The 72089-nt window shown below is 37.2% G+C and overlaps 2 protein-coding genes across 3 annotated transcripts; one reads left to right on the plus strand and one right to left on the minus strand.

The window, feature by feature from the left end:
• The first annotated feature begins 9202 nt into the window (after nt 1-9202).
• On the plus strand, nt 9203-18241 carry LOC107782104 (mannosyl-oligosaccharide 1,2-alpha-mannosidase MNS3-like). Its single transcript, XM_016602940.2, has 6 exons — nt 9203-9545; nt 10756-11714; nt 12743-12995; nt 13542-13739; nt 17261-17409; nt 17509-18241. Exons 1-6 carry the CDS (start codon nt 9468-9470, stop codon nt 17759-17761), a joined length of 1890 nt encoding a protein of 629 aa, XP_016458426.2. The 5' UTR covers nt 9203-9467; the 3' UTR covers nt 17762-18241.
• LOC107782103 (potassium channel KAT3) lies at nt 18126-21941 on the minus strand. Of its 2 annotated transcripts, none has more exons than XM_016602939.2 (11): nt 21141-21941; nt 20834-21052; nt 20589-20750; nt 20426-20483; nt 20000-20317; nt 19665-19904; nt 19481-19579; nt 19345-19377; nt 19059-19244; nt 18493-18928; nt 18126-18412 (listed from the first exon to the last, which is right to left on the minus strand). In XM_016602939.2, exons 1-11 carry the CDS (start codon nt 21317-21319, stop codon nt 18306-18308), a joined length of 2037 nt encoding a protein of 678 aa, XP_016458425.1. In that variant the 5' UTR covers nt 21320-21941; the 3' UTR covers nt 18126-18305. The 2 variants fall into 2 exon arrangements, with proteins under 2 accessions (XP_016458425.1, XP_016458424.1); XM_016602938.2 differs by having other exon boundaries at nt 18493-18937.
• Between the last annotated feature and the right edge of the window lie 50148 nt (nt 21942-72089).

A 72089-nucleotide genomic window follows, 5' to 3' on the forward strand; every position in this document is an offset into this window, starting at 1 on the left:
TTAGAATCGGCTAGAGGTTTGTGGATGGATTTAAATGAGAATATGGGCTCTATATCAGGCCAGATGTGTTTATTTCAGTAATGCGCTCCTTATGAAAGAGTAGTCAGGGTGTTATTTCGTCATTAACTATTTCATGTAATGATATATTGCGTCGTGTGAATTGTGAGACGGCTTGGAATTTTTTAAGTAGAGATGATGTTATATGAGCAGAATGGCTCTTGAGATTCAGATCGTATATCACACCTCAGTTGTGCTTGAGTTTGGTAGCTTATAGCGCTATATGTCTCCTCAGAGATGGTACTATGCACTTAGCGTGCTTGTGACCGATATTCAGTATTGTCTTGTAATGAGCAATTTAGCTCGGTGTGTATCTCCTTATGTGAGTTTTATGTGTGGATCGGGTGGCACGCCGCCACATGTATGTTATTTGGATCAGGTTGCGCGCCGCAACAGTATGATGTTGAGTACAGTTACCTATATCTGTTTTTATGTGTTTTGTTTTCTATTTTTCTGAGGAAAACTCGTATTAGCTGTGTGAGTTGAGTAGTCCCTTCCAGAGTTCATTTTCATTTTGTATTGCATTCGAGTTGGTAGCCTATTGGCACGTCGTGGCATCATATAAGACTTTTGGTCATGTCTAGATGGCTTATTGCTTGAGCAGTTCGTACTGGGTGAGATGCGATTATCGGAACTAAGATCAGTGCAATCAGATTATATGAAAAATAGTAAAGAGCAAATACCATTATTTGGTTCAGAAGGAGGTAATGATTCTTGTCATGAGTATGGCCCCAATGATTTGTTGATTCGGCAGTTGGTTATGAATTTCTACACATCTCTTCTGTCGCGGCGATAGTGTAAGAGTTAGAGCAAGACCTATGTATGTCATGAGGTGTTATGGAAGCGTCGGATTCATGGAATTTCAACTAATTTGATCAGAGAATGTTATTGTGGTTTTAGGAGTAAAGTGGTGCAAGGTGTCAATTCAGCAAAGGTATGCAGTCATGTTCTGGTGCAGCGTGTAGTGATTGATACGGTAAGCGTATGTTGGAAACAGACCTGACAGAGAATTCTGGATGTTGGAATTGGGCTCTAAGGCTTATTTGCTTAAGGGAAAAAGGATATCTTCATATTGATCGAGCTAGGGTGCCCAACTGAGTTGTGGTAACATGGGTAGGTGCTCGAGGTGTTAAACAATGATTTCGGACAACTTCAACGCAGTTTTTAGCACGTTCGAGGACGAACGTATGTTTAAGTGGGAGAGAATTTAACGATCCGACTGGTCGTTTTGAGCTCTAGCGTGTCGTTCAGTAGTTGGAGGCCATGAGCAGCTTCACTTCAGGTATTATGACTTGTACGTATGGTCGAAACTGAATTTCGGGTAGTTCGGAGTTGATTTGGAAAGAGAATTCTCATTTCGGAAGCTTTAAGTTGAAAGAATTAACTAGGACTAGATTTTTGAGTAAACAGCCTTGGAATTAGGATTCAAAGGTTCCAACAGGTTCGTATGATGATTTTGGACTTGGGCGTATGTCCGAATCAGGTTTTGGAAGACCCGGGAACGTTTCAGCACCTATTGTAGAAGTTAACATTTTGGAAGAATTACATAAGTTTGGGTTGAAGTGTATTTCAGTGTTATCGATGTCCGTTTGGGATTTTGAGTCTGGGAGTAGCTCCGTATGGTGATTCTGGTGTCGGGAGCGCGACCGGAAGTGAACTCGAAAGTCCGTAGGTCATTTTGAAGTCATTTGGCTAAAGATAGAAATTTGAAGGTTTTTGAGAAGTTTGACCGAGAGTTTGACTTTTTGATATCGGGATCGGATTCCAATTCCAAAAGTTGGACCAGGTCCGTAATGTCGAATATGACTTGTGTGCAAAATTTGAGGTCAATCGGGCGTGATTTGACGGGTTTCGGCATCGAATGTAGAAGTTTGAAATTTCAAAGTTCATAAAGTTTGGATTGGAGTACGATTCATGATTTCGACGTTGTTTGATGTGATTTGAGGCCTCGAGCGAGTTCGTATCATGTTTTGGGACATGTTAGTATAATTGGTTAAGGTTCCGAGGGCCTCGGGTGGATTTCGGAAGGTTAATGGAATGAATTTCGGACCAAAGAGTTGCTGAAATTTTCTGCAGAAAGCTATTTTGATAGCAACTAGTGCAATCATGGAGCTAAAGTTGGAAGCTTATATATCGAAATCTAACAGGAATCAGATAATTTGCAAAACACAAAAGTTGTTGTCCTTATATACTAGTTTCCAGAAAGTTAAACCATTCATGATTTGGATATTTTATCAGAAAGTTATGATCGATTGAAGATGGTTGGTGGAGTAGTTTCAACAGAATTTTCTGATGCATGGAGCCGATTTTAGAAGCTCATATCTCGGAATATATAAAGAGTTATATGGTATGCAACCTATCAAATGAAATATCTTCGAGTCTAGTTTCTAAATCTTCAAACCATTTGTCATTTGAATATTTTCACAAGGAGTTATGGGCATTTTAACATAAGGTGTACATTAGGGGAAAATTGTAATAGGATGTACAACCTGCACAGCGCAAGGTACGACTCGATAAAGTCTGGGCAAATTGTTTTAAACACGAGTTTTGCCCATTTCTTTCATTTGGCTTGGACGATTTTGGAGAGTTCAAGGAGGGATTTTCATCAAGCAACACTAGGTAAGTGATTTCTTCCTATTTTTGAGTTAAATATGTGATCTTACATAGATTTAGACAGGAAAATTAGTATAAATTTGGAATTTTTGGGGAAGACCTAGAATTTGGAATTTTGGACTTTTACCTTGAATTTGAGCATGAAAATTAGAGCAAATTGTATATTTGAGTTAGTAAAGATATGGGTAGAATTTATCTTCGAGAAATTTCAGAATCCGGGCACGTGGGCCCGAGGGCATTTTGGTCAACTTTTCGAGCGGAGTTGGGAACTTATATAATTTGAATTGTTACAAGTATTAGAGTGAATTTTTATTGGTTTGCCCGCTGTTTGAATATTTTTGGGGCGTTGTGCATCAATTGGAGTCGTTGGAAGGGCTTGGAAGCCGGTTATGAAAATTTTGAAGCGAGGTGAGTCTCCTTTCTAGCCTTGTAAGAGGAAATTGTCCCCATAGATAAAATAATTGATTATGTGCTCCTATTTATGGGGGCTACGTACGCACGAGGTGATGAGAGTCCGTGCGTAGCTACTATTATGTGTAAGTCCGAGTAGTCTAGGACCTAAAAGCATGCTATACTTGGAATATTTGTAACCTTGTTGACAGTTTGAATTGCTTAAATCATATCGGATTAGTAAATGAATTGCTAAAAAGATTTAAACTTCATTTTCAAAAATCTTTAAAAGAGAATTGGCGTTTCTTTGGATAATTGTTCCATGTTGACTTCTTGATTGACTGTTTGTGTGTGTTTAATTTCGGAACGGGCCGAACGTCTCGGTAGATTAAGTAGATGCATCTATGGTTCGCGTCATTCGACCCTCTAGCAGTGCACAGTTTAAATATTATTGGATTGGGCTGTACGACCTCGACATATTTTGCGCATGCTTGTATTGCTTGCCTTTAAATTTATTGATATTGATATTTGCCCTCCTAGCCTTGAAATAATTGAAAATTAATAGATTATGAATCCGATGACTTTTAATATAAAAAGAAACTTTTACATGTTCGTGATTTATTTGAAATTACTGTCGTTCTTAATAAATCCATGATTATTCGCATTAATAATATATTACTATTGGACCACTAGTAAGTGTGAAAGTCGACCTCTCGTCTCTACTTCTTCGATATTAGATGAGATACTCATCGGGTACACGTTGTTTTCGTACTCATACTACACTTGCTGTGCATTTTTGTTGCACATGTTTATGTGTGGCTAGTGGCTTAGTGGCATAGAGGCATGGTTGATACAGAGACTTTGGTGAGTTGCATTTATCGAGACGTCTGTAACCAGCAGAGTCTCCTTCAGAGTATTGTACTGTATTTTCATTTATGTCCACTTGTATTCCGAACAGTTACTGTATTTTATTTCATTCCCTAGTAAATGCTCATGCACTTGTGACACCGGATTCTGGGCTGTCTATGGAAGTAGTTAGTATTTTGAAATTGTTAAAGATATCATTATTTATTCAGTGGAAATTTATTCCTTATTATTTAAACGTATAAAAGAAGTGATTCAGTTACTGTATTTTATTTCATTCCCTAGTAAATGATCATGCACTTGTGACACCAGGTTCTGGGATGTCTATGGAAGTAGTTAGTATTTTGAAATTGTTAAAGATATCATTATTTATTCAGTGGAAATTTATTCCTTATTATTTAAACGTATAAAAGAAGTGATTTCAGAAATATTTAAAACGAGAAGTTACTAGTTATTTGTTGTTGGTTTGCCTGACAATGGTATCCGGCGCCATCACGACCCTTAGTGGATTTTGGGTCGTGACAACCTAGTTGATACATTTAAGCGTAGACCAAGATTAGTATTAATCCCAAATTGCCTAACACATTGCTCAAACTTTTGCATTCTTCCATCAGATCCTCTAACATGTTTAACACTTTCCCTAATTGCAAACAAGGAATCACTAGCAGCTTTTAAACCCTCTTGAACAATCAAATTTAAAATATGAGCTGAACAACGCACATGAAAGAACTCACCATCACATACCAAACTGTTTTGCAAACTAAGATGCCCTTTTAAAATATTTTGCAAGTTATCATTGGTCATGGCATTATCCAAAGTGATTGAAAATACCTTCTTATCTAAGCTCCATTCTTTCAAGCAATCGCATATAACAACAGCCATTTCAACTCTGGTGTGAGGAGGATACATACGACAAAAAATTAGAATTATACAATTCAACCTCCAATTTTCATCAACAAATTGAGCTGTTAAACAAATATATCCCTCAGAAGTAGATGATGTCCAACAATCAGAAGTCAAACATACTCTATTAGGAATTTAGTCAAGTTTTCTTTCAATTTCTCCTTCTCTCTAATATACACTTTTCTTACATCGACAACTTCGGTGTTCCTAGAAGGCATCACAACATCCGGGCTTATATAATTCACCCAATCCCTAATTCTGTCATATTCAACAAAAGAATATGGCAAATTATGCTTAATAATAACTTCAGTAAGTTTTTCACATTGTGTTCGTTGTAATTCACCTTTTTGATTAATGAACATAAGACCCACATCATTATATTTAAGCATTGGACATATCTCTTTATGACGATGTAAATATGATGTCCCATAATCTTTACCTTTTGGTGTTGTACCAACCTTAAAATCTCCCTTACAGCCATTACATTGTGCCTTTCAATTCCATCTTCAGCTTTGCCAATTTTTGTGAAGTAATTCCACACTTCTGATATTGTCTTAATTTTTTTCTGTTTTGGTTCTACCGAACTATTTGCCTCCACATATCATCAAGTATGTTATGTGCATCATCCATTAATCCTCTTTAACTTCCTGTAGTGGAATAAACAAGAAGGTAATCAAAAAAATATTAGAGTTCCAAAACTACATGGACACATGATTTAAGAATGGAATTAATCCAAGAACAGATTGTACGAAGTGAAATAACTAAAGTGCGTCTGAAAGTAGAGACACAACAAAGTCCTTATAATAAATTAACTAAAGATATTATTATGCACTTTATTTTCAAAGAAGAATACGGATTAATTATAGTAAAGTGACATGCTTCAGTTTTCATTCTTAACATATAAATTTATCTTTAAAAAATAGATCAACGGAATATATTAAAAAGCTCATGCTGTTTAACATAGAAAAAAAATAAAGGTATTATAAATTGTTGCCTGGTGTGATAATATAAATAATTTCTTAACAATTAATGTAACTTTTTCATTGTAATACACACAATCTTATAATATGTACTATATAATCAATTTTGACAGTATTATTATTGGGAGTGCCTGAAGAAAAAAATATTCTTGTTTTAGTTACAGAGAATAGAGATAGCATTTAGAAGTTCTTAAAACCTAGTTTAATATTCAATGAAAAATATGATAAATCAGATCATCAATATTATTACTATTTAAATAAAATCATAACAACAAATTTAAGAACTAAACAAAAGAATACAACAACAAAGTTATTATGAGAAAAAGAAAGAAAACTAACCTGTACGTCGTCGACTACGAGAGAGAAAGAGAGTTCCAAAAGAAGTAGCTTTACTTTCTTTGAAGTTTAGCCGTTTAGGGTTTAGTTTAGACAATTTAAGATTTATTAGTTATTTATTAATAATATATTTAACTTAACTAATTAACGTTTTAAGACTTTGAATTTTGATCTTTTAATATGATGAGCTTAATAAACTTTAAGCTTGGGATACTCTTCTTGCTATTTTTAGTATCATATACTTTTTATATGTTATACTATATTTTATATAAATATTTTTACTAAGCCCACGGGCCGCCCAACCTAGCCTCGATCAAGCCTTACAGGCCACGGGCTTACTCGGGCCGGGCTTAAAAGCCTCGTTTTAAAATGGACTTCAAAAATTCTAGTCCAACCCTGCTAAATTACGGGTTGGGTTGGGCTGGCCCAACGACTCTAATATCCAATAGGAATTTTTTCATTTCTATATACTATTTGAAACTTTATTATCCTTAATGTCCATATTTAGTTAATTACCTGTCATAAATAAGTTTTGTTTACGAAATATATACAATCCACCTTAAAAAGCTCTCAATTCATTATCTGTGCCTTCAATCAAGGGATTTACTAAATAGTTTTATTCAATTTGTACTTCGACTGTTGCAATTATGTCCTGCTACTCTAATTAAGGTGCATCAACCAAGTCACCATAAATACAAATTTTGCTACCTATTAATTACTATCTCACAATTACACTATTTCACCGTTTTTGCTGACATTTCACCTTATGGATCACGAAGAGAACGATGACTAATTTCCAGTATGAGTTTTATTGTTTTGTAATTTTATTACTTATTTAATTTTATATTTCATATGTATTTTGTGAATTATCATTTGTTTGTATTGTTTAATTGATTCTACCTGTTGTAATTATCCGTCCTCCCGGACATCCACAATAACGGTGATTTAAAGTGCGGTTCAAGTTGGTGGTCCTCCAATCACCAATGACCAAACTAGCACAGTTCTCAGGCCTATTGTGAATTGTAAAAATTGAAATGCTTTTAATGGGAGGAGAAATCTCACATAGAACAGTTACTCAAAATTTGGAGGAGAAAATAAGTGAATTGGAAGAAAACAGAAAAACAAAGTAACAAATTAGAGATAATATATATTGGGAAATCACAATGAATTTGGGGGAATTTACTATATTGTTCAACTTTCATACAATATGTCTTTTGTATATTTTGTATCTGATTTATACATAGTAAAAATAAATTTCATACAACTAATTATATATTATATAATTTATCTACAACACATCTACAACTTTTCACACATTATTTCTACCCAGTTAAATAAAACTACAATAACATACAATTTAAATATAAATTTTATACAAAATTTATACGATATATCTTTTGTATATTTTGTATCTGATTTATACATAGTAAAAATAAATTTCATACAACTAATTATATATTATACAACTTATCTACAACTTACCTACAATTTTCATACATTATTTTTACTCAGTTATATACAACTACAATATCATACAACTTAAATATAATTTTAATACAATGTTGTTCAACTTTCATACAATAGTTAAATAAATAAAAGAAGAATATATAAACAACAGAATACAATTTTTTCTACAATTTTACTATAATTTAGTAAATATAATGTATATCATGTCTTTTTTTCGAGTTTCAATATGAAATTCAGCCAAAACCAAGTCTAATCTTCACCAAAACCCATCAAAATTGAGATATAATCTCCAAACTATATTCCCCATTGTTTGCAACAACACTCAATCCAAACAAATAATGATTTTTGAAAATCCAAATTCGAATTCAAAGCTCCAAAGCTTTTTAATAACTGCCAATGGTGGAATTGCTGCTCTCTTTTCTTTTGCTTTACCTTACTGGAATTAGGAATTGAGAGATAGAGAGAGAGACATAGAGAGAATTCTCAATTCTTTGCAACAACATCCAATTCAAACAAATAATATTTTTTGAAAATCCAAATTCGAATTCAATGCTTTTTAATGGTTGTCAATGGTGGAATCGTGGGTGGGTGCAAGATACGTGGAGGAGGGGGATGGGATATGGAGAGAGAAACGTGGGGGTAGTGGAAGATATGTTAGAATAATTTTAGGACACTAACATTATTATTAATTCCCTTAAAATGTACATAAATGATAATTGAGTATATAAAATATAACTATAGTAAAACTTGAATAGGAAGGGTAATATAGTTTCATATAGTGTATAGGAATGTAAAAATATTTATTCTTCAATATGAATTGGGACAAAATTTGAACGAACCCAAATTCTTGTATACTCTATGTGGCCGAAATTGTAGTTAAAGTCAAACTCAACTATTAGGCAAAGTCTAGATATTACAAATTTATCCAACGTTAATATATATTTTGAGCGAATAATTTAATTTTTGAAGGGTATAAAAGTTGATTAATATTTTAAGGATATTTTAGTCGTTCAACATTTAGCGTGCAATATTCGTGCTTTTATAATAATATAGATAGATATATAGATATAGATATAGATAGACATAGATATATAGATAGATAGATATATAATAGATATATAGATATAGATGAGGAGAAAAAAAGAGAGCAAATATTTGTAACCAAAGTTCTTGAAATAGAAAAGAAAAAGGGTTATTTATGTTAATTCTATTTTATCGGCCAGGTTTAAAAAGGAGACCCATTTGGCTTGGACTGCTACTCTACTAGTAGATGGCCTCAACTTTCAACACTAGATATAGAAGAGGGTGTGTACTACTCCTGTTAAGATTTGACTAATTTATCTTTTCTAGTATAATTTGTTAATATGTATACAAATAATCGGACAAATTTATTATTTATTTAATTGATATATATAAATTATATATTGATTGTATGATTATATATACATTATATATATATTAATTATTCATATATCATATATTATATATATCATAGACTATTTTAGTTTAAATGGTTAGATGAATGGTTATTTTAGTTAATTTTCTTATAATTTATTATTTAATTAATTTTGTAACTATTTTGGCCTTTTTCTGAAAGACCACCACTCACAAGTCTTTCACAACGAATCAAAAGCACGAGTCTTCCATCTTTGTCCACCTCCGAATTCCCGCAACACCGATTCTCATCTGGGCGAGTATAATAACATTCTCTATATACGCGCGCTTTAGTATAGTGGATAAATGTATAGTATAGTGGATAAATGTACACGCGTATGATTTGTAGTTTGAGTCTGCTTTAAGGCAGAGCATAATTGAGAATCTGGAGTTGTTTGTAATTTATTTTTTCTTGATCTAGAGATGTCGAATTCATTGCCTTACTCGGTGAAAGATGTGCATTATGATAACGCCAAGTTCCGCCAACGATCCGTATCTCAGGTCAGCTCAATCAAACTTTGTACCTTTGAATCCCGTTTCCATTTTCGAAATTATCTTGATTTCTCTGTTAAATGGATTAAAGGATCAATTTTTTAATTGAGTTTGGTAAGGTTTCTTCATAGGATATATTGGAAATGCCCTGATTAGTTTGAAGAGAGAAATAATTTGTTTTTTTTGTTGTTCTTCTATTTTTTGTCTTATATGAACTAAAATTTGCTTACTATGACTGGTGCAATTGAATCCAAAGTTGATGCGGAAAGTAACAGCCAATCCGGTAAAAAGAGAAAAAAATTATATACCTCTAATACTGCAATTGGATATAAATAGAGGCAAGTCAAACATTTGTTCTTCTTGAACTTGATTTGATATATAACTAGCATAAAGATTTTATTTAAATATTAAATTTCCTAATTTATGAAGAAGGCTCAAATAGGCTTTGACATTGAGCTGAGCATATCACTTGTACCACTTGAAGCATGTTTTTTCCCCTTTTTGTGCTTAGTTAATTATTAATACCATCTTTTTAGCTATCTTATTGAATCTCTAAGTGGAGCTTCAGATTAGTATATTTTTATGTTTTTTAACCGTCGTCAATCTCATTTTGAAAGTTTTCTTTTAGTTCCTCTTCTTGTGGGTTTGGGGGATGGGGATGGGGGGAAGGATTTAGCTTTTGGACCTTGGTATGCACTTCATTCCATGAAAGGGTGCTGCAACAGTGTTGTACTTGCACGAAACCGTCTTTCTGTTACATAACTTATTTATGTTGTGAATCTTAGTACGCGGACACCTTTAAAAGCATTATTACGTCTCAGCCTATAAAAACTACAGACCAAAAAAAATAGTAACTTTGGTTGAAGGCTGGTGATAACTTTGGTTGAAGGCTGGTGATTACTATATTTTAATTGCCATTTCAACTAGTATAAGATTTGGACCTCATTGCCATGTGATAAATACACGATGTTATTGCTAACATATTTGAGTAGACTACGTTAAAAAGCAATTAATGCAGCTATAGATAAGACCTTTTTCGTCTTTTATTATCTCTGACCATTTTCCTTGCAGTGTTGATGCACCTATAAGCTCTTCCTGGTAAATTTGCGATAGCTTCCAAGATCATTTTCACTCCTTGAAAAGAGTCTTTATATTTCTGCAGCAGAATTATGTATTTTCTGTTGTACACTGAAATTTTATAGTTTCCTCATCTTTTCAGGTAATTTCTCAGGCTCTATTAACCAGTAACGGAAAACGTGATTATTTAAAATGTAGCACTGGGAAATTTCTTGTGTTACTGATGATTGGTGGTTTAGCATATATCATACTGGCTCATAAAAGTGATGTCCATCCTGTATCTGATGGTGTAGCAAAAAATGATGGATCTAAGGAAGGAGAAAATATCATGACTCATGGAAGCGGCAACTTCAGGAGATTTTGGAGAAAACCACCTAGACTTCCACCTCGGTTATCTCCCGATGAAATAAGTAGTAGGAATAGATCTATTCAAGAGTCTACGAAAAGAGCTGAGCCTGAATGGATAGCAAGACAACAGAAGGTTAAAGAGGCATTTATCCATGCCTGGTCTGGCTACAAATCCTATGCCATGGGTTTTGATGAACTTATGCCCTTGAGCCATAGAGGGGTTGACGGTTTAGGAGGTTTGGGAGCTACAGTTATCGATGCTTTAGACACGGCTATGATTATGGGAGCTGATGAGGTCGTATATGAAGCAGGCTCGTGGATTGAGAAACATCTTCCTGAGAAGATTGAAGGGAAAGGCCAAGTTAATCTCTTTGAAACTACAATACGAGTTCTAGGGGGTCTTTTGAGTGCTTATCACTTAAGTGGTGGGAATCAAGGGGGAATTCCAGGAGACAAGGGGCCTAAACCATCTATTTACCTGGAAAATGCTAGGAACTTGGCTGATCGTTTACTTACTGCTTTTACAACAAGTCCCTCCGATATTCCATACAGTGATGTTGTCCTGCGTGAAAAGTCTGCACATCCTGCTCCTGATGGTCTGAGTAGCACTGCTGAAGTTGCAACCCTACAGCTTGAATTCAATTATCTTAGTTATCTAACAGGTGATGCGAAGTATAGCATAGAAGCCATGAAGGTTCTACAACATATAAAGACTTTGCCAAAGGTGGAGGGACTGGTCCCTATATACATAAGGTAAGCAACTAAACTCCTATTTTCCTATTCCAGGACTTGTGTAGGCAGATGTTTGCCCAGCTAATATCTGAATAGTAATTATATCATGTGCTGCAATTATTCCAGTATCTTGAAATGTGTCTTCTTTACCTGTTATTATTGTTTTGGGAGCTATACATATCTCAACTTCCAACAATGTAGGGCATTCAACGCAATGGTAACAGAGCCATATGATAAAAGCCTTTTCTATGTTCTGTCTGTTTCTTATTTTCTTGTAAAGTATATATAGCTCTTCTGGCAAAATTAACTGTTAAAACCAAATTATGATGAAAACAGTTTGCAGTTCACTCTATGTCTCTAGAATCAATGAACTTCTTTTAATTATTCTTTTCCCCTCCTATTCAACATGCAGGAAAACCATAACAGTTTTTCTATATCCAGTTGTATCTATATTGTTGGTTACTGTTTTATTTCCTGATTATACAATAAGATTTACTATTAAACTAAACTAATTAAACTAATTTGTTCCATTGCCAATTCCTTCTTCACTATCTATTATATTAGAAAGATGCAGTCATGTTTTCCAGAAATCTCACCACAACCCCTCCAAAAAAAAGAAGAAAAAAGAACATCTCTGCAATAGTTCAGTAGCTTTATTTGCATATATACACTCAAGATTCCCTAACATATGAAAGAGTAGCATTTAGTTGTGGTTAGGGTCTCTGAATGAGTCAATGTGCAAATATCTTGTTCACTTGCTTCAGACATGCTTCCACCACCACATCTTTTGTTCCTTGTTCTCAGCCACTTCCGTTGATATTTGTGCCATTTCTCAGCCACTTCCGTTGATATTTTTATTGGTCGTTGTTGTTGTTGTTGTTCTTTGCCACGAAAATATCTCTCAGCCAAAAGCTGCAATTTAACCGTGCAGAGTACAAGTCTAAGAATGAGTGGATTTTGGATTTTTTTCATTAGTGTTTACTGTTGGATTAGAAAATATAGAACTGTTATACCCATTGACTTTTCGTTTGTGCTTATGATGATGTCAGCCCTCAATCTGGAGACTTTAGTGGAGACAATATTAGACTTGGATCTCGTGGTGATAGCTACTATGAGTATCTTATTAAAGTGTGGCTTCAGCAGCGAGGAACTAACTGTTCATACTTGTACGATATGTATGTCGAAGCAATTAAAGGTGTCAGGCACCTTCTTGTTCGCAAATCTGTTCCAAACGGCTTGCTCTTTGTGGGAGAATTGCCTTATGGGAGAGAAGGTGGTTTCAGTCCAAAGATGGATCACCTGGTATGCCATTTCTGTTATTATTCTTTTCTAGCTGTGCTTCAGAAACCAAAGATGGAAACTTCGAAATGGGACTGACAAGGAAATCAGCTGCATGATGCCAAATTTATCTGCAGTAAAGAAAGAAAGAAAAAAGATCATCCCAACCTACATTTCAATACTCTCCTTAATATACTTAGCCAATTCTATATTTTAAATTTTGTATGTTCATAGAAGGTTTTCAAATTTATCAATCATTTTTCTCACTCAAGAGTTTAACGTACTAAAATCGCTGGCCATAAGTTTCATTTTTCTCTTCTGTTTGTGTTGATTTATGATGGATTACAAGTTGCAGACATTGAGATACCTTTACCTACCGACCTAGCTATATATTTTAGTAATGTGTTTTCTGTTAAAGTGTCTAATCTTGATTTAGAGGAAAACAGACTTTTCGTGCCTCTTTCTTTTTTTTATTCACAATGAAATTTACATTCCTAAATATATGAAAGCTTGATTTAAGATGTTGATGTCTGTTCTTATAAGTTTGATATCATTTGGCATCATCCTCAGGTGTGTTTCCTTCCTGGTGCCCTGGCCCTTGGCGCTACAAAGGGGTTCACAAAGGAAAGGGCTATGAAAGAGAACTTGCTCACTTTTGAAGATATGGAAAACCTAAAGCTTGCTGAAGATCTGGCTAAGACATGCGTGGAAATATACTCAGTAACCTCTACTGGCCTTGCTCCAGAAATAGCTTATTTCAATATTGAGGTGAGTTAAAACATTTTTTATTTTTTTCATCACTTTTGGCAACTTTTATGTAAGGTGTTGCTTTCAGTTTTCCCTTGTCGATCTTCAAATTATTTTTTGAGTAGGGGGAGTATCACGACCCCAATTTTCCTCCATAGCATATCGTGATGGCACCTAGTCTCTAAGACTAGGTAAGGCTAGCATACATGCAGTATTTAACTGAGTAATGATAAATCTTTCAAATTAACCAACAACTATCATAAAAAGGACTCCGCAACTCAACAGAACAAAACTCCCAAGATCCGGTGATACCAAGTCACAAGCTCTACTTGAGTATACTGAACATCCCTATACAACAATATCTAATAAAAGAAGAATGATATAGAACTAGATAGAGGGTGACTCTGAAGCCCGTAGACACCGGCATGTATACCTTGAAGTCTCCGATCCGAGCTTGACTCACTGGTGCCTAGGCTGGTATGAGGTACCTGGATCTGCATAAAAAGATGTGCAGAAACATAGTATGAGTAAACCACAATGGTATCCAGTAAATATTAAGCCTAACCTCGGTAGAGTAGTGACGATTCCAGGTCAAGACACCTGCTGGAATAAATAAGAAAAACTGAACATGTATATGACAATATGATAATGAAAAACGATGGAAATGATACAATGAAGAAATATAACAAGAATAGCTACACTGAACTAAGGGAATTAAGACACCACAGAAGAAAACACATAATAAGAATGCCAAGGAAGCAATGCAAACAAAACACAAGTGATGTAAATGAAAGGTATCAACAACAATAACTACCGAGGTACTGCCTCGTAGTCTCATTTCACAAATCAAATCACAATCTTTCCTTATATCACCGCGGGAGCCTTGCATTTAGTTTTAAAAATCATTTTTCCCGAAATAGCTACTCGCGTTTTAGCCTACCTTATCACACTGCGTGGCTTCAAGTAGTTCCCCTACTAGCAACACGCGTATCAAGCCCACCTTATCTCACTACATGCGTTTCAACCCCAATCCTTATACCACCGCATGCCTATCAATATCACAACATAACATAGATCGCACCTCAAGTGCCCAATACCACAATTGCCAAAGAAATTAACAATAATAGTATTTCCACAATAAATAGCTCATAGCTCAACTACAATATGTACAAGAGTCTCAACAATAGCAACCGATAGTGAATAACTCAAAAAGAATGATATTTCAACAGCTTTACAACTTTGCCTCGATGTGAATCACGGCCTTTATAACTTCAACTCCAAAATTCAACAATAAGATATTCCAAGAAATAACAACTTCAAGTAAAGGAACTCAACGGTTAAAGAATGAATATGGAATTGAGAGAGCAATTGCTTCAACTAAGCATGTAGAGGCAATTAGCAAGTGAAAGATAAGACAAGTATTAACAATGTCAAGTAAAGCATGTAAGATAGACTAATGACGATGAAATAACATGTTATGGCAACTCAATTACAGGCATGAAAGGAGTCTATATAGCTTGAACCGGTCAATTACTACATTTAACCCATGTACACACTCGTCACCTTGCGTACACAGCTTTCACATACCACAATTAGCACAAAACAACACCAATCCTAAGGGGTAATTCCCTCACACAAAGTTAGACAAGACACTTACCTCAAAACACGCAAACTCAATCCACTAGTAAGCCTTTCCTGCTTTTATCCAACTCTGAACGGCTCGAATCTAGCCAAAACAACTTCATGCCATAAATGAAAACCATAGGAAGCTATTCCGAACAATAAAGTGGCAATCTTAAAAGAGAAACAAAAAGCCAACTAAAAAAGTCAACCCCGGGCCGCGCCTCGGAACCCGACCAAACTTACAAAATCCGAACACCCATTCGATAACGAGTCTAACCATACAAAAATTACTCAAATCCAACCTCAAATCGCCTTTCAAATCCCCAAAATTTTGTCTATGAAGTTTCACAATTTCCCCCCAAATTTTCCAACTCAAATCACTAATTAAATGACAAAAATAAAGATGGATTCATGTATAATAACCAATTCCGATTTAGAATCACTTACTCCGATGATTTCCTTGAAAATCCCTCGAAAAATCGCCAAAAACCGAGCTCTCTAGGTCCGAAAGATGAAAAATGAGATAAAACCCTCTTTTTGGAAATTTGACACTGCTGCCCAGTTATCCTCTTTTGCGATCGTGTAGAACAATTTTCCCCAGCTCATTAAACCTTCTTTGCGGTCGCGTGAAGCCAATCGCGAACACGATGACCAGCTTCCTCCACTTGCGTGATCGCGTCCCAGGCCACACGAACGTGAAGAACAATGCGTGCCTCAGCCCCAGCCTCACCTTCCTTATACGCGAATGCGATCGACCACACGCGTTCGCAATGCTTAAACTCAGCAACCTTCGCGATCACACCCCTGACTTCGCGAATGCGAAGAGAAAAATCTCAACAGTCCTTAAGGACTCTACGCGATCGCGGGGAACCTTCGCGAATGCGTAGAAGGAAACCAGAACAAGAAACCAGCCGTCCTAATTCAAAAGCAAATAGTCCGAACTCGACCCGAAACACGCCCGTCCAAACTTACCAACAAATCCTAAATCATGATATGAACTCGCTCGAAGCCTCAAATCACATCAAACAACACTAAAACCACGAATCGCGCATCGATTCAAGTCTAAGGAACTTATGAATTTCTTACTTCAAAAACCAATGCCGAAACATACCAAACCAACTCCAATTGACCTCAAATTTTAACACAAGTCATAATTGACACAACAGACCTATTTTGATTTCCGGAACCAAAATCCGGACCCGATATCAATAAAGTCAACACCCGGTGAAACTTCTCAACCTTCCAAACCTTCAACTTTCTAACTTTAGCCAATTCAAGCCGAAACGATCTACGGACCTCCAAATCAACATCCGGACATGCTCCCAAGTCCAAAATCACCATACAGAGCTATTGGAACAGTCAAAACTCCATTCCGGAGCCGTCTACACAAAAGTCAAACTTCGGACAACTCTTTCAACTTAAGCCTCCAACTTACGGACTATGTGTCCCGTTTCACTCCGAAACTCGCCCGAAACCAAAATCAACTACCCTGACAAGTCACATAACCATATTATAACATATGGGAGGCAATAAATAGGGGAACAAGGCTAAAATACTCAAAACGACCGGCCAGGTCGTTACAGGGATTTGTGAAAATTTGAAAAATCTTGTTGCATACTCTAAACTTCTAATGTATGTTTAATGTCAATTATTTCTAGATGCAACACATATTTAGTGGTTTTAAAAGATGTAAGAATAACTTAATGCTAGTCCAATCAATCAAACAAATCTGGCAAACAATCAGAGTGAAATTGTGCCTATCACAACTTGAATGATCTATTCTCATCAACAGAGAGACGTAAGATAAATTGACGATAGTGTTCATATATCAAATCCGACTTGAGTATTCTCTATTGTGACATAATTGGAAAATTCTTGCATTCTAATGTTTTTTTTGTTATCTTGTTTTCTTCAAGCAGGGAAATTCTGAAGGTGGCCCTGATGGTGGAAACAAAAGTTCGAGATATTTGAATGACATAATCATAAAGCCTGCCGATCGTCACAATCTTTTGCGTCCTGAAACCGTTGAATCATTGTTTGTACTCTATCGTATTACTGGCGATTCAAAGTATGTTCCTTTTTTTCAGTTGATCTGTGAACTTAGATATATATTCACTTTATGGGTTTTTACAGATAAGTTTTGTTGATTTGGTGGACTCTTCTTTAGGTATCGTGAATGGGGGTGGCAAATTTTTGAGGCATTTGAGAAGTACACAAAAGTCGATTCTGGAGGTTACACTTCTCTTGACGATGTCACTGTGCTTCCTCCACGAAGAAGAGACAAGATGGAGACATTTTTCTTGGGTGAAACACTCAAATACCTCTATTTGCTGTTTGGTAATAGCACCACAATCCCGTTGGATGAGTATGTATTCAACACAGAAGCTCATCCTATCCCAATAATTTCTAGAAGTCAATAGTACACTGCATGCATGCAAGGAGAATTTTTTCAATATTGGCGGATGCAGATGACCCAAGAGAACATGTTTCAGCAAAGCTCAGATGGAGTTTAAATCGGCTCATTAGGTTGCAAGTGACCTCATGGAAGCTTATTCATAAATGTTAATTTAGATGGAGCTCGCTGAAATTTTCATCTGAAGCTTGTCAATTGATACATCTGGAACTTCTATCCAGAGCAAGACTTGAGGCAGGAAACTCCTGTTAAACATCTTGTTTGTATAGAGCACACGAGATAGTTGCAATTTTACTAGGTGTTAAAGTTGTATGTTATTCATGAAAAGAACTGGATATAGAGTGTAATCCTTCTGTAGTGAGTCGAAGATATTCTTGAAACTGATGTATTAGTTTGCAATTTTGATTTCTCCCTTTGGAGATACAAAGATTGATCATTTAGCCTAACATTTACAAAATGAGATCAATATACAATTGCTTTTATCCTCTGAGCATTCTCTAAATTTCTGATAATTTTCCTTTAGGATTATATTCAATGCTCAAGCATTCATGTTAAAGGAAAAACAAATGGTCGCCATCTCTGATGACATCAATCTCATCTATTTCAGCATCCTCTGCATTTACAGCTCTCTTGAAATTGTAGCCTCCAAATCTTTGACCTGCAGTTGCACAAAATTGCAGGGTGAGAATAAAATTATAATTAGGTTCTTTAATTTACCTAATATGAAAGGTAATTTACCTGCTACTCTGAATAGCTCTTCTAGTGAATCAGGTACAATGATTAGCTTCCCAAACTGGTGATGCAATGATTCTTTCTTTTGCATGTGAATGGTGACTCTCTTATTGGTGGATTTTGTCACTTTAGAACCACTTGAATTGGTACTACAAGATTTAGAACAACAGGGGACCTCAGGGTTCAGTTGACAGCTCTTTGTTCCCTTCTCATCTGGTCCAATGAGCTCAACTTTCTGCTCATTTAGTTCTCTCTTGTTTTCAAGATTTAGTGACAAATTATTCATGCTTTTGTTTATTTCTTGTACATCATCTCCCTCTTGCTTCTTAACTCTAGCTTCCAAATTGTTGATATCTATGCTAGTCAGTGCTGTATCATGATGCCTTTTGATATCTGGCCCTCCATTTGTTTGGTGGTCCACATAACCAAAGCCTCCGAATCCCTGCAGATTCTGATGTTTTTTAAACAAAAAGAATTGTTTGTGAATGTCGTTTTTCCTAAGCAATAACAATAGTGGATTTACCAGGAAAAGTTGCGTGAGAAGAAAGTTGTGCATAATCTGGTAAACTTACCAGCAAAAGATTGTTCATAACTATCCGTTCATCTTCTGGATTTGCGCGGAGAATGTTCATCAAAGCTGTTCTGCTTAGTCGTAGAATTTGAGAAATCTCAGTAGTTCGAACAGCAAATGGCTGTGGTCTCCCACATAAAACACCTATTTCTCCAAATAGATCTCCTGCAACAGCCTTTCCAATTGTCTGGTTTGGAAACAAGATTGAGGAGAGAGATAAGTTATATCCTAAAGTTGTGACTTTCTTGATGTTAAAAAAATGAATATATTAGTTATGTAATACTTACTTGCTCTAGCCCTTCAATTTGTGCTATCAGTTCCTGCAGCAATGATTTATAAAATACGATATAAGTACATGAAAAGCACAGTTTTTCTAAGGTTTCAAGTAACTATATATATACTCATTCTATAAAATTAACTTACCACTGCTCCTGAAACTATTATATACAGATCTGTTGGAGCCTCATTCTGCAAAATCACATCTTGCTTGGGAGGGAAGTATTCAGCTTCCATTTCAGGAACCTTAACGAGGAGAATTTAAGAACCACACTGTTAAAATGCAGATATCCGGAAATAGAACAAGAGAGAAGGAATGGGAGAAAATTACCAGTTGGAAAAGAAGGTTTGGCGAAACACCTTGGAACAAACGAACATTTTGAACTATAGGGAAAAACAGGTGATGTGCAATACTCGTTCGGATGGCTTTGGGAAGGCCATTGAGAGTTTCGTCTTGTTTCAATGCTTCAGTTCTGAACTTGAGACATATGTGGGATAAAACCTGATCTTGTACCCTTGGAGGCAACTGATTCCTTTTCGCAAATTCTTGAGCTGCTTTCACTGTATCCCTCTGAAAACAAACAAGAATTCTGATGTTTAATTTGATCTTAAGATGAATATAACCTGTAAGTAACACGCGATTTGTGGAGAAAGAGAGAAGCATACGAAGTTTCTGGTGCGGCTGGTCCAATGAACAACAAGATTAGTCATGTTTCCAATGATGTAAGAAGTCAATCCCAAGTTGAATAACATGTAAAAAATGTCAAACAACATTTCCCTTGAGTTCTCAGCATGCAAATCCCCATAACCGGTTGTTGTCATAGTTACAATAGACCAATATAGTGAAGTTATATATCTATCGCCAACGCTTTCTTTCTTGAAATCAGGATTTACAGCACCAATCCATGTTTTTCTTGGATCAGGATATCTATCTGCAATCATATAGTTAAAGCATCCAGCACAGTGCACTGCAAACAATGTTACCTGAACTCAAACAACAACCAAATATATACTAGTGGTCAACATGCTATAATACATACAGAAATTTCATCTTTTTGGATTCAAGAATAAATTAAAGCATTGAAGACTTACTGATATGAGTTTTGTACATCGCGTCCAGAAGTAGTTAAACCGGATATCCTTCTCAAGTCTGAAGGAAAGCAAACCGGCTTATATGTGAGAATTGGTTCCAGCATTAAAGCATTTCATAATTCATTCATGTGTAGAAGAAACCAAAAACAGGTGGTGTTTGGACCTTGCAAATAGGGCACTGACTCGTCTGAGACGCCATAGTCTGAGCATGCTGAGCAACTTGAAGCCAACTCCACCGCTTTCTTTGTGATCCGTGAAGAGGAGGATCAATGATTGAAATGGTACAGTGGAGCATACATCAAATATGAACCAACTTGACAAGTACCTGTTATTATTTACATGTTACAACTATATATCTATTTTCTTGAAGTTGGACATGAATATACTGACTTAGAACAACATGTTTACCTTATTGCAATTTTCTTAGGTTCATCAACAAGGAGATAGGACTCTCGATGAAGATACGCGACGAAGAAGGTGAGGAAAATGTCAATAGCAAAGAAGCAGTTGACAATGTGGTCAATGATGAATAAAGCATCATCTTCATTGTATGACAAGAATGCAAACTCAAATGGAGAAATCCAGGCTGAGTATATGACCAAAACAACCAGAAACATCTCCCAACACCTGAAATAACTCACCAAAAAACTCAATTACAATCATAAGCCTAATTAATTTTCTATGTAACAGGGGTGAGAGATTCATTAGTTATTACCTATACCGGGGATTGAAAGGCGAAACGATGAATTTTCGAAGCTTTGTAGCGTAGTTAATTCTAGCTCCAAGAGAAGGGAGAAGATCATTTGAGAAGAAACCATTACTGGTTTCTGTATTCATTTGGAACTCATCCACACAAAACCGTTGCAAACAGTTTTTAGCATAAGAAAAAGACATTATATTATTGCTTCTTTTTGGTTTGCCTGTGATATGGGAGGTGGGGTTTTAGACTTTCTTGGAAAGGCAAATGTATAATAAATAGAGAGACTGTTAAAAATAACAAGTCTTTTTGGTGGTAAACTCCCTAGTATAAGGAGCCTTTATATATATAGGTGAAGAAGCGGTTGGCACACACGGGTCAAGTCTTCTTTAATATGATTCTTTTAAAAAGTATTCAACTTTAAGAACGTGACTATGCTGCTTCTATCCTATGGTATCATTAAGGAAAGGAAAAGAAGAGAAATTTAGGAAGAAGTTAAAAAAATATAGTATAGTGTTTGTTGAGTTATATTTTAACAAAAAAAATGTAATGGAAATACAGACAAGTTTTGATTGATAAAACTGAGCCAATACGGCTGTTAAAGTGGCAGACATGAGTTAGCTTCATTATAATGCAGCAGCAGCAGCAGCAGAGAGAAGTTAATTTCTGAGATAATTAGGAGGGAGAGAAAGGAAAGGAAAATGGGGCTGGCCTGTAATGGTAATAATAATGGTGGTGGGAGCTCCACCATTTTTTAAGAATAAGCATTTCTTGAAAGGACAGATTTTGAGTGAAAACCAGTTGGGTGTTTTCACTTCATTTTCTAGAATTGGACCAACAAATTTTAGTAGGATTCTGGGAGGGGACTATTTCGTGGAAAACACGTGGACCAATAAGAAGAAACTTTAGTTTTAACAAAAATCTCTTTTTTTTTTCGTTTCTCTCTCTCTCCTTCCTTTCCTTAAAACTTAAAAGACTCAATTTTTCTAACCTTAAGTTTGATAATGTTGCTATGAAAAAGAGAGGGAAAAAAAAAAGGATGCTAGTGTTATTTTTTGCAGTGCAATCAGAACCATATGTGCTGGAATAGATGCCCTCCATATATCCAGTTTCTCTCTCGTATCTCTTCATTATGTGTTGACCCTCTTTGTGATAAAGCAAAAGCGAATTTGAAGTTGAAAAAATGAGTATCTAAAGTTAAAATCGAAGGAAAAGAGTATTTTGAAGTTTAAAATTGTGTTTAGACGTGATTTTCTTGAAAAAAGTGATAAAATTCTCTATTTTAAGTGGAAGACAAATTAATGGACAAAATTGTAAAATGACCTCAAGTGATACCTTATTATTTGCATATTGAAAGTATTTCCACGACAACAACATGCTGTTTGTTGATATTGGCCCGACCATTGTCTTCTCCATATATTGCTTCAAAGTGATAGATGTTTGGAGTTCATTAAATCCCTTTTGTACACTTATTGTCACAGATCTTTTAATTTGACCAGATATATGTTAGTTACTTAGTAATTTGTTTAGTTCTTCTTAGTAGAAGGCGAAATGATAGAGACAGGTGCAGAGGTGGTTCATATAAATAAATCACACGCACACATGCAAGAAATTTCTTAGAAAATGAAGTTTTATCTAGGTATAGTTTTTACTTTTTACTAGACACACGAAGGAGAGAGGACCCCAATTTGGTACGCCTTAAGAGGGAATTTTATCCAGAAAATCACACTATTTGTGGTATGGATGAAGATCTTTTGCCGACTTTGCATTGTAGCAAAAATCAAACTCCATTTAATTGGGACATGTCACATGTGTGTTGTCTTTGGTGGATAGGAGAAAAAAGAGAAAACAAGACAATAATTTTCTTTTTCTTTTCTGTTTCTATAACATAAATCAGGACTCGGTATATACAGTGTTTGCGTGCGTGTATTTGACATGAAAAATGAGGCTTTTGTCGGTTCTGGAAATTAACTGGATGGTACAAATTATTTGATCATGATAACTTATCACAAAGAAGTAAGGAGATTTAGTAGAGCTGTAGAGGACCACGAAGATGGACTTCTATATGGTGTTCATTGACATAAAAAAACAACTTACGATAAAGTCCCCAAGAGGTTCTATATATGGAGATGTTTAAATTTGTAAGTTTAGTTGTAACATATACTATGTTAAGCGGTACCTTCCGGAGATTCCTTGGAAGGGCAACATAAGACTAAGCAACCGATGTTGGTGTAGTTACTATCGGCCAACTAAGGTCCCCTCCATACACTAGACTAGATTGTCAGTGCCGTACTGAAAAATCAATGTCAAGAGCAATTGGGAGGACAAAAAAGAGAAATGAGAATGAAAGAAAGCTTGATTGTATTAATGTAGAAAAGCCACACGGTGTCGAGGGGGAGAGATACCAGTACAGAGAATTGCTTGCTTGCTAGAAAGTTTGATTGCTTGATCCCCTTAATAATACTTTAAAAAAAAAACAAAGTTACAAGACTTGACCTAACTAAGCTAGAGGAACATAATAGAAGTACATAAAATAAAACTACTCTATATTTACAATGAAAAGGACTTAGTTTTCTACAAGGTAGAAACATGTCCGTTATCAGCAACTTTGACTTTGGCATCATGGTCTGCGCGTGCGGCGCTGTTGGCATCTGCCTGCGGCTGGGCGCTGGCGAGGGCTATCAGTGGGGCAATAGAGGCACATGCGCGCTTGTCACTTGAGGCAGCCAAGACTATGGGGCCGTCCATGTAGCTAGGCGTTGGGAGACTTGCTAGGATGCCATGGGGCTCGTCCAAGGGGTCATGGGGCATGGTTGGAAAGCCGCCCATGACATTCTCCCCCATCTGAGTTGGCGACGTCCTCTGTGCCTTACTTGCAAGATAATCATCAATAAGGCTCTTGTAGGCTTTGAGGTTTGTTCCCATTTCCCAAGTATTCTCCTCTGCATCAAAACCCTGCCATTTCACCAGAAACTCTTGGTGATCTTTCCTTGAGGCGTGAATCACTCGAACTTCGAGAATAGCTTCAAAACGTCTTTTTTCAATTGAAATAGGGCTTCGAATACTGGATATTGTGAGTTGTCTCCGTGAAGGATCCTCCATGTCTTCTCGAAAAGGTTTCAAAAGACTGACATGGAAGACGAAATAGATTTTCCACCAGGCTAGGATATTCACCCAGTATGCAACATTCTCAATGCGTCTTTTAATGGACAAGGGTCCAACATATTTTTGCAATAGGAGAGGGTCATGGACCCCTGCAAACAAGTACCGCTTTGTAATTTTAACCATCACTTTGTCTCCTACTTGGTATTCAACAAAGCGACGATTTTGATCAGTATGCCTCTTCGTCCGCTTTTGGGCTTTGACAAGATAGCTCTGCATTATCTCTAAATTTCATTTCCATTCTTTTGAAAAGCTAGCAGCTCGAGGAGATTTTGACATGTTTGGTGCATTCACAGCGTGTGAGAGTAGCGGTTGCTGTCTGGTAATAATTTTAAAAGCGCTTTTATTTGTACAAGAGCTCTTTTGTGAATTGAAACACAGTTGAGCAGCATCCAGAAAATTCACCCAATTCTTCTGCGATCTGGTTACAAAGTAGCGGAGATATTCCTCCAGCATGCCATTGAACTGCTCCGTCTGGCCATCAGATTGCCGGTGTAAACTTGAGTTGTGACTCAATTTTGACCCAAGGCACTTAAAGAGTTGGGTCTAAAAATTGCTAGTGAAGCGTGAGTCGCAATCACTAGCAATGTCTTTAGGCAGGCCCCAATATTTGACGACATGAGAGAAGAAGTGTCGAGCTATATCTTCTGTTGATATATATTGTGGGGCTACTATAAATGTAACATACTAGGAAAACCGATCCACCACAACCAAGATAGCTTTGAGATCTACGACCTTGGGCAATCCGGTGATGAACCAGGGAAACACTTTCCCAAGGTCTCTTTGGGACAACTAGTGGTTCCAAGAGTCACACTTGTGTCAAGCGGTCTGACTTGTCCTTCTGGCATACTAGACAAGTCTTCATATCTTGAGTGATGTCATTAGCCATTTGATGCCAATAATATGCGCGACAAAGTAATGCCATGGTGCGTTCTTCACCGGGATGGCTGGCCCACAAAGTATCGTGGCATTCCGTCAGAAGAGTCCTTCGCAGATCTCCTCCTTTAGGAACATAGAATTGGTTTGCTTTCACTTTCAGGAAACCATCTTCCATGTAGAACTGGCGAATCTTGCCCTATCCTACCAAATCAACCAAATATTGTGTAGTAGGATCCTTGATGAGTAGATCCTGTATCTAGTCTTTTATGGTGGTGGCTACTTTGCAGCCCTTAGGTGACGAGTAGGCACATCGATGCTAGATCAGCTCTCCAACTGAGCGCATAAACAATGTGATTAGTATTCTCACTTTGGTACTCTAGGTTGAAGTGAAATTCTGCTAGGAGTTCCTGCCACCTGGCTTGTCGACCATTCAGTTTCAGCTGGGTCATGAAATGGCTAACAGCTGTGTTATCTGTCTTGACCACGAACGGGGTTCCCAGCAGATACTCCCTCCAAAGGCGTAAGCAATGCATGACATCCAATAATTCTTTCTCGTGGACGGCATAGCGCCGCCTCTACATCCTTTAGCTTCCGACTCTCGTACGCTAAAGGATGCCCTTCTTGTAGCAAGACTCCGCCAAGGGCATAGTCGGAGGCATCTATTTGTACCTCGAACGGCTTGGCCAATTCAGGGAGGGCCAAGACTGGGCTACTAGACATGGCCACTTTTAATGCGTTGAACGCCTCCGCTTGCCTGGGTCCCCATCCTAAGGTGTGACCTTCTTTAGGAGTTTTGTCAATGGCATGCAATGAGCGAGTAATTTTTCACAAATCATCGATAGAAGTTGCATAGGCCAAGGAATGCCCTGAAGGCGTGGATATCCTTAGGCGGTGGCCAATCTATGATAGTCTAAATCTTTTGTTGGTCCATCTTGATCTGCCCTTCCTCGATGACATGTCCGAGGAAGTAAATCTATTTTTAGCATAGGAGCACTTGGATAGCTTCTCATATAATCCCGCAATCGGGCTAGGACCTTCCGCAAGTGCTCCGTGTGTTCTTCCAGTGTTTGGCTATACGACAGTGTCATCCGTGTATCCCACCACGAATTCTTCAATTACTCTCTGGAGACTTGGTTTATCAGGGTACAAAATATGGCTGGAGCGTTAGTCAAGCCAAATGGCATAACCAGAAAGTTGTACGACCCATATCTTGTCAGACAGGTCATCTTGTGTTCATCACCCTCCGCAATCTGAACTTGCCAATGACCTGTCTTCAGGTCTATTTTGATGAACACCATCGCACCACCCTAGTCAATCGAACAAGTCTACCATTACCAGAATAGGGTACTTGTTCTTCACGGTGATTTTGTTTAGAGCCCGATAATCCACACAGAGTCATGGGTTGCCATCCTATTTCTTTTGGAATAGCACAGGGTACCAGTATGGGGACTTGGAGGGCACGATGATCCCTGTGTCTAGCATTTTCGTCAACTGTCTCCGAAGCTCGGTGAGTTTGGGTTATGATATTCTGTAAGGCGCCCGGGCGGGTGGCTTCACACCTGGCACCAACTCAATCTCATGGTTCACAGTGCGCCTAGATGGGAGTTGCTTTGGCGTGTCCTGTGGCATGACATCTTCAAACTCCAGTAGCAGCTCCTTTATGGGTGTAGGAACGGGACTCGATGAGCATTCTATATCTTCAATACATAGGGTAGCTAGGAACGTAGGTTCATGTCTTTTGACTCCCTTCTTCAACTGCAAGGCCGAGATGTTCTCAGCGGCCATCTTTATAGGCATGCACAGGATAATATAGGGCCTGACCCAGTTTTTTCCCATCATTATTAGCATTTTGGCATACGGTACAGGCATGGTGTTGGTTTGCCTCAGAAATTTCAACTCAACTATCAACTCGGAGTCATCTATGATCACCACACGCAGGTTGAACTTTCCTTCATAAGGGCCAAGCTTCACTAGTATTTCTTTGGCTATTCCACCCACTAGCTGAGGAGGTGAGTTGATAACCTTGACACGACCTCTACCCTTTTCTACAACTAGACCAAGGAGCTCCACCTGAGTCGAGGCTAAGTAGTTGTGGGTAGCACCTGTGTCTATCATCGCCCGAATAGGCTTGCCATTTACCTTCATCTCGATGAATATTAAGGTCTTCTCTTGTTTAAGAGGAGTCCTCTCATCCGCCTTCTTTTTACCTTCCTTGGTGATGGGGCAGGGGTCCTTCTTACGGATACCAGCACTGGTTCCCGCTAATGCCTTAAAAATAGAGCCAACAATTGCATTGAAGGCACCTACTGGTCGGTCTGGTCTGCATCATCTGCGTCGTCATATGTCCCATCACTAAAAACTTGATGGGCGTTCATTTGTGAATGTGGGCATTCATTATTCCAATATGGTCTGTTGTAATGACGGCATCCTAAAGGGGGTTTCCTCCCCCAATTGTTGTTGTTAGATGTAGTGCTAGTACTGCATGAGGAGGGAACCTTAGATTTGGTTCACTCCGATCTCCTCCACTTCTGCTAGGGCCACCAGTGCTAGGCTGGACCCTTTGTACCCTCCTCGGACAGGCTGTTGAGGCCTATCCTTTCGAGCTTCCACTTGATAGTCCCCATGGCACGCCACTGCTAGGATCGCCTTGGGTAAAATGTCTACACTTTATCTTTGCAGCTCCATATGGGCATAAGGTTTCAACCCTTCTAGGAATGTGAAGAGTTTGTCTTTGTCCCCCATGTCTCGTATGTTCATCATGAGCGCGGCGCGGAGATCCCGTAGCTTTCTCCGTGCATTGTACTCAACATTTTTGGGGAAAAACTATAGGCATATGGCTGCCTTCAGTTCTTCCCATGTCTCGAGAGTTCTTCACCGGCCCAGATGGCTTAGTACTACTCCCGCCACCAGAGTTTAGTATCACGCTGAACATATATGGCAGCAATTGCTATCTTCTTAGCTTCTTCTAGGTCCCTCACGACATCGAAGTACTGTTCGATGTCGAATATGAAGTTTTCCATATCTTTGGCATTCCGAGCTCCATTATATGGCTTTGGCTCAGGAATTTTAGTTTCCGCCTCCTCGAAGCAGCCCTTGTAGTGCAGCATTGACAACATTGAGTTGGCCTATCAAGTTGTCTATAGGTTGCTGCATGCAGTCAACCTGTCTGCCTCTTGTGCCCTGTAGGCTAAATCCTTGGCACGCTCCTGTTGGAGGCCCTCGAATTTACCCAAAAATTTGGTTTCCTCTATGGCTGTCGTTTGTCGGTCTCCCTTAGATTCGCAACTGATGTTCGCAATGTCACCTTTGGCCTGCCGCATCTTGCGGTCCAGGTCGTCCAACATTTGCACTAGGTTGGTTCTTAGATCAGGAATAGTATCCACGATAAGCTATAATACGCCAATCGTCTCATCAAGGGCCGCGATGTGATCCCCATGATTCACCATGGTCAGAAATGGTGGTAATGGTAATATGTTCCCTCATCCGATGTCGAGTCTAGGCTATGATACTAACTATTACATGGGGCCTTCTTGAGATTCCATGGAAGGGCGACGTGATTGTAAGCAACCGATGTTTGTGTAGTTACTATCCGCCAACTGAGGTCTCCTCTGTATGCTAGACCAGATTATCAGTGTCGTACAGGAAAACTAATGTCAAGAGCAATTGAAAGAATAGAAAAGAGAATTAAGAATGAAAAAAAGCTTGATTATATTAATGAAAGCTATTACAGAAAAGCCACACGGTATCGAGAGGGAGAGACACTAGTATAGAGAATTGCTTGCTTGTTAGAAAGTTTGATTGTTTGATCCCCCCTAATAATGCTTTAAAAAATAAACTAAAGTTCAAGACTTGACCTAACTAAGCTAGAGAAACATAATGGAAGTACATGAAATAAAACTACTCTATATTTACAATGAAAAGGACTTAGTTTTTTATAAGGTAGAAAGAGGTCTGTTGTCAGCAATATTGTCTTTGGCATCACGGTCTGCGCGCGGGGCGTTATCTGCACGCGCGACTCTACTAGCATTTGCCTGCGGCTAGGCACTGGAGAGGTCTATCGGTGGGCGACAGAGGCACATGCGCGCTTGTCACTTGGCGCAACCAAGACCATGGGGCCGTCCATGGAGCTAAGCATTGGGAGGCTTGATAGAACGCCATGGGGTAGGTTCAAGGGGTCATTGGGCATGGCTAGAAAGTTGCCCATGACAACTAGTATGATTAATGACATGTATGATGGAGCTAAGATTCAGTTAGGACATTGGGAGAAGACTCGAGACACTTCCCAGTCGTGATGGGATTGCTCGACGGATCAGCCATTCGCCCATTTTTATTTGCTTTGGCGATGGATGAATTGATGTGTTATATTCAAGGGGAGATGTCATGGTACATGTTATTTGCAAATGGCATAGTAATGATTGACAAGACATGAGACAAAGTTAACGTTAGGTTGGAGATTTGGAGAAAGCCCCTAGAGTCTAAATGTTTCTGGCTGAGAGGGACTAGATACATGGAGTACAAGTTCAGTGACGTCACTCACTCATGAGGCTGACTTGGAAGTGAGGCTTGATACACAAGTCATCCTAAAGAGAGTAAGTTCAAGTACCTTGGGTTAGTAATCCAAAGTAATTGAGAGATTGATAATGTCACACGTGTATCCGAGGGAGTGGATGAAGTGGAGGCTCGTATCAAGTGTCTTGTGTAATAAGAATGTTCCACCAAGACTTAAAGGAAAGTTCTTTAAAGTGATGATTAAACTAACTGTATTGTATGTAATAGAGTGTTGGCCAGTCAAAAACTCTCGTGTCCTGAAGATGAAAGTAGCGAAAATAAGGATAATGATATGAATGTGTAGACATACTATGAGAGATAGGGTTAGAAATGAAGATATTTATGACAAAGTGGGGTGTTACGACCCGGAATTCCCACCTTCAAGACCGTGATGGCGCCTAACATTTTACTTGCTAGGCAAGCCAATGTTAGAGGATTCTTAAGTCAACTTCAGTCAATTTTAACAACATAAACAATTAAGCTAAATAGAATCTAAAACTGATTTACGGAATAACATATAACCCATAATATTTGATACATTTAGGATCTGGAGTCACAACTCACGAGCTACTACGATTTACTACAAACAGAGTCTAAAAGAAAATACATTATTCTGAATGAAAAGAAACAGTAAAATAATAAGACTAGGAAGAGACTCCAGAGTCTGCAGATGCCAGCAGATCTGCCTTGGGTCTCCTGACGAGCAAGTCCAGCTGCTAACCTCACGATCAGCTCGGGCCGGTACCAAAATCTGCATAGAAGTGCAGTGTGTAGTAACAGTACAACCAATCCCATGTACTGGTAAGTGTCGAGCCTAACCTTAACGAAGTAGTGACGAGGCTATGATAAGACACCTACATAATAAACATGTGTAGATAACAATATATGTACAAATAACAACAAATAAAGGCTAGAAAATTAATATCGAAAGGGGGACATGCTGGGGGGAATACAATATAAGAGAATCATAGCAGCAATGATAACTAGAACAACCAATATACCTTGAACCAATGAAAAATAGTTAAACATAGGAAAGAAAAATGCACGGCATCACCCTTCGTGCATTAATTCTCATAACATAGCACGACATCACCCTTCGTGCATTAACACTCTCCCTTACCATAAAGCAATGAACAATAACAACAAAGAGATAGAATAACAATGAACAAGCCTTAATTCAATATTTGGTTCCACAATACCAATCTTAACTTTGAAATCAATACTCAATTATTACAAAAAATCCGTAAACATGATAAGAACGATCAATTTAGCAATATTAATCTCAACAGGAATAACAGGATCTAAGAAAATAATAATTACAAGGAACCAAGTCCCACCCGCATGCTTTAGCCTGACAACAACGCATAAGTACTCGCCACCTCACATATACGTTGTACCCCACATCTAAACATGTAGCAAATAGACAAACATGTCATATTCCCTTAAGTCTAGGTTAACCACAACACTTACCTCGCTTCAAAGACCAAACTCAAAGCTCAACCACCGCTTAGCAATTTAGGAGGCATAAGAGGTTGTTAATGGTGGGTCCAAAGAGATAGAGGAAGGCCAAAAAAGTATTGGGACAATGTGATTAGACATGACATGACATATCTTCAGTTTACCGATCGAGGACATGAGTCTTGATAGGGGGTGTGAAGGTCGAAAATTATGGTAGGAGTTTAGTAGATAATCGAGCATTTTTCCTGCCCATACTTGTAGTTTTATTATTCCTCTCGTATTTTGTTGTTTTTAGATTGTCTATTACAACTTGATGTTGCTTTTACTTTGGTCTATTAGTATTTTGTTGTTGTTACTGTTTTTTTCCTTGACTTCGTCATTACTGTATTTTTTTTCTAAATTGTTGTGTTTATTACGATTGTCTTGAGGCGAGGGTCTATTAGAAATAACCCATCTACCTGCACAAGATAGGAATAAGGTTTGCATATATACTACCCTCCTCAGATTCAATTGTGGGATTGCACTGGATATGATATTGTTGTTACTGTACGATGATTTATCATGAAATTTTTAAATAGATTAATATGATTGTCTAGAACCTTGTAGTAATTCTTACTTATGTGGTACATATTATTTTATATTATACATTCTCGAATTATGAGGCCAGAGATCGTAGGTTGTAGAATGCCTTGAGACTGTTACCCAACCATGAAGGTTCCTGAAATAGCTTGTACAAAATAAATTTAATTATATGAACAAAATCTTGCGTTGTTTGTGATATATTTTGGGTGAATGGGCTATATTTCTCATTTTTTTTATTATTTACTTTGAGTTTATCTTTATTATTTAATAGGAGTAGTACAATAAACTTCTTTAATTATTTTGCTTATAATCTCTTACACTAAAATTATTTCGCGTTGGATGATTTAGAGAAAAACTTTATCAATATACCACTATCAACTTTCGAATCGATTTAATTAATTTCTGTTAAGAAAAAAAATTAAATAGACAAACAATAGCCTAGTGATGACAATGGGGTGGGGTGGTTGCGGGGCGAGTTTAGGCCTATGCGGGGCGTGGTGGGTTCAGGTTTATGCGGGGCGGGTTAAAATAATTTTTTTTTAAATTCTAGCAGTTGCGGGTGGAAATCTATTTCTCCTGGTACACGCTAAATACAAAACTGAAGTTGCATAATCTATTCTTTCTATTTACAATTAATTTTTATAAGGGCCTGCTACCGAATTGCTAAAGCCAAAGAAAAACATGCTAGGAGGCTACAATGATGGAGAATAACAAGTTTGCTATAATATATCTGAATAATTTGATTCGACGACTGCAAATAGATGAAATAAAGTAATTTCTGATTGTTACTACATGAAGACTAGTATCATTTCTGAATTTTCAAACTAAATTCTTTATTTATTGAAGAAACCATAAAAATGTCCCATGTGAATCTAAAAGTAGACATCCCGGAAGTTTAAAAGTGCTTCTTTCGTTTCACTTTATATGAGTTAGAGTACGATCGTCAAATAACTTAATTTTCAGTATGAATTCAAATATAAAATCTTTAAAAAATTTAAAAATAAATTTTTCATATATAAAAAAATACAAGTACAACAAAGTTATAATAATTAATAATTTAAAATATTAGATAAGTATTTGAAAATTTTGTGGTAAAAAAAATTCCTTTGACTCTCCAAATATAACTACATCACGTAAAATAGAATAAAAAGAGTAGTTTCTAAGGTATAAACACTACAACATTACATTTAGTTGAATTTTTAATGTTTGATTGAGCATAAATGTAATTAACATATGTATGGTATATATAAATGGAGCACTATAGAATATAATTGTTCTGATGGTATTTTCGAGAATTATAGTTCACAATCACATATTGATTGAAAAAATTAAATACGGCATAATAGTTTGAATATTTTTATAGGAGAATAATTTCCAGTACTAATTATCAAATTCTTTTTTGTTAGATACACGTTATTTAGAAGGAAACAAAGAAAAAAATCGAAAAGCAAAGAAGAAATACAGAAAAAATAAAAAAATCAACAAGCGGAAAAAAAGAAGAAGAAAACTTGATGCAGGGCGGGATTGGCCGAGTTGATGCAGGGGGCAGGGCGGGTTAGAAACAGATAAAAATGCTATACGGGGTAGGTTGAAAGTTTTGCAGGTTCAGCCAAACCTGCCCGCACCTGCCCTGTGGCCATTCCTAACCCATGACTTCATATAATCACTGTTTGATTAAACACTTATAACTTAACCATATAATAAAAGTTATGGTGGATTAGTAAATATATACGCAAAATGGAAAGGACTATGATATAATGTAGTTGATGTGTGATATATTTGATGAGAATCTGCTAGAGAAATAATAAAAGCAATACTATGTGAGGCAATTTAGATAACCGAGGGAAAGGACTATGATATAATATAATTGAGCACAAGGAACAAGAAACGTATAAAGAATCAAGGTCATACAACAATTAGAAATGGTGTTATTTGTACATGATGATTCTTTATAATTTTAAAATTAAAAAAATAATTGTTTAGATTTCGTATGTTAAAAAGACATCTTTTACATGTAAAGTAAATCTCACATGTGTAAAAAAGGTAAAGTTATAAAACTAAAACAAATTTATAAAGAGCCACAAAATCAATGGATCCGATGATATAATATTACCTCATGGTCATGTCTAGGGTTATACTATAGATTTTAGTTCTCGATGTTTGAAAAGTGTGAACTTTAACCACTTATTAGCACCTTCTTACTTTAGACTTTAATCTGAAAGTAGTGATCTTTATTTCCGAATCTAATGAAATTGTGTGAATTGCAGGCATGCTAGAGGATGTGAGCTCAATGAAGAAATCTAACTCAAAGAGGAGATGTTCCAACTCAACTAGTCAAAGAGGTGTAACGATCCGGCCGGTCGTTTTACTTTCTATATCCCCGTTCTCCTAAATAAGACTTTCTTCATGTACTTTTACTGTTTTATGACTTGCGGTGATGGTAAGTTCGGGTTTGGAAGGGTTCGGGTTGAAATCGTAACACTTAGTTCCGTAATGATGGCTAAAATGGATAAGTTTGACTTGGATCAACATTTTGAGTAAACGACCCCGGAATCGAGATTCTAAGATTCCATTAGGTTCGTATGATGATTTTGGACTTGGCGTATATTCGGATTGGGTTTCAAATGACCCGGGAGCGTTTCAGCGCAAAAGGTTGAAAGTTGGCACATTGAAGGTTTTAAAGTTCTTTAAATTTAGTTTGAAGTAGGTTTTGATGTTATCGAGGCCCGTTTGGGATTCCAAGCTTAGGAATAGTTTTGTATGGTGATTTGTGACTTGCATGCAAAATTTGGCGCTATTCCAAGTTGATTTGATAGGAATCGAACGCGCGGAAGTATTTTTAGAAGTTTTGAGTTTTCATGATTTGTGTCACGACCCAAAATCCAATTCGCATCGGAGCAGCTGGTGTTGAAGCGGATATTCCCACATCAGGATGAAGCCAAAGGAAAATTTTTCACCCAATTGGCAAGGTCCTTACATGGTTCACCGGATGCTAACAGGAGGAGCACTCATACTTGCAGAAATGGACGAAGAAGTTTGGCCAAAACACATTAATTCAGATGCAGTCAAGAGATACTATGTTTAGATCGTTTACATTCCTTTATCTGATGTAACTGAACTACGCTTAACGTGATTCCCGTTTAAGAGGGGATACGTAGGCAGCCCTGTGATTTCAGTCATATCCTAATAAAATCTTCATTTCCCTCAGTACCAGGGGAAATTTTTTGAGGAGGGCCCTCAAAATTCCGGATCAAGTCCAACCGACGCCATCACATGCCAGAAAGTCAGAAATCGGTTAAGTAACTAGGATAGAATTTTGAGAAGGACAGATTCTCAAAATTTTGGAGCAGATCCAACAAACTTCGTGCACATAGAACAACCAAAGGATCAAACTGGGGAAGAATTTTGAGGAGGACCCTCAAAATTCTAAAGCAAGGAAGCCGCAATATCTCTAAAAGCGTTACAGTCATCAGTTAATCTAATTGACTTGATATTATATATCATTATGTTTCTAAATAACTTCATTTCACTAATAAGTGCATATTTTCGAAAACTTTATTTCTATAGCCGCCATGTGTTACTCAAGGTAACTCGAACAGGGCCTCCAGAACAGAGCAAAGCAAAGCAAGCAGACAAAGGCACGAACCAACCTCCCCTATAAAACTCACTATTTTTCTTTGGATGCAGGCACAGTGAACATAACAAGAGTATTCGCAAATATACACATATCAAAGTCACTATCATCATAACAATCAGGCCATCAGATGCAAAAATATCTCCAGATAAGAAATATTCTACTCCTATCTGCTACTTGTTCACTGCATAAGGCTAAGCATTGCCTTCTCTCTGCATGAGACTAGGCCCTGTCTCAAATCTTGCATGAGGCTAAGCCCTGCCTCCATATCTGCATAAGGCTAAGCGTTGCCTTCTCTCTGCATGAGACTAAGCCATGTCTTAAATCTTGTATGAGGCTAAGCCCTGCCTCCATATCTGCATAAGGCTAAGCATTGCCTTCTCTCTGCATGAGACTAAGCCCTGTCTCAAATTTTGCATGAGGCTAAGCCTTGCCTCCCTATTTGCATAAGGCTAAGCATTGCCTTCTCTCTGTATGAGACTAAGCCCTATCTCAAATCTTGCATGAGGCTAAGCCCTGCCTCCACATTTGGATAAGGCTAAGCATTGCCTTCTCTTTGTATGAGACTAAGTCATGTCTCAATTCTTGCATAAGGCTACGCCCCGCCTCCATATTTGCATAAGGCTAAGCATTGCCTTCTCTCTGCATGTGACTAAGCCCTGTCTCAAATCTAGCATGAGGATAAGCATTGCCTCCCTATTTGCATAAGGCTAAGCATTGCCTTCTCTCTGTATGAGACTAAGCCCTGTCTCAAATCTTTCATGAGGCTAAGTCATGCCTCCATATTTGCATAAGACTAAGCATTGCCTTCTCTTTGCATGAGACTAAGCCCTGTCTTAAATCTTGCATGAGGCTAAGCCTTGCCTCCCTATTTGCATAAGGATAAGCACTGCCTTCTCTTTGCATGAGACTAAGCCTTGTCTCAAGTCTTGCATGAGGCTAAACCCTGCCTCCATATTTGCATAAGGCTAAGTTTTGCCTTCTCGTGAGATTAAGCTTTGTCTCCCTCTGCATAATTCTTACCCTATTCTAGACTTTGCATTATCTTCTTCTCTCGGGGCTAATCTCTGCCCCAAACCCTGCGCAAGACTAAGTTTTGTCTTGTTGTCACCTTTGGTATCATGTTTCTGTAATTCATGGGCTGATGTATAACCAATTTGTCCAAAGGCATCATAGTCCGAAGGCATCATCCTCATAGCCTAAAGATACCATGTCATGGCTTGAGGATCTCTCAATACTGCACATCATTATTCAAAGGTGTCATGGTTCAGAGGCACCATTTTCATGGCCCGAGAACATCATTTCATGGCCTGCAAATCTCTTATCTCATGATTCATGGCCCGGGACGTCAATGTCTAAGGACGTCATCTTCATTGTCCAAAGACAACCTTCAGGGTCCAAAAGGAATTTGCACCATGTTTAAATTCTCGCAATAATCTATATACTCGTATGCATCGTGTTTTAAGTTTTGCAGGTAACCCAAGAAGTAACCGTTCTTCAAACAGGAGCAACCTTCGCTCCGGTTTTCGCTCATACCACTTACACTCTGCCACTTAGCCGATTCCCATCAATCACCCGTCTTTACTCTATGACCATTCAGATATCTGTCCTATGATACATCTTTTACACTTCAGACTCATATTTATAACTCAGCATAAACCCATCTGACACTATTAATATAATAATTCCATCGGCTTCATTCATCGTTGGGTCCAGAACTACACATGGCATGATTCCTATAAAACCAGGGATCTATAGGTAGCTTAGAGACCAGGGTGCGGCCTCTATTTTTCAAAATATCCCATTCGGTCAAAATCGGTCATCATTTCTTTATCCGAAAACTTTTCCATCCTTCCCGAGTAAAGAGGGGCAGCTGTTGATACCCATTTTCCCCTCATATATTTTAAAATACATATATACTTTCAAAATAGTGCATAAGCATCCAGTAATTTTACATAATTTTTCTGTAATTTTAAAAGGATTTTAATTAATTTATTCTAGCATTTTATTATCCAAATAATTACTAATTGCATCACAAACGATTTTATGATAATTTTATTGCTTAATTTTATTATTTTTATATTTATACTAAGCTTTAATTATTTTATGAATAGCCACATTCATACGTTAGGGTTATAATTGCAATAACCTTGCAATAATGGCCCATGTGTGCATAATTACCTTATTTCACAAGAAAATAACTTTTGTTATTTTTATAATATTAAGTAATTATTTAAATCATTTCACGCATAAAAATCATTTTTATCATTTAATTAACTATTTTTACAAATTATTTTATCAACTAATTGGGTATTTAACAGATAGCCATTTAATTTTGTTTAATTTCGGACCTAGCCCAAATACCCTGACCCAATTCCTAACCTGCCTAACCCCCCTCAAATCAAATCCTGGCCGTTGATCTCAAAAGATCAACTATCCAGGATCATTTCCTTTTTTAATTAACACCAACTACCCACTAAACCTAGTCACTTCTTTAATTCCGCCGCCCCGAATCCCTTCTGATGTTTTATACTTCAATATCACACAAGAGGGGGGGAGTGATTTGTGTGGTACCCAATTTTCGCTTAACTTGATTATAGAAGGACCTGGTTCTTCTATGTGTACCAACTACTACTTCTGCGTAATAATAAGTATAGAAAATAAAGAACACAGAGATTTTTCGTGGAAAACACCTGGCTCAAAAGGTGAAAAAACTACGACCTACCTTCCAGTAGGATTTTCCCAAACTCTCCACTATAATCACTGAGCCTAAAACTGCATTTACAAAAACTCTTTTGTAAACCTAGGATTAACTCTAATCCCGTTGTGGCACACAGCCTCAACTGTTGCGACAACTTCAAGTTAACTCTAACTTGAAAACTCTAAGTACTTAATACAATTGCTTCTATAAAAGCTAAAAGGTACAATGTAAAATCACCTACTACAATTGAACTAGAGTAAAAGATAGACACTTGGAACTGGTTCTTCTATCTGGTTCAAGTAGCTTCAGGATTGCATGCGTGAGTCACATATAAATTGCTTGAAAAATTGCCATCAATTTACATTTAACTTCTGCTTATGTGCATTACCTGTAAAAGAGAACAACACTGATATTTAAGGAGTTAGCAATTAGAGATTTACTAGGATACATATGCTACTCTTCCATGGTGGAAGAGTTATAGTTGAGCTCATACTCCAACTCTATCCTTTTCCTAAACCTTGTTATCTTTGTGTAAGAAGTCTTTCTCCTTATCCAATATGCAACCTTTTCAATCATGATCTGGAGATATTTATTTTTGATAAGTTAGATTTATCTCCTTCATGTGCATCTCACATGTTTGGGTTGATCATGACTGTGCTTCATTAGATGGACCTAGTCCATATCTGAGTTCTTTTGTCAGTCTTCAAAACTTCACATTTACTTGGGCCAACACCTTCCCTCCTCTCTTCTCTCTCAGACGCTCCCCTAACCCTAGCCGCCGTCACCGGAAAACCCTCCGTTCCATGGGATTTTCCTTTGATTTTAGGGCCCAGTCGGCTTCTTACCTTCACTGGTTGTTCGATTTCTTCGTGGTTTGAAGGAATCTCAAAGAGATTCAACACAGAGTCGACCTAGACTCTTCATTTTTTTCGATGAACCTACTTCATGTTCATCGCTATGTTTGTGAGTAATTTTATCTTTATGTTTATGGCTTGAAACTCCGGTTCTTAACTGGATTTTTCTCATCTCGTTCCATTCTTCAAAACCCTCATATCTTTCTACTTAAGTCTGTTCAGATCCTTGTAGATCTAAATAATTTTAAGTTTATCTGGTATTTTCTTTGAAAAAAACCTTTTGTTTTTCCTTATTACTAATCGATTTTAATGTTTCTCTAAAACTAGGGTTTCACTTCTTTGTGTTTCTGCAAAACATTTCTAAAGAAGTTTGAGTGTTTGATTCTGTTACTCTTCCTTTGCTTGACTGTCTATGTTATAAACCCTAGGGTTTCTGACTACTTCATTAGTTGTTCTGGTATTTGCCCGTTATTCCTTGTCTATCAATTAGCAGAGATTAATTGATATTATTTGACTATTTAGGGTTCGAAATTATATTATTCTGCTGAGATTGTTACTTTCTATGATTTTTACCTATTTTCCTTATTTGTGACTCCTAATTAGTACTACTTACCTTAATTAGTTTATTAGCATGATTACTAGGTTTTGAGTTATTCAAACCGACATATAAATGACCTATGACTTATTTCTTGCCTTATTTAAATCCCAATCTGGGCTGTTAATTGATTCTCCCTATTGTATGGGGTCTTTCCCGGATTCTTCTGTGTTAATTGATTGAGTTTAGCAGCCCCAATCAACTGGCTGATTTTATTTGTATACCTTATTTGTGAACTCTATTATTCTTTGCCTTATTTGCTTTACTCTACTAAGTGCTAAATAAACCCATTCTGATTTCTTTCAAACACACGAACACACTCAGAAAGATACAGAAACACACACACAAACTCTTATTCACACACACTCTCCATTGCAATTCTTTCTGTTACTTGTGTTTGCTGCACTGTTTAGCCGACTAAAAGCCAAGGCTAGACTATTGAATTCAACTTGCCTTCACCTTCCTGTTTGCTATCTCTTAACTGGTATGCCCCTATTTCTGTTATCATAATCTCTTCTATGTGCTATGTGTCTCAGTATACTTCTGCATTGATACTTGTCTCCTAGCCATCTCCTTCTCAACTACTATGCTTCAGTTCCTATTCTCTATGACTTATACGACTAGTTCACTCTAAGCCTCAACATGTGCATGTTTATTATATGCTTCTTGTTTATTAACCAATATGCTTTAGTCTTGTTACCTCTTTGTCCCATTTGGTTGTGAGGTTAGTGTTCCAACATACTTCTATTATGCCCTATGTTTCTCTTAACCAGCATGACTTAAGTTCTGTCCTATTTTATATGATTGCATGTCCCTGTTTTTCCCATGATACTGGTTTACTCATTCTGAAACTAGCATGTATAATTCCAACTGCCCCACCCTGTTCTATATGGTAGTTTGATTAGTCATTTTGATGTCAGCACGTTTCTCTGTTCAATACATGTCTATATGCTCACCGAGTAATAGTTAATGGACTAAGTCAATTCCAACCATATGAAGCCTTGTTTGACCTTATTGTGACTCTGTTTTGTCTATGATTCCAGTGTTCCTGGTGATTGTAACTACTGGAATTCATGTCTGGACTCAATATGTTAAATGTGGTTTTGTTTGTAGTTTTGATCTTGTGACCTGTTTCTATTCACTTCTAAAAATCCAAATTATTTTTTTTCTAAAACTACCTCCTAATTTTATATACTATTTCAACTTCTACTCTTAGATATATAGGGTCATGCCCCTCCAGTGTGAGCACTGCCTAGGAGTCCATAAGACTCTTCCAAACTCTGACACGCTACGTCTGGCTTTTCCAAACTTGTTTACAAAAACTATTTCTTTAAAAAAAGTTCTGGTGCGAGCATTGCCCGGGGTCCCTGAGGCCCTTGGGAACTTTGACACACCAGAAGCCTATTTGGTGTAATATGGACTATTGGTATACTCCAGATCTGATTGAAGGCCTAGCTTCCAGGTTGATTTTGGGCCTGTCAAGGCTCCTTATAGTATAGTAATTTTCATTATGTAATTCATTTGTATTGGCCTGTAATAACAATCTTTGTAAAACAGATATGGGGGTACTTAGTAAAAAACTGGGAAGGGATTTTTATATCTTTGTTGGGGTTCGGGTAGAAACCATGCTCATAGGTGATGGTGATGATATTTATATGCATTAGAAACCATGTTATAAGGTTTATCTCATTATGCTGAATTTTCATACTTTGCATCTTAAATATCCTGCTTATAGGATCTACATGTATTTTCAACTCAGCGTGCACTAGTGACCATGTCCATAGTGTTCTGTCCGTTTGATTAACCAATTTTCCTGGCGATGTGCTTAAGAATTCTGCCCACCTGGGATTGTTAGAAATCATGCCTATAGGATTTCAAAATCAGTTTCTGCACTTAGAAATCATACTTGTAGGAAATAAAGGAATCAACTTCTGCAATTTAGATATCATGTCTATAAGGTTTTAAAATCAGTTTCTGCATTTAGAAATCATGCCTATAGCATTTCAAAACCCGTTTCAACACTTAGAAAGCATGCCTATAGGATTTAAAGATAAAATCTGCCTGTTAAAATTAGTAGTTGATTTACAGCTGAGATGCCATATCTATAGGATTCTGCCCGACTATCACTTAGGCAAGCCTGTAGGTTAACTAAAATTCTGGGTCTAAAACTGTGATTGCTTGTTTGAAATATGCCCGGATTCAAAGTGTTAACAAAATCAGTAGGCAAACTGATAGGTACTCATATGCCCGCTTCAATAAAACTGTTGTATATTCTATTTATGCTCACTAGATATCCTGCCTATAGGATCTTAACATTATTTGTTTGAACAGCGTGCATTTATTTATCTATTTGTGGAGGTTAACATGAGCCCACTTAATTGCTTCCTTATGTGATAGTCCTATTTGACTTTTGTCTGTCACTTAGTTTTCTCCTTTTAAACAACATAAGTGAGTCCAGAACCGCCTTAAAAAGAGGTCCTAAACACCTTTAGGGCTAGAGGTAAGGGACGGGTAGTGCACGCATAGGTTACGTACTGGATGTTATTAGAACTCTTAGGTAATAATTAAAAAGGGGAGGGTAATTGGGTAGTAAAAGGAAATGATGACCTGTGCGCTAATGCTATGTGTAGCACCCCAACTTGGGGACGATTACCAAGTATTGCACAGAAGTGATCCTATAGGCTAAAAAACCTAGGACCCCCCCTTTACTCCTCGTTTTAAAAGTAATATATGTTTGTTTATCTGCTTATAAGATTAATTCGCTTAAATTGAGTTTGACCGAGACCCACCGTTGTGGACCTCGAGGGGTGCCTAACACCTTCCGCTCAAGGTAATATCGAGCCCTTACCCAATCTCTGGTAATGTAAACTAGTTTATGAGTTATTTGCTTTAGGTGCCCTAACGCACCTTAATCTGTTAAGTGACGACTCTTCAAATCTCATACACGATTCCGAAAGGAAAGGAGTTGTCCCAAAATGTCAAAACCCGAACTCTGCGAGGAAAAAGGGCGCACGACAACCCTAAAATCGGATAACAATTAAATTTATACGTTGTTTTAAGGATATGTGGATTGATTCAACATAAATAATCAGGAATATCGAACAAACGAGTTAAAGGCCAAATGAATGATCAAACCAGTCGTAATGTTGCACCCCGGCCCGAGTTTAGATTAGATAGTGGTTTTGCTCTCGATTGGACCCTTGGTTTGATCCCACTTGCGAATGAAGAAAAAACAGTTAAGTAGAACTTTTTCAGTAGCTAGAAAGCAGAAAATGAAATTCGTGTTGACTTGATTTGCGTGTTACAATGTGACTTATCAAAGAAAAGAGCGTTTCATCCCTAGTACAAATCTAAAAAAGGTAAAAAATTCCTTTCTTATTAATTACTGACCTGTAACCATTATCGAGCGAGATTCGCGCCGTGATATCTGGTTGATTGCGAATATCACTGCCCTCTATCCGTCATGTATAACTGTTCATTGTGCATTCCAAAGTCTTAGAACTCTCCCCGAGTCTGGGTGCTTTTTTTATAGGTCCGATGGCGAGCACTTCTGTCATGACCCAAAATCTGCTAAGGGTCGTGATGTCGCAGGACACCACTGTCAGTAAAACCAACCACAATTTACTAGCAATTTCTCATTTTAATTATTTTGAAATCATTTCCTTTAAACAAATAAATAATGAATACTAAACTCCGCTGGATAAACGAGGATGTCTTTACAAAATTTAACTACTGAAAAATCTCGTGATCATCCCAGAACCCGGTGTCACAAGTAAATGAGCATTTACTAAAGAATGCAATAAAATACAGTAACTGTCCGGAATACAAGTGGACAGAAATAAAAAAAATAGTAAAATACTCTAAAGGGGATTCTGCTGGCTGCGGGTCGTCTCGATAAATGCAGTTCACCTACATCTCCATATCAACCATACCGCTATGCCACTAAGCCACTAGCCACACTTGAACCTATGTAACAAAAATTTACAGCAAGTGTAGTATGAGTACGAAAACAACGTGTACCTAATGAGTATCCCATATAATCTCGAAGAAGTAGAGACGAGAGGTCGACTTCGACACTTACTAGTGGTCCAATGATAATATAGTAAAAATTGGGTGGGGATCATGGATTTTATAAAGCAATTATAAACTCATAAAACCAGATAGCAGGTAGACAACTTCTCAATAATAAAAGGGTTTCCAAAGATTTACTTTTCATTATCTTTATCCATTTATCTCTAGCCAGGAAAGGCAAGTATCAATATTAAAACTTTTCAAGCAAACAATATAAGTATGCGCATATCATGCCGAGGTCGTACGGTTTGATCTAACATAAATGTAAAATGTGCACTGCCGAGGGTCGAACCGCGTGAACCATAGATGCATCTATTACCCCGCTCGCGAATCATACATGCGACGCGGTCAATATAAATAAACAAATACCCCGCACGCGAATCATACATGCGACGCAGGCACACCTAGATACACACAGTCAAACAGCCAATTAAGAATTTATCGGGGAATGTTTATCCAAATAAAAACCAATTCTCTTTTAATGATTTAAGAAAATAAAGTTTAATCCTTTTAGAAATTTATTTACCAATTCGATAAGATTTAAGCAATTCAACTGCCAACAAGATTTAGATATTCCAAGTATAGCATGATTTTGGGTCTTAGACTACCCAAACTTACACATAATAGTAGCTACGCACGGATTCTCGTCACCTCGTACGTACGTAGCCCCTACAAATAGGAGCACATAACCAATTATATCACCTATGGGGACAATTCCCTCTTACAAGGTTAGAAAGGAGACTCACCTCGCTTCGAAGCCCATATTCCGATTCAAAACGCGCTCAAATCTCCAATTCGGAGCCGAACGATCTAAAACTATTCAAATAGGGTGAGAACTAGTCAATACATGCTCAAAAGTTCATATTCTAATTATCAAACCAATTCAACTCTAAATGCAAGGTTCCTATAATTTATCCCCTGGCCCACATACCCGGATTCCGGAAATTTTTGAAGAAAGTTGTTACCCATAACCTAAGGATCAAGAATATATGATTTTTACTCCATTCCCTAACAAATTCCGTGGTTAAATCTTGTTTTTACCAAATGCTAGGTTTTTCATCTACAACCCTTGATTTTCCCTAATTTTCACATGTTAATCTACCCATAATCCATGTATTTAACTTATGATGTGTAGAAATTACTTACCTCAATGTGCTAGGTGAAAACACTCTTTCAAAATCTCCAAAATCACCTAAGAGGATGAAGAAAATGAGCTAAATGGTCTAAGTCTCGAAATTAATAGCTGGACATATCCCTCTGATGTCGCATTTGCGACAGGGGGACCACAAATGCGACTTCGTAAATGCGAAGATTTCATCACAAATGCGACCCCCCACTGAACTAGCCTACTTCGCAAATGCGAAAAGGGTTCCGCAAATGCGAACCCTTCAGGCCTCGCAAAAGTGACCGAAATATTGCAAATGCGAGCCATCCCCCCAGCCGCCCATGTTCGTAAATGCGAACAGAAACTCGCAAATGCGATGTCGCATTTGCAACCAATGCATCACAATTGCGATCATACCAGTACCAGTAGTCCCATTTCTTAGCAAATCACTCCGAAGCTATCCAGAATCTCACCCGAGCCCCCGAGGCTCCAAACCAAACACCCGTACAAGTCTAAAACATAACATGGACTTCCTCGAAGCCTCAAATCACATCAAACAACGCTAAAACCAAGAATCACACTCCAATCTAAGCTTAATGAACTTTAGAATTTCAAACCTCTACATTCAATGCCGAAACCTATCATATCACGTCCGATTGACCTCAAATTTTGCACACAAGTCATATTTGACATTACAGACCTACTCCAACTTCCGAAATTAGAATCCGACCCCGATATCAAAAATTCCACTTCCTGTCAAACTTCTCAAAAACCATCAAATTTCTATCTTTAGCCAAATGACTCCAAAATGACCTACGAACCTCCGAATTCACTTCCGATCGCGCTCCCAATACCAGAATCACCATACGGAGCTATTACCAGACTCGGAATCCCAAACGGGCATTGATAACACTGAAATGCACTTCAACCCAAACTTATGAGATTCTTCCAAAATGCTAACTTCCACAATAGGCGCTGAAACGCTCCCAGGTCATCCAAAACCCGATTCGAACATATGCTCAAGTCCGAAATCATCATACAAACCTGTTGGAACCTTCGAATCCCGAATCCGAGGTCGTTTACTCAAAAATTCAATCTTAGTCCATTCTTTTAACTTAAAGCTCCCGAAATGAGAATTCTCTTTCCAAATCAACTCCAAACTTCCCGGAATTCAATTCCGACTGCGCACACAAGTCATAATACCTGAAGTGAAGCTGCTCATGGCCTCAAACTATTGAACTACATGCTAGAGCTCAAAATGACCGGTCGGGTCGTTATATTCTCTCATACTTAAACATACGTTCGTCCTCAAACGTGCTAAGAACTATGCTGGAGTTGTCCGAAATTACTGTTTAACACATCGAGCACCTACCCGTGCTTCCACAACTCAGTTGAGCACCCTAGCTCGATCAATCTGAAGATATCCCTTTTCACTTAAGCAAATAAGCCTTAGAGCCCAATTCCAATATCTGGAATTCTCTGTCAGGCCTGTTCCAACATATGCTCACTGTATTAATAGCTACATGCAGCACCAAAACATGACTGCATACCTTATCTCAATTCACACCTTGCACCACTTTACTCACAGGACCGCAATAACATTCTCTGATCAAATTAGTCAAAATTCCGTGAATCTGATGCTCCCATTACACCTCATGACATACATAGGTCTTGCTCTAACACTTATAATACCGCCACAACGGGAGAGATGTGTACAAATTCATAACTAATTGCCGAATCAACAATTCATTGGGTCTATACTCCTGACAGGAACCATCACCTCATTCTGAACCAAATAATGGTCTTCGCTCCTTAATATACTTTATATAATCAGATTGCAATGATCCTAAATCAAGGATCTCGTCTCACCCATTACGAACTTCTCAGGCAATAAGCAACCCTAGACATGATCAAAAAGTCTCATATGTTATCCCAATTTGCCAATAGGCTACCAATTCGAACATGATACATAAAGGAAACGAACTCTGAAAAGGAAATCCAATCACCCCACTCGCGAATTGATCATAGGCTAAAAACTCATGTTTTAGTCGTTGTAACAACACTTTAATTATTGCATTTTACAAGGTTTGAGCTTAAATAATAATGAATTATACTAAATTCATGCTTTATGCCTTGCAAGAAGAGATTCCGACTTAAGTATTAAATTTGGGATGAATTTGATTAATTTGGGGCTTTGAAGTCTGAGTAAAATCTAAATAAATCAAGTCGAGATCGTGTTCGGGGGTCGTATAGCAAGCCCGGATAAAAATACAAAAGAAAAAACAAAGCAACGCAGAAATTTGCACTACCGCGCCGCGGCATCGCATTTCTAGAAAAATGTTGTTTTGCTCCATTAAAATGTATTCTGCCTCTGACCAATCCATGTACGCGGCGCACGAGGCATCGCGCGGGGCGCCGCGGACGTGTAAAAATTGCAGAACTATTCTATTTTGGTCTTAAAAGGGCATGATTGTCAAAACTCATTCTTACACGATTAAAAAGGATAAAACAGTCATTATTGACGAACCAGACCTGATTTTAGAGAGAAAGAGAAGAGGAGATTCATCTTGAAGTATCAAAAATCAAGAGAAACAACACTTTAGAGCAAGGATTAAAAGAGTTTTTCTAAACTTTCTTCTAGTATCTATTTATTTGATGTTTAAGAACTATATTGTTAATGTTTGTATGAATATGAGTGGCTAAAAATCCAAATATTCTGGGGTCATGGGTGTTAGATGATTATGTTGTTTGAAGCTTAAATTGATGATCTTGAATTTATCGTTATGGGTTGTTCATTTGATTCTGCAGTTAATTATTTTACTGCATAGCTAACATTGAAATACTATTTATGAACCTTGAGCTAAACTTGAAAAAGGAAATTCTTGATTGCATATAGAATTAAATAGAACAAGATCTTGATCCCGGGCATCGGGTGAAAGATTTGCAATTAAGATAGAAATATACTTAGTTGCCTTGTTTGGTTGAAAAATAGGAATTGTAAATGCATTTGAGTTAATATTAATGCCATAGAAATATAGGTATTAATTTAACCTGAATAGGCGCATAAGAATTCGACAGATTCTTATGGGTATTATTAACCCTATAATCAATAACCCAGATAATTCAATAAATCATTCTTAAGCTAAAAGCGTAGCATGATCTCTAGCAAGCCCATGACCCTGGAATATCTCTTTTATTAATTGTTAAAAGAAAATTGCATAAGTGGCGTAGTAACTTTGCGTTGTATTATTGTTTGATTACTAGTTAAATTGTAAATTGGTTATTTATGCATTTTGTGATGAATTAGCTTGAATTGATAATTGTTTAAGTTTGCATCAGTCGATAAGTTGATCATAATTCCTCGTGGGAACGATACTTTACTTATTATTATATTATTTGAAGATCGCGTACACTTGCATGAGTATTTTGGTCGCAACACATTTTTTGCGTCATTGCCGGGGACTTAGAAATTAGCTACTTGACTGAGTTAAGCTTTTATTAGCTATTGGTTTAAGCATTAATTTTCAGTTCACTTTATTTGTGTCACGAAAGCTCTTCTCTTGAATGCGGAGGAGTAGAAGCACAAGCAATATCTTCCCTCTTGATCCTAAAATTGAAAGAACACTTCATAGAGAGAGGAAGGAGTTGGAAGTTAGATACAAAACAGAAAGAGAGTTGGATATTTTAGTTCAACCACAGCCAACAGTGATGGCAGGTAATGGAGGGCGTCCGATGATAGAAGCTGCAAGGCCAAATCTTGCTAATATGACTCAGGCTATTGTGAAGCCTGATATCACAGCTGATTCAATCCATTGGGCAATATGTAGGTCTATCTCATGAAGACCCGCAGAGGCACATTCAGAATTTTTTGGAAATCACGGATACTTACAACTATCCAAATGTTTCCAAGGACTATGTCAGGCTAACCTTGTTTCCTTTTTCATTGTTGGGGGAAGCTAAAGAATGGTTGCAGAAGGAGCCTGCTAATTCAATCCATACTTTGGATTATTTAGCAAAGAAATTCTTAATCAAGTTTTTCCCCAATAAAAAGACAAAGTTTTTGCGGAGCCAGATTCTTGGGTTTCAACAACGGGATGGTGAGACTCTTCGCCAAGCTTGGGAAAGATACAAAAAACTACTCCGAGACTGTCCGCATCATTGTCAGATTGATGAGGTATTGGGCCATACTTTTGTTGATGTATTAGATGAGACTTCAAAGATGAATCTTGATTCAGATTGTGGAGGTAGTTGCATGGCGAGACCATATAGTGAAATACAACTTCTGCTAAACAACTTTACTGCTAATGATCATAATTGGCAAGGTGAGGGAGAACCAAGGAGAGCAATGAAATAAAAAGCAGCAGGGGTACTTAAACTTGATGACTTTTCTGCCATGAGAGTAGATATAGCAAAATTGGCAAATCAAATGAATAGAATGACAATAAACCAGACACAACAAATGCAACATGTTCAACAAATGTTGATTTGAAATGTGTGGAGACAATCACACGAGTGACATGTGCCCCACGAATCCTAAATCTATTTATTATGTAGGGCAAAAAAATAGAGGCCCGATGAACCAACATGCACAATATGGGAACACTTACAATCCAAATTGGAGGAATCATCCTAATTTCTCATGGGTTGGAAATCAAATATAGACCCCAAGGAAATTTTAATCAACCTCAAAGGCCACCCAAGCAGGTAGAAGAAAGTACAAATGATTTGTTGAAGAAATTGTTGCATGACAATCAACAACTCAGAACTGACTTCAGAAATCTTGATAGGCAAATGGTACAGCTAGCTGCAAATCAAAACACTATGCCTGCAGGTGCTCTTCCAAGTGATACAGAGAAAAATCCGCAAGTTAGTGCAATTACACTTAAAATTGGAAGGGAATTAGAAGAAGTTCCAAAGAAGAGAAAAGACAAGCATATACCTGAGTGTGAATTGATTCCCAAAGCAACACATGAAGCAAAGAAAGATGATACAATTTCAGTGCACGTGAATGTTCCAAGGCCACCACCACCTTTTCCACAAAGATTGCAGAAAAAGAATGATGATTGCATGTTCAACAAATTTCTCTCTATGTTGAGTCAGATTCAATTGAATATTCCGTTAGTAGATGCAATTCGTGAAATTCCAAAGAATGCCAAGTACATAAAAGATATTGTGGCTAACAAGAAGAGATTGACTGAATTTGAAACAGTTGCACTTACTAAGGAGTGCACTTCAAGGGTCCAAAATAAGCTTTCTCAAAAGCTTAAAGATCCTGGCAGCTTTACTATCCCTGTGAGAATAGGTAATGTTGATGTAGGCCATGCACTTTGTGATTTGGGAGCGAGCATAAATTTGATGTCATTGTCTTTGTACAAACAATTGGGTTTGGGAGCTCCAAAACCCACCACGGTGATGTTGCAACTACCAGACAGGTCCACAGCTTACGCGAAAGGGGTGATTGAAGATATGCTGCTAAAAATTGGGAAATTTATTTTCCTGACTGATTTTATTATCTTGGATTTTGAAGCCGATGAAAAAGTTCCTATTATATTGGGAAGACCTCTCTTGGCTACAGGTGATGCTATAATTAAAGTAAGAGAAGGAAAAATGATCGTGAGAGTTGACAATGAGGAAGTTGTTTTTAATGTATACAAAGCAATTCAACTTCCTCGCCATTGTGAAAAGTTGTGTATGATATCTTCCATGGAGATGGATGAGCAAATTATTTCCCCACGCGTATATTTAAAGGATTTTTTAGAGAAAGCAATCGTGTTGTTTGAGAGTTTGTAGATTAATGATGAGATTGAAGAGATGAAGCATATTTTGAATGTATCATGTGAATATATGAAAGGTTTATATCCCTTTGAACCTTTGAACATGCCAAATGGTCCTCCTCCGAAGCCATCAATTGAAGAAGCTCCAAAATTGGAACTAAAGTCTTTACCTTCTCACCTTCATTATGCTTATTTGGGTAGTTCTGATACGTTACCTGTTATCATTTCTTCTGACTTGTCTAAATTGCAAGAGGAAAAATTGTTGAGAGTACTACGTGAGCATAAAAGAGCAATTGGGTGGACAATGTCTGACATAAGAGGTATTAGTCCAGCTTTTTGCATGCATAAAATTCTCATGGAGGAAGGACACAAGCCGAGCATAGAACAACAACGCCACCTAAATCCCAACATGAAAGAGGTGGTAAGAAAAGAAGTGATTAAATGGCTTGATGCAGGTATTGTATTTCCAATCTCTGATAGCAAATGTGTAAGTCCAGTCCAATGTGTTCCAAAGAAAGGAGGAATGATCGTAGTGACAAATGAAAACAATGATCTGATTCCTATTCGAACTGTTACTGGGTGGAGGATTTGCATAGATTATAGAAAATTGAATAATGCCACCCGAAAAGACCATTTTCCTCCCCCCTTTATTGACCAAATGCTTCATAGATTAGTTGGACATGAATACTACTATTTTTTGGACGGCTACTCGGAATATAATCAGATTGTTATAGCCTCAGAGGATCAAGAGAAGACCACATTTACATGTCCCTATGGGACATATGCATTTAAAAGAATGCTATTTGGTCTCTGTAATGCACCTGTGACTTTCAAAGGTGTATGATGGCTACTTTTACTGATATGGTTGAAAGATTTGTGGAAGTATTTATGGATGACTTTTCTGTATTTGGATATTCTTTTGATGAATGTTTAATGAATCTTGACAAGGTAATTGCTAGGTGTAAAGAAACAAATTTGGTACTGAATTGGGAAAAATATCATTTCATGGTAAGAGAAGGTATCGTCCTAGGGCACAAAGTGTCCAAGAATGGATTGCAGGTAGATAAAGTAAAGGTGGAAACAATTGAACAATTACCTCCACCGACATCAGTTAGAGGCATTCACAGTTTCTTGGGCCATGAGGGTGTTTATCGTCATTTCATTAAAGATTTTTCAAAAATTTCATCTCCTTTGTGCACGCTTTTTGAGAAAGATACATCCTTCAAGTTTGATGATGCTTGTCTGAAAGCATTTGATGAGCTGAAAAGAAGATTAGTTACTGCACCAATTATCATTGCTCCAGATTGGAAACTTCCATTTGAGTTGATGTGTGACGCAAGTGACATAGCCATTGGAGCTGTTTTGGGGCAGCGGAAGGAGAAAATCTTTTACTCCATTCATTATGCGAGCAGAACTCTTAATCCAGCACAAATGAATTACATTGTTACTGAAAAAGAGTTGCTTGCAGTAGTATGGGCATTTGATAAGTTCAGGTCCTATCTAGTGGGAACCAAAGTCGTAGTTTACACAGACGACTTAGCCATCAGGTATTTATTTGCATTGAAAAGATTCCAAGCCAAGGTTAATCCGATGGGTTCTTCTTTTGCAGGAATTTAATTTAGAGATTCGATATCGAAAAGGGACAGAGAATCAGGTTGCAGATCACTTGTCCGGGTTGGAAAATCGAGGCCATATCAATAAAGGAGAATCAATCAAAGAAACATTTCCTGATGAACAGTTATTAGCCATCACTTCGGATGAAACCCCATGGTATGCTGATTATGTGAATTTCATTGCAAGTGGGGTGACTCTACCAGAATTCACAACTGATCATAAAAGAAGATTTTTACATGACGTGAGATTTTACATGTGGGACGAGCCTTTTCTATACAAGCAATGCGCAGATCAATTGGTAAGAAGGTGTGTCCCTGAGGAGGAGATGAATGCAATATTGCATGACTGTTATCCTTCTCTTTATGGAGGTCACCATGGTAGAGACATAACTACACAAAAGGTTTTGCAATTAGGTTTTTACTGGCCAAAATTATTTAAAGATGCACATGCTTTTGTTAAAAATTGTGACATGTGTCAAAGAACAGATGCAATCACGAAGAGAAACGAGATACCTTTGCAAAATATTTTGGTAGTAGAACACTTTGATGTCTGGGGAATTGATTTCATGGGACCATTTCCATACTCTAATGGGTACAAATACATTTTGGTTGCAGTCGATTATGTGTCTAAGTTGGTTGAGGCCATTGCTCTTCCTACTAATGATGCAAAGGTAGTGGTAAGTTTTGTAAAGAATCACATTTTCACACGCTTTGGAACTCCAAGGGTGTTGATAAGTGATGGAGGAACACACTTTTGTAACAAATTGTTGAAAAATATTCTAGAAACATATGGGGTAAGACACAAGGTTGCTACTGCGTATCACCCTCAAACGAGTGGTCAAGTTGAAGTGTCAAACAAAGAGGTAAAATAGATTTTGGAGAAAACAGTGAGTGCAAATAGGAAAGATTGGTCCGGTAAGTTAGAAGATGCATTGTGGGCTTACCAACTGCATACAAGACTCCAATAGGTACTTCTCCGTACAGGTTGATTTATAAGAAGGCATATCATTTGCCCGTTGAGCTAGAACACAAAGCTTATTGGGCAATCAAAAAGCTAAATATGGATATGGACTTAGCAGGTGAAAAAGACTGCTACAACTCAATGAACTTGATGAGTTTCGGTTGCATGCTTATGAAAATGCCAAGTTGTATAAAGAAAAGACCAAGAGGTGGCATGACAAGCACATCCAACATTGTGAGTTTGAGCCAGGTCAAGAAAGTTCTCTTGTTTAATTCAAGGCTAAAGATTTTTCCTGGAAAGCTTAAGTCCCGTTGGGCAGGCCCTTTCGTTGTGGTAAGTGTGACTCCTCATGGAACAGTTGAATTGCGGGACATAAATTCAAGTGGTACATTTTTGGTGAATGGGCAGCGAGTAAAACACTATTGGGTGGTGATATTAAATGTCACAAGACCTCGGTAGATTTGGTTGATGTGTGATAAAGTGTTGAGTCTTGCCGCGACGTTAAATTAGGTGCTTATTGGGAGGCAACCCAATGACTAACATCACTAACTTTTAATTTTAGTTTAGAGTAGATTTTAGATGTTATAATATTTTAAAAGGTGCAAGCATGAATTTGGCATAAAATCAGTGTACAAAGATGTAGGGGTGTAAATTGTGAGCTAAAAATTGAAAAATAGGCTAACTCTGTGAAAAATTGGCCTACCACGTCGCATGGGGAGTCGTGCCACACACCGCACCAGGCAAAATTGCATAGACGAGGCAAAATACAAAATTTTCGAAGAAGCTGGATTTTTTGCACTACCGCGCCGCGAGGCGCGCCCCGGGGGGCGACGCGGCAGTGCATTTTAATTTTCTTTTAAAAAAAGATTTGTTTTTAAAAAACCCCTAAATACCCGAACCCCCCTTCCCATTATTTCATTATTTCCTCTCCCAAACTCTCTGCCTCTCCAAGTCTCAACCCAAAAAGCCCCAAACAATTTCACTCAACAAATCCATCCCCAAATCCTTCTTCTTCTTGCAAGGTAAGTATTCTCTTCTCTCTTTTCTTTCAATCTAGTAGTATTTTATGTTGTATTTTTTTTTTCAATTATAATTGTATAAACCCTAGCATGAATTGTGTTTTTAATTTTCTTTTAGTTTCTTTTGTTAATATTGTTGAAAATAGTATTAGAAACTTAGAATGTATATTATCTTTGTGATTATGGAGGATTTTAGGGTGTGTTGAGGTGATATGGGTTGAGTTCTTATTGAAGATTGTTGAGGGGTACACTATTTCGAAAATACATGTAAGAAGGTGAAAATTTGTGCATTGAATATTATTGTGAAGATTGATGTTATAGTTGTGAAATGAGGCATATTTGTGTTGTTGATATGGTGAATTTACCTCATTTAAAGTTGAAATTTAAAGAATGCAAGACATGCTTACAATGTATTTGTTAAAATGTCTAAGTAACATGAAATTGAGTAATGTTGCAAATTGAGAAACAAATTGCATTGTGAGATGTTATTATTGATAACAACTATGACATTAGGCTAAACCATGATTTTTTGCTTGCTTTATGTAAAATGATATGTAGGATTCATGCTAATGTGCCTATGTAGTATATTTTGTATAAAAATTTTGGATTTTGTAAAATAGATTAATTTCTTTTTATGTTTATTTTGTATAAGAAGAGTATCACTATGATCGGAAGATAGAAGTAACATATCCTATCAGGGCACTTGATGTCACAACTGTGATAGATCCGCCTGCAGCTGCACTTAATGCCGATCGAAGGTTTATCCGAGTGGAAGAGACTTTGCAGATATTATTTGCTGACCTGCGCCTTCGCGCCTCCAGAGGGGAAGTGAACTTTGAAGAGTTACAACAAAATTACCCTCTATCTCCTTTCACTCAACTGTGGTTAGGAATGGCTCAGCAAGGACAATTTCCATCGGATGAAGATGTGAACTCTATTCCCTCAAATGACGAGGAATATGTACTTACTTTTGTATTTTTCGTATTTTTGGTTGTTTGAGGTTGTTTAGACTGTTAAACTTTATGGTTTGCTAGATTATAGCGTTTGTAGGTAGTAAGTGGTACTAATTTAGATTTTTTTCCCGACGATGGATTTTCTTGAGGGAAATGAAGTCGAAATTCAAAAAAAATTGCCTTTTATTTCAGTTTAGTGTATGCTAGTTTTGGTTTAATTTAAAAATTTCCCCTTGATTTTTCTTTATGCCGCGGTTCTTTTCCAAGGGTGTATTTGAACCGGGTATAATGTAATTTTTTTAGTTCAATTGAATAAAAAGTTCCTAACTTACAGAGTTAATGTCCTCAAATGCACATGCTTTAGAAGTGGTATGTACCTTATTTGTAATGTTCAACCTCAGATCTTGATTCTAAAATAAGTGCCTTAAATTGTGTATTTATGACTATGCTTAACTGCTTTGACTAGAGAGTCGAGAAAGATCCAAGCTTAAGTGAGTTGTGTGCCAACGTGTCAGTGAGGTTGCTGAAATATTTTGTGCTTAACAGTTGATATCTAGAACTTGCCCTCAAGTGTTTTGTAAAGCGAAATAGTAGCATTATTTAGTTTAGGAGATGATATAGGCATTTCTTTGTTGAACCTGTTTTATAATTGTTCCCACCTAGTTGTATATATCTTAGTCAAACCTTTTGAGCCGTTAATCCTATTTCTTTGGCATCCACATTACAAACCTTACCAATTTATGTAAATATATTAGTTGTTTGAACCTCTATCTCTCATGAGCACTTAATGTTGTTTTAATGTTGTTAAAGTTGAGAAGAGATTGGTAGGTTTGTTTAAAAAAAATTGAAAAATACATATATATGTATGTATATATATAGGGGATGAATTTTCACTAGTAACGTTCCCTAACTTATGGTGTTTAAAGAGAATGAGATTTGTTGTTAGTATGTAAAACCTCAAAAAGGTTGGAGATGGTTTAACAATAAGAGTGATGCTGAAATTGTGGAATGAAATAGTGTATGTATGGAAGTGCTCAAAGAAGTATAGCTACTACATTCTATATTTATCACACCCTTCCTCAGCCTGCATTACAACCAATTAAAGTCATATTTGATCCTTGATTGAATAAGCTCAATTAGTAGTGTATTACACTAGGGGCAAGCATACGGTATGTCATCTGTTGTGCATGAATTTCAATTCTGAGAGTTAGCTAATTCTTCCTATTTTGAGTTCCTAAGTATTCTTGAATATTATTTTGAGAGGAACTAGTTTATATTAATTGTGGGAGGGCACATGATTTGTAAAAGCAAGAAAAAGTTTTGACCTTTGTGTTAGAGTAAGTAAGCAAGTTATGAAAATGTGTGGTACTTGTGAGTTATGTCTTGAGGTTGAAATCTTATGAATTGGTACTTAAGTGTTGGCATGTGTCGTTAAAGAAATTGTTTGATAAGAAGGTCGTCCTTATGTGAAGTGTATGTTAATTTCTCGAGGACGAGCTATGGTTTAAGTGTGGGGTGTTGATCATAGGCTAAAAACTTGTGTTTTAGTCGTTGTAACAACACTTAATTATTGCATTTTACAAAGGTTTGAGCTTAAATAATAATGAATTGAACTAAATTCATGCTTTATGCCTTGCAGGAAGAGATTCCGACTTAAGAATTAAATTTGGGATGAATTTAATTAATTTGGGGCTTTGAAGTCTGAGTAAAAGCTAAATAAATCAAGTCGGTATCGTGTTCGGGGGTCGCATAGCAAGCCCGGATAGAAAAACAAAAGAAAAATGATGCAGCGCTGGAATTTGCGCTACCGCGCCGCGGGGTGCGCCGCAGCAGTGCATTTCCAGAAAAATATTATTTTGCTCCGTTAAAATGTATTATGCCTCTGACCAATCCATGTACGCGGCGCACGGGGCGTCGCGCGGGGCACCGCAGACATGTAAAAATTGCAGAAGTATTCTATTTTGGTCGTAAAAGGGCATGATTGTCAAAACCCATTCTTACACGATTAAAAAGGGTAAAGTAGCCATTATTGACGAACCAGACCTGATTTTAAAGAGAAAAAGAAAAGGAGATTCATCTTGAAGTATCAAAAATCAAGAGGAACAACACTTTGGAGCAAAGATTAAAAGAGTTTTTCTAAACTTTCTTCGAGTGTCTATTTATTTGATGTTTAAGAATTATATTGTTGATGTTTGTATGAATATGAGTGGCTAAAAATCCAAATATTCTAGGGTCATGGGTGTTAGATGATTATGTTGTTTGAAGCTTAAATTGATGATCTTGAATTTATCGTTATGGGTTGTTTATTTGATTCTGTTGTTAATTATTTTACTGTGTAGCTAACAGTGAAATACTATTTATGAATATTGAGTTAAACATGAAAAAAAAATCTTGATTGTATATAGAATCAAATAGAACAAGATCTTGATCTTGGGCATCGGGTGAAAGATTCGCGATTATAATAGAAATATACTTAATTGCCTTGTTTGGTTGAAAAATAGGAATTGTAAATGCATTTGAGTTAATATTAATGCCATAGAAATATAGGTATTAATTTAACCTGAATAGGCGCATAAGAATTCGACAGATTCTTATGGGTATTATTAACCCTATAATCAATAACCCAGATAATTCAATAAATCATTCTTAAGTTAAAAGCGTAGCATGATCTCTAGCAAGCCCATGACCCTGGAATATCTCTTTTATTAATTGTTAAAAGAAAATTGCATAAGTGGCGTAGTAACTTTGCGGTTGTATTATTGTTTGATTACTAGCTAAATTGTAAATTGGTTATTTATGCATTTTGTGATGAATTAGCTTGAATTGATAATTGTTTGAGTTTGCATCAGTCGATAAGTTGATCATAATTCCTAGTGGGAATGATACTTTACTTATTACTATATTACTTGAAGATCGCGTACACTTGCGTGAGTGTTTTAGTTGCAACACGAATCATACATGCGACGCGGTCAACATAATTAAACAGACACCCTGCTCGCGAATCATACATGCAACGCGAGTACACAACTAATATGAGCTTTTCTTAGAAAATAGGAAACAAAACACATAAAAATAGATACGGGAAACTGTACTCAACATCACACTGTTGCGGCGTGCAACCCGATCCAAACAACATATTCATGTCGGCATGCCACCCGATCCACACATAAAATTCACATAAGCAGATACACACCGAGCCAGATTGCTCATTACAACAAAATACCGAATGTCGGTCACAAGCACGCTAAGTGCATAATACTATCCCTGGGGAGATATATAGCTTCATAAGCTACAAAACTCAAGCACAACTGAGGTGCGATATGCGATCTGAATCTCAAGAGCCATTCTGCTCATATAACATCATCTCTACGCAGAACCTCAACACATAAAAAATTCACCAAGTCGTCTCACAACTCACACGACACAATACATCATTACATGAAATAGCTGACGACGAAATAACACCCTGACTACTCTTTCATAAGGAGCACATGGCTGAAATGAACACATTTGGCCTGATACAGAGCCCATTCACATTTAAATCCATCCACAAACCTCAAACTGATTCTGATCGCACTGAACCAGGCTAATAACCTTTCAAAGGTCCATAATCACCCCTTTTTTCTCATAACACACAAGAACAACCATCATAACCGGAGTAATCCTCCACAGTCCGCAACCCAATAAACTGTGTGCCCTCCAGGCATCAATTCTCAATTTAACGACATCGCTACAATATTCATACTTGATATAACTCTTCAATCAATCAAGTGGCTACATGCCATACTAATATAACCTTCCAGTGGGGCACGCTCCTACAACCTTCCATAACAGATAACAGGTCTGTACATCCAAACCACCGGCCGCACTAACGCTAAAAAGCGATCAAGAATCCTTAACCAGGATGCAAAGCCTTTTTCACAAAACACCGATCTTAGGTGACGTTGAAGACAATACCAACTTACCTTAAACATCGAAAATCTTTTCCTGCTCATCCGAGCTCGTGACATCCTTGTCAACGCCGAACTGCAACCTTGATCCTCACTTCAAATTCCATACCACTCACTGCACCCAACATGCCAATATACGATAGAACACGTTTTTCATCATAACTTTAGAACCACTAATAGATTGACACTTCATCATATAAAAACTTTTTACTTAACTCACTTCAGGAGAACCATAGCAACACACAGGTGAATTCTTATAACCGTGGAATATGCAAATCTCTAAGTAGTGGTCTAAGCCATTATAGCCCTTCCGGGATCTGCCTACACATAACATGTCATAATAGTAGAATACTTCTGAATAACATCAATTATGGCGGCCGACCGGCCTCACACGTACCGTCACAAATCACTTACATAACTTGGTCCCGCTGCAGGAACTGATCACTACCACCAATATGTCAATTCAACTATGGCTAATCAATTTATCTTCTTCCAATTTATCCTTGATTGCCTTAGAAATAATAATAATAATAATAATAATAATAATAATAATAATAATAATAATAATAATAATAATAATAATAATAATAATAATAATAATAATAATAATAATAATAATAATAATAATAACAATAATAATAATAATAACTCCATTCAACATATAACACACCCCATCCGCACTCATCCTGAGTGACCTTGAATCACGAGACCACGTTGTCTCCAATCCCACGAACCGTTTCATACCTCATTTGTGCGTACATTCGCATCCTCAACCAGTATGCCCATTTTGATAATCCCTCTACAAATCCGAAGTCTTTTCTCATTTTCCTCCCAAATGCTACGCTACGAGTCAAAACATTATAGAACATTCTGGGCCTCTTCTCATAAGCTGCTACGAAAGCTTGATTCTTAACCGTACTTATAGGCTCGAAATCATTAGGTACCACACTTTACCCCTTTGAATCCACCAGGACCGTTGTTGAGACCCACCCGCTCTGACTTGGCCCCGAATATAATCTACTCCATGAATCTTCTAGCACATGAATACCCTCTCGAGGAAGCACCTGGCAGAATCACTTTCCTTGAAGCCCGCATCTATACAAGGCATAAATCTTGAATCCTTCCCCAAGTCTGAACATGAGCCAATAAGGCCAACCATAGCACACCTTTGACAATTTCTTTGCTCAAATTACCACTTATGTTCTTTTCCCATAGCTAAAATAACCCATCAATATGCTAATAACTAGAAACCTCGCAAGTAGTTAACCATGCAACCCAATCATAGGCGGTGGGACTCTCCCACTTAGCTTGAAGCCACTATTACACAACTCTGGAATTCACCAGGATTCTTTATCTCTTATTAACATAACCTTGCGCAATCAATCGCCAAAATTCTCGGAATCTTTCTATAATACCCCTTTTTATATTCTGAATCATCAACCACATTCTCACGACCGATCTCTTTGTTGTATAACCAATAGAATTCTTCACATAAGCTTTGCCAACCATGCGACCGCCAATCTGCTCACTGGAGATAACCCACCTGTGGAATTTACGTGCCGACATCTTCCAACGCTACTGCACAGGGTACAATCACTACGACATCAATAACTCATCTTGAGTCTGAGCTCACTCTCTAGCTGTACAAGTTCATTCACCCCTCGTGGACATCAATTAGATGTGTGGCAACATCCTTCCAATTCAAAGTTATGTTGTATCTTTCTTCATTTCAAGCAGTTCATTTCCGTTATATCAAATCTCCTGCCGCCTAATAGCCCATACCTCAAATTAAATCTATAGACCCCAATCACCCGTCACTAAAATTCCCAAATCATTCCAAACTCTCCTTAATGTGCGTATTCATCCTACCACAAAGCCCATATGCAACTCCGCCACTCTCCTACTTTGACGGAACTCACCCCCTTTAATCGACTACACGACCTTTGCTTCTTATGCCTGGCCTTCTAGAAATTTTAACCACCGCCTGACACTCCCCACATGTCCTTCCTCATCCTTTACTGCTCAGTTGTTGCCTCAAATAAAATCCATCTTCATATCAATTGAACCCACAAATCGCTACTCACTTTAAACCTTTCCGAAGATCATCTTTCTCGAGCCGCCAACATTAGGAACATCGATTCAATCCTGAACCACCGCACTCAGCAATATCTAACAGTCATTTCTCCAATATTATTTCACAATATCTTACCCCAAAGGCGAATTGCAGAAGACCATAACACCGGTGAACTTAACACATACAATCGAGGACGACGATACTACATCGCAGATGAAAATTCCACCACGCTCGAAAATATCAAGTCTCGTTACTCCATTACCCCAAATCTAGACATTCATAGGCCAATCGCTTTTCCTCCGCCGGAAATGAAATATCAGATCTCTAAATCGTGTACTGAGTATACTTCCTTTCAAATCACTCACCGCCCCAACACATAGGCAAGTATCCTACCATCAAGTCAATCATGTGCGATAACCACTCGTGAGCACCATAGCAACCTGTGCATAGCCTCCAAGCTCTTAGAAGCACAACTACCGAGCCGAAACGATAGAAAAATCCTTCTGCAAGGCGACGACAATAGCCCAACCAACTATACCGGGAGAAAATCCCGCCCACATCTATAGTACCATTACAATTCTTCAATTCTCGATTTATAACAAGTGGTTCGCGTCGCGTAAGATTTAGTAGGAAGGGAACAAGGGCATAAGCCTCAAGGAATCAGACCGCACGATGAGGAATCAAGAAGGGAGGTGCTCTTAACAGTCCTGTAGCCTCTCGAAAATAAGTACAGACGCCTCCGTACCGATCCGTGAGACTCTACTAGACTTACTCATGACTCGTGAGACCTAAGGGAACCTAGTGATCTAATACCATGTTGTCACGACCCAAAATCCACTAAGGATCGTGATGGCGTCGGACACCACTGTCAGCCAAGACAACCACAATATACTAGCAATTTCTCATTTTAATTATTTTGAAATCATTTCCTTTAAACAAATAAATAATAAATAGTAAACTTCGCTAGATAAATGAGGATGCCTTTACAAAATTTAACTATTGAAAAATTCCGTGATCATCCTAGAAACCTGTGTCACAAGTACATGAGCATTTACTAGAGAATACAATAAAATACAGTAACTGTCCGGAATACAAGTGGACAGAAATGGAAAATACAGTAAATGCACAGTAAGTGTAGTATGAGTACAAAAACAACGTGTACCCAATGAGTATCCCGTCTAATCTCGAAGAAGTAGAGACGAGAGGTCGACTTCGACACTTACTAGTGGTCCAATGATAATATGGTAAAATTTGGGGTGGGGATCATGGATTTATAAAGCAATTATAAACTCATAAAGCCAGATAGCAGGTAGACAACTTCTCAATAATAAAGGGGTTTCCAAAGATTTACTTTTCATTATCTTTATCCATTTATCCCTGTCCAGGAAAGGCAAGTATCAACATTAAAAATTCTCAAGCAAACAATATAAGCATGTGCATATCATGCCGAGGTCGTACGACCCGATCCAACATAAATGTAAAATGTGCACTGCTGAGGGTCGAATCGCGCGAACCATAGATGCATCTATTACCCCGCTCACGAATCATACACGCGACACGGTCAACATAAATAAACAAATACCCCGCTCGCGAATCATACATACGACGCGGGTACACCTAGATACACACAGTCAAACAGCCAATTAAGAATTTATCGGGGAATATTTACCCAAATAAAAATCAATTCTCTTTTAATGATTTAAGAAAATGAAGTTTAATCCTTTTAGAAATTCATTTACCAATTTGATAAAATTTAAGCAATTCAACTGCCAACAAGATTATAGATATTCCAAGTATAGCATGCTTTTGAGTCCTAGACTACCTGGACTTACACATAATAGTAGCTACGCACGGACTCTCATCACCTCGTGCGTACGTAGCCCCCACAAATAGGAGCACATAACCAATTATTTCACCTATGAGGACAATTCCCTCTTACAAGGTTAGAAAGGAGACTCACCTCGCTCCAAAGCCCATATTCCGATTCAAAACGCGCTCAAATCTCCAATTCGGAGCCGAACGATCCAAAACTATTCAAATATGGTAAGAACTAGTTAATACATGCTCAAAAGTTCATATTCTAATTATCAAACCAATTTCTCAACCCTAAATGCAAGGTTCCTAAAATTCATCCCCGGGCCTACGTGCCCGGATTTCGAAATTTTTTGAAGAAAGTTGTTACTCATAACCTAAGGATCAAGAATATATAATTTTTACTCCATTCCATAACAAATTCCGTGGTTAAATCTTTTTTTTTTTACCAAATGTTAGGTTTTCATCGACAACCCTTGATTTTTCCTAATTTTCACATGTTACTCTACCCATAATCCATGTATTTAACTTATGATGTGTAGAAATTACTTACCTCAATGTGCTAGGTAAAAACCATCTTTCAAAATCTCCAAAATCGCCTAAGAGGATGAAGAAATGAGCTAAATGGTCTAAGTCTCGAAATTAATAACTGGACACATCCCTCTGATATCGCATTTGCGACAGGGAGATTGCAAATGCGAAGATTTCATCGCAAATGCGACCCCCGACTGAACTGGCCTACTTCGCCAATACAAAAAGGGTTCCGCAAATGCGAACCCTTCAGGCCTCACAAAAGCGACCCAAATATCGCAAATGTGAGCCATCTCCCCAGCCGCCCAGGTTCGCAAATGCGAACAGAAACTCGCAAATGTGAGGTCACATTTGCTACCAATGCATCACAATTGCGATAATACTAGTACCAACAGTCTCATTTCTTAGCAAATCACTCCGAAGCTATCCCGAATCTCAACCGAGCCCCCGAGGTTCCAAATCAAACACCCGTACAAGTCTAAAAATATAACACGGACTTGCTCGAAGCCTCAAATCACATCAAACAATGCTAAAACCATGAATCTCACTCCAATCCAAGCTTAATGAACTTTAGAATTTCAAACTTCTACATTCAATGCCAAAACTATCATATCACGTCCGATTGACCTCAAATTTTGCACACAAGTCTTATTTGACATTGCGGACCTACTACAACTTCCGGAATCGGAATTCGACCCCGATATCTCAAAAACCATCAAATTTCTATCTTTAGCCAAATGACTCTAAAATGACCTACGGACCTCCGAATTCACTTCCGATCGCACTCCCAATACCAGAATCACCATACGGAGCTATTCTCAGACTCGGAATCCCAAACAAGCATTGATAACACTGAAATACACTTCAACCCAAACTTATGAGATTCTTCCAAAATGCTAACTTCCACAATAGGCGCTGAAACGCTCCCGGGTCTTCCAAAACACGATCCGGACATACGCCCAAGTCCGAAATCATCATACGAGCCTGCTGGAACCTTCGAATCCCGAATCCGAGGTCGTTTACTAAAAAATTCAATCTTAGTCCATGCTTTCAACTTAAAGTTCCCGAAATGAGAATTCTCTTTCCAAATCAACTCCAAACTTCCCGGAATTCAATTCCGACTGTGCGCACAAGTCATAATACTTGAAGTGAAGCTGCTCATGACTTCAAACTGCTGAACGACGCGCTAGAACTCAAAATAATCGGTCGGGTCGTTACAACTTCGTTCACTTTTCAGGAGCCTCGATACAAGGAGTTTCCAGCTTCGATTTCGATCTCGTATGTTCATGTCTCACTTTGTTTTATTCACCGAAAAATCAGGGTATGCGCTATCCCGATTTCACCGTGTACAGATTGAAATCAATATTATTGAAACATGATGGATATCCTCTACTTGTGGTCCAAAAATTACAGAAGAATAAATGAGTAAAGTCGTCTTCTTCTTCTTCTGTAAAACGAATTAAAAAATGTAAAGAATCTCGTTAGAATATCCTCTACTTGTGGTCTAGTATATACTAAACTTTACCCACCAAAGAGAGACAAAAAACTTTACCCACCAAGTTGCTTCATCCTCTCAAAAGGAACAAAGCAAAAGGAGCTAAGGTATATTGCATAGAGAGCCAAAATGACGTCAAGTGTTAATTTACTATTACTTCCTTATTTTTTTGGGAGATTGAATGTCTTATTTTACTATCCAGGAGTTAACCTTGCTCATAAAATAATTACACTTTTTTATCTGACATTTCTCAACCAAAAAAAAGTAAAAATTTTATCTAGTCATAGATTGTGAAAAGATCTGGGTATTCCGTCCAAAATTAAACCTAAGCTAACGGTTGAAGTAGCGCAGAAACGTTACAAAACCATTTGGAAGAGGGGATTACATTTGTCCCTTAACAAACGATACGAGACAAATGTATTTCCTAACATCCTCTTTCACTTGTAAAATCTAGTTATTCTAAGATTTACACTTGAATTTGATTTTTTTTTTTCTTGTGTTTTTTCTATTTGCTCTTTTTTGTTGGGATATACATTGATTATATATAATTATACACATGCAATACATAAATTATACATATATTATATATTCACCGGCTATTTTTAATTTAATTGATAGGACGTCTATCGGGTTAATTCTTCTAATTTTATGCGCAAGAAAGGGTCTGGAATAGAGACAGTAATCTCACTAGTTTATATCCAGAAGAAAAGTAGCTACAAATAGTATTCGTATTGCTAACATCGAGACCTAGGAATACTAGTCCTTTTTTTGTTGCTCTTTTTGTATTGTTCTATCCGTTTTAATTTTGTTAGTAATAGCCGTTGACGGATTCGGCAAATGGCAAAGAGGGGCTTTCTTTGATGTATAACTGCCACGTGCATCACATGTGAATTCCACGTGCATCACATGTGAATTAGTGGGGGGAGGACCTATAGGGTTTGGCTAAGTTTGGGTGTAATTAGGTGATATCCACACCACTCGTTTCCTCAGCTGCAAATCCAGTTAGTCCACTTGAGAGGACATCCATTCATTTTTAGTACTCCCTCCCTCCATCTTAAATTCACATGATACTTTATCCCTCTCAATTTGTTTAAACTTTTTTTTAATTTATGCAAAAAAGAATAACTTCTTTCCTTATCTATAATTAATTTATATTTATGTAATGGTTTATAGCCATATAAAATATATATATATATACACCTTATTTTACATTACAAGTTCAAAAATCTTCTCTTTTTCTTAAACTCTGTGCCTAATCAAATAAGTTCAAATAAATTAAAATGGAGAGGGTACTATTTTTTAATTTATTTATTTTTTAAAAAAAGAATGATAATATATACAAAAGTAAACTAATTTTAAACTTTTTATAGTATCCTTAATGACATGCTTTTATAACTACAAAAATAACATGACATGTTTAAAATTAGGGATTGAGACATAAATAACCGATCAGATTTAATGTTTACTTTTCTAGCCAGTATACATAAATTATGCATTGATTATCTACAATTATATATATATTAAATTTATCGGCTATTTTTAGTTTAAGAGATTAGGTGGACAGTTATGTGAGCTAATTCTTCTTTAAATTACAAGTTCTAAAAAAATTGTTTCTTTCTTAATTGTATATCCAGTTGAATTATGTGTAGGGGTGGCAAATGAGCGGGTTGGGCTGAATTTGGGCGGGTTAAGATGGGTTAGGTCAATAAATGGGTCATTGTCCAACCCAGCCCAAAGTGTACTTGGGCTAAGATGGACTGGGTCAAGATGGGCTAAACAATGGGTCATAACCCAACCCGTCCAACTTGACCCATGTTTTAGAATCATGCTCATCTTGCATAAAAAAGCCTTTTACCTTAAAATGTGTAAGTCAAAAAAAAATTGGGGGTGGGGGTGGAGCGGGTGGGTGATGCAGAAAAATAAAATAAAAACTGAAAACTGAAAATACAAAAAAAAAAAAAAAGTAAAAAATTTCTTTTTGAGGGGAGGGACAGGGTGAGTGGATGGTACAGAAAAATAAAAGAACATAAAAAAAATACAAAAAAAAAGTAAAATTGGGGCAACTAAATAAATTTCTATATAAGTTGGGTTGAGATACCTTTTGTTTTGAGTGAGTTTCATGGGTTGTATTTGGGCTGTTTAATGGGTCAGAATGGGCTATAAAATATAATGGGTTAACTTGGGCTCAGCCCAAATTGACCCATGAGCTAAAATGTTTGTAACCCAACCCATTAATCTTTGGGCGGGTTGGACGAGTTAGATGGGTTTCGGCTCAAATTGCCACCCCTAATTATGTGTACACGAATTGAAATGAAAAGAATAATATAAGGGGAAAAATGAAGGGCAAAGATCACTTTAAGCTGCGACTGAAACTATCTATATCATGTAGCCGTAAAAGTGTATAAAATTTGAAGGGGAGTCTTGGAGTAACTGGTAAAGTTGTTGCCATGTGACAAGAATGTCACGGGTTCGAGCTGTGGAAACAGCATCTTACAGAAATGTAGGGTAAAATTGCGTACAATAGGCCCTTGTGGTCCGGCCCTTCCCTAGATCCCGCGCATAGCGGGAACTTAGTGCATCATGCTGCTCTTTTTCTTTTATATGTAGAGAGATTATTATTTTTAGTGCAGTTATGAAGTGTTATTTTTCAAAAATGAAAAAAGAATATGCCTACCGGCTACTTGGCCTCACCCCTCCCTAGCTAGATTCTATACATGGGCATAATCTTCATTGCACTTTTTACTTCAATTTTGGTAGGACCTACTCGTGATCACTGTGAGAGAAACCCTAAAATTTGGAAGTCTCCTAATTGACCATCAAACTCCCTCTCTCCACCCATCGCTGAGTCAAAAGAAAAACAATTTATTACATTTCAAAAATGCATGTTCTAATGTTTAAGCCTTTTTCATGCAATAATTACACAATGAAAGGCTTGAGTTAGAGAAGAAAAAAGCCAACAGTAGTCCCCTAAATGATAAAGAAGATAGACGCGCGCTTGATCCTTTTCTTGACGTTTCAAGAATAATTGAGAAAGCCAATTTTTTCTAGAGCTTTTTGTTAGACCAATATATTGGGGAATAAAGGAATTTTGTGAGAAAAATGTTCACAACTAGACCCCAAAAAGGAATGTAAACGTACGTCCTAAATATAACTTATAAAATAACATGTTAATTTTATAAGATAATTAGATCTCAAGATAGGAGTAAGGTTTGCGTACATATTATTCTTTCCAAATCTCTTATGTAAAATTATACTGAATTTGTTATTATTGTATTTGCGACTTAGATTAATGAGATTAGGTATATATGCAGAGTAAAGAAAGTACTCTCACTCGTATTCTCTTGTAAACCCCATATATGAGATGATTAAAAAAGAATATGATTATTGACTTGTATGTATGCTAATGTGAAAGTCAAAGTCTATCTCCACTTTTAATTTTCCTCCCAATCATATGGGAACCAAAGATAACAAAAGGACAAAAAGAAGAAACATAACACGAATTTTAAAAAATCTCTTCCAGCTTTTTTTCATTATTTGATTGTTTTCAACTTTTTGGCTCAGGTCTTTTCGTTATTTCGTTAAGGATCACACTACTCAATCTTAGTTGTTGAATATATAAAGTATGATTTATAACTCAAAAGTGGTGCCTTTTTTCAGTTTAAAAATAAAAGAATAAGTCGATATTTAGCTGCAAACCGCGGTATTCAATCGTTCTAATGATTTTAACCAAGCACTTTGAAAACTACAATTCAATATATGCGTCAGATACGATGGGTTGGTATGTAGAAATGTCACTATTACCTCATTCATGAATCATTATCAATCTTAATTTGCTATATTACGGGTGTCACCACATTCTTGTGATGATTTAGTTAACCTCAAAATCCTTTTTTAGGAAATATCTTTTGTTAAAGCTAAGAAAAGAAAAGAAATCTCGTGAAGTAGAGATAACCACGGGCCAAGAATGGAACGTTGCATGCCGTGGTCCTTAGCAAAATTAAAGGTGGTCCTAAACATATCTCTATGAAACTTAGTTTTCTCTATATCTACCATTTTCATGATCTTGTGGTCCTTGAGTAGAAATGCTTAACTAAATCAAAATATTTTTGTAGAGAATCTAAGAATAATATTTTTGACCTTTAACTATTTTAAGGGGTTTCGGGTCGAAGAATAATGCTTAACCTCAACTTATTTCTTTTTTAAACTCTGTCCAATCTAGTTACGACGTATAAATTGAAATGGAGGAAGCATATATTATGTTAAAGTCTAGACCAATAGTGGTATTGTTCGTTCTGGGCCTAGGCTCAGAACGAACGATATCATTGGCGGTCTGAGTTGTTATAGATGGTATCAGAGTCACTCGTGTATGGTGGGTTAGAGTTCAACTGAGTTTAGGCAAATCCTGGTTAGGCGGGGGTAAACCTCAGTGCTGAATGTAGGCGAATCACATGCGATGGGGCAAGCCTCAGCGAGGGGGTGTATGTAACACCCAGATTTTAGACATAGTCCCATAGCGACAAAACACAAGAGGAATACTGGGTATATAAGTTAACAAGCCTTAAACCCTATTAACACATTTTAAACCCGTGAGGACCTAGGGTCAGAACGAACAATATCACTAACGGACTGGGTTGTTGCATATTATTCCACTCCGATCCAAGTAAACTGATGATATAGTGGAAGATCGAATATAAAAGAAAAATAAACTATCCTTTGCCTTATTTGAAAGGTCCCCATTCAGATAATCAGACTTTTATGATGGTCAAGTTGTATGTACCAGAAAGACAGTAATACAGAGCTCACGAGCGTCCATATGTAATGTCATTCCTCTGCCTTAATACATTATTTCTTTCAACTTCCCATCTGTATCATTTTTTTCATTGAAAAGAAATCAATGGCACCTTCACTCCTGTATATATTATTGAAGGAAATTAAAGATACACTCAAATATCTATACTAACTACTAATATTATTGATTCCATGATATAATTTACTTATATTTGATTGAAGATAAAACACTAGTAGTCAAACGTATACATCATTGAGTACGATATAAAGGTACATTTGTGCACCCTCTAATTATCTTCTTCCTTGCCTTTTTACCTGTACATTTTATGCATCTTCTTCCACAATAGAAAAGATTCGAATCAAAAATAATAATTCAGCTGAAGCATACCCCAGACTGAAGTCATGAGGACCAAAGATCATATTCACCCAATTGCCTTCTTTCATATATTATTATAGAAGAGGGCATGTATCTATATATATGGTGTACCCACAGATTTAGTGGTACTCTGAATTTTACGGTGTCAGTTCATGTTGTTGAATTTGGCAAAGTCCCACATCGGTGGGTTAGTCATTTGGTTGGGAAATTTTCCCTATAAAAGAAGGCCTAATGTTTAGGATTTAAACACGCTTCTCATTTGCCTTCTCATCTGTTTAAGGCATTTGTATCTTTTTTCTTTAGTATTATTTCACTTGTATTTTGGAGTGAAATAAAATATTGGTTGAGTCCGAGGAATAGGCAAAATTAGCCGAACCTCGTAAATTCTGGTGTTCCCTTTATTGTTGTTTTATTGTCTTATTTATTATTTGGTGGCTGTCATAATTTTTGGTATAGTAGTTGTGACTTATTCACACTATATACATTTGGCTTCCGCAACAATTGGTATCAGAGCCAAGGTACTGTCTAAGTATGCTCTATGGTTGCAGCATAGTCTGATCTTCCACATCAGAAAAGATTTATCTTGGTAACTGAGTCAAGGTTTTGTTTGAGTATGCTCTGTGGTTGCAGCTTAGTCTGATCTTCTACATCAGAAAGGAAATAATCTTGATTTGTGTCGTCAGCTATTAAATAATATTTGTGTCAAATATGGGAGACAATAAACAAGAAGAATCTACATCAAGTGTCAACAATACGTCATCATTGGCATCTTCGCTTATGACAAGAATTGTGTCAAATGCAAAATTTGCGGTAGAAATTTTTGACGGGTCCGGGCATTTTGGGATGTGGCAAGGCGAGGTTCTAGATGTCCTTTTTCAACAAGGGCTAGATCTGGCCATTGAAGAAAAGAAACCAGATGTTATTGGAGAAGAAGATTGGAAGATTCTCAATCGTGTTGCTTGCGGTACCATTCGATCCTACCTTGCTAGAGAGCAGAAATATCCATACACAAAGGAAACTTCTGCAAGTAAATTATGGAAAGCACTGGAGGATAAATTTTTGAAGAAAAACAGTCAAAATAAATTGTACATGAAGAAGAGACTGTTTCACTTCACCTATGTTCCTGGTACCACGATGAATGAACATATCACCAGTTTCAATAAGTTGGTCACAGATTTGCAAAATATGGATACAACTTATGATGATGGTGACTTGGCCTTGATGTTGTTGGCGTCACTTCCTGATGAGTACGAGCACCTTGAAACTACTCTACTCCATGGAAATGACGAAGTTTCTCTCAGAGAAGTTTGTTCGGCTTTGTACAGCTATGAACAAAGAAAGCAAGAAAAACAGAAGGGCGGAGAAGGAGAAGCACTATTTGTGACGGGTCGTCCTCAAAATCAAACGAGGACAAAGAAGGGAAGATCTTAGTCAAGATCCAGACCCAGCAAAGATGAATGTGCCTTTTGTCGAGAAAAATGGCACTGGAAGAAAGACTGTCCGAAGTTGAAGAATAAGGCCAAACATAACAATGGAAAGGCCATTATGGATTCAAATGTAGCTGATTGTGATGATTCAGACTTTTCATTAGTTACAACAGAGTCATCAACATCATCAGACATATGGTTGATGGACTCGGCTTGTAGCTATCATATGTGTCCCAACAGGGACTGGTTTGTGGAATTTCAAGAAGGAGAATATGGAGTCATCCACACAACGGATAACAGCCCTCTTACCTCATATGGAATTGGTTCAATACGATTAAGGAACCATGATGGAATGATCAGAACATTAACAGATGTTCGATTTGTACCGGATTTGAAGAAGAATCTCATCTCTATAAGAGCCCTAGAATCAAAAGGGTTCAAAATTATTGCAGAAAATGGAGTGATGAGAGTATGCTCCGGTGCACTAGTGGTAATGAAGGCTAATCGGAAGAATAATAATATGTACTGCTATCGTGGCAGTACAGTTATTGGGACAGCGACAGTGACATCCAGTGACAACAAAGAGGTAGAAGCAACCAAGCTAT

The sequence above is a fragment of the Nicotiana tabacum genome, chromosome 3 (assembly GCF_000715075.1).
Source record: "Nicotiana tabacum cultivar K326 chromosome 3, ASM71507v2, whole genome shotgun sequence".
Taxonomy (NCBI): Eukaryota; Viridiplantae; Streptophyta; class Magnoliopsida; order Solanales; family Solanaceae; genus Nicotiana; species Nicotiana tabacum.

What these genes read in the sequence shown, in the direction of transcription:
- LOC107782104 (XM_016602940.2), top strand. Translation starts at nt 9,468, where the DNA reads ATGTCGAATTCATTGCCTTACTCGGTGAAAGATGTGCATTATGATAAC. An exon ending in GTCCAAAGATGGATCACCTG is followed by an intron (nt 12,996 to 13,541) that starts GTATGCCATTTC and finishes CATCATCCTCAG; the next exon opens with GTGTGTTTCCTTCCTGGTGC. An exon ending in TAGCTTATTTCAATATTGAG is followed by an intron (nt 13,740 to 17,260) that starts GTGAGTTAAAAC and finishes TTCTTCAAGCAG; the next exon opens with GGAAATTCTGAAGGTGGCCC.
- LOC107782103 (XM_016602938.2), bottom strand. Translation starts at nt 21,319, where the DNA reads ATGTCTTTTTCTTATGCTAAAAACTGTTTGCAACGGTTTTGTGTGGAT. An exon ending in GTCAGTGCCCTATTTGCAAG is followed by an intron (nt 20,484 to 20,588) that starts GTCCAAACACCA and finishes GCTTTCCTTCAG; the next exon opens with ACTTGAGAAGGATATCCGGT. An exon ending in GATGTACAAAACTCATATCA is followed by an intron (nt 20,318 to 20,425) that starts GTAAGTCTTCAA and finishes GTTTGAGTTCAG; the next exon opens with GTAACATTGTTTGCAGTGCA.